The 57,647-nt window shown below is 28.8% G+C and overlaps 2 protein-coding genes across 2 annotated transcripts; one reads left to right on the top strand and one right to left on the bottom strand.

Moving 5' to 3' along the window:
* Positions 1–27,424: 27,424 nt before the first annotated feature.
* RpS6 (ribosomal protein S6) lies at positions 27,425–38,342 on the top strand. Its single transcript, XM_043054380.3, has 5 exons — positions 27,425–27,781; positions 28,224–28,355; positions 31,654–31,864; positions 31,957–32,106; positions 38,042–38,342. Exons 1-5 carry the CDS (start codon positions 27,776–27,778, stop codon positions 38,299–38,301), a joined length of 759 nt encoding a protein of 252 aa, XP_042910314.1. The 5' UTR covers positions 27,425–27,775; the 3' UTR covers positions 38,302–38,342.
* A 5,474-nt stretch (positions 38,343–43,816) lies between these two features.
* Positions 43,817–56,810, bottom strand: RpL24-like (ribosomal protein L24-like). Its single transcript, XM_087165826.1, has 5 exons — positions 56,601–56,810; positions 51,906–52,092; positions 50,543–50,606; positions 47,458–47,540; positions 43,817–43,999 (listed from the first exon to the last, which is right to left on the bottom strand). Exons 1-5 carry the CDS (start codon positions 56,679–56,681, stop codon positions 43,911–43,913), a joined length of 504 nt encoding a protein of 167 aa, XP_087021952.1. The 5' UTR covers positions 56,682–56,810; the 3' UTR covers positions 43,817–43,910.
* Positions 56,811–57,647: the final 837 nt, after the last annotated feature.

Here is a 57,647-nt window from a genome sequence, read left to right as displayed (position 1 = left end):
GTTTTGGATGTTCCTTCCCTAAAAAAAAAAAAAAAAAAAAAAAAAAAAAAAGAGAGATACCATTTTGTTTTCGGTTGCATAAGAAAGAATATCAAACATTTTTCTTTTTTAAATTTAATCAGCCACACTAAAGAAGGAACGTTACAATGCTACACGCTACATTAAGGAGGTCTCAAGAGTAACTGAATGACTGTTCATATAGAAATCGCAGGTATTCGTCTCATACAACAACGCACCCTATAGTTCCTTGCAATCGCGAATTAAAAAGAAATTTATCTGCTTGAAAATATCGCACCTCAGAATAAGATGTAGTAAGCAGCTGCATACTTTATAACAATGCGTACCAACTGGCGGCCAGCGAGCCACATCCGGCAAGCGAAGCCTTTTTTCGTGGCCCGCAAACTAAAATATATTAGTTGTCATTTTTTTGTGGACAATTTTCGTAAAAAATGCTATATGGGCTAAAAATAGTTTTCTATCGTTAAAAAAACCTAATTTCTTCGTTTCTGGGAAATTTAACATACCAACGGTGCAAAAAAAAAAAAAAACATTTTTTAGGTAAAAATCTATTTCTTATTTTAATTTGTAATTCAAAACTTTTGTGTTGTACAACTTGATAAAAGTCGTACAGTAATATTTAATGTTCCTTCAAACATAAAAAAGTTCTATATAAAATTTTAATACAGTTCGGTCCAGCATTTGACTGAAAGACAGTTCAAGAGCTTGAGATTGTGTTTGCATTATATTGAAACCACCATCCATGGTAAAATAAATTCTTTATGATTGAAGAGAAACTTTCGTTTGTTAAATCAAACCAAAAAATTCAACTACTTGAAAGCTTTGTTTTAACATTTGAAACTATAGTTTCTATTTATTACGTTAATAATTATAATAAATAAATACTTTTTACCAAGATACTGTAGTTTTTTGATCATCTCTTTTTTATCAAAAAATTTAAAGCTTCAATAAAAAATCATTATTTCTAAACTAAAAAGCATAAAATAAAGAAAGCCTACGATAAAAAAAATTAATTAATTAAAAATTAAAAAGAACGATTTAAAAAATTTTCGGATTGAAATAAAAAATTTTAATGTCGATTTTTTTTTAGTCTGAAGTCTTAAAGTTCTTAATCAGATATAAAAAACCATTATTCAAACAACCATAATCATATTAGGAAAAAAAATGCTACTTCGAGTAAATTTTTTATTATTAAAATCATAACACTTACCTGCTTCATAAATCCGGAGAATTCGAAAGTGAAATGTTCTTCGCTTAAAAAATTTTATTTCAAATGATATATACATACATAGATTATCCCTTCTATAATTTAAGGTGACATACCACTTTAAAAAAAAAATTATAATAGTTAGAGCTCAATATGAATTTTAATATGTATTTTAATATGTAATTTAAAAACAGAATAGCTGAATTCTAATTGAAATTGATCATTCAAAATTTAAAAAAATACTTACCTAGAAAACGATAAAAATTTATTAGATACACCACAAATGATTATACAGATACAGAAATATATATTACTAGGAGGCTTCGCCCCCTGATCGCTGGCGCTCACCAACCCCCGGAACTGCTTTCACAGTTCATTTCGGATTGCTTCGTAATCCAATGCTCGCTTTGCTCGCTCAATGGATACGTTCTTAACGTCTAGTTTTTGTATACTTTTTTGAATACTGAAGTTCCGAAAACTTTTCACTGTAGAAAATTCTAAACCTGTACATTTCAATATTAATTTGAAATTGCAAACAGTTCACATATTTTTCTTAATCGCACTATTCTAAATTTCAGTTGTTGAGAAAAGTAACTGTTGTAAGTTTTGTTTTAAAGCCTTTCCCACCAGAGGGCTAATAACTTTAACTTAAAGGGCTTTAACTTTTTCTTTGAGTATAGTCATAGAAAAAGTTAAAGCCATGTGTTGTAAAACAATATGAAATAGTAGTCTGTCACTGAACGCCGGATGTAAAGCATCGGCTTTGATGAAGATAATTAGATAATTTTGTATTTTTAATTCTCTGAAGGGCGCCACCTTAATAATATGGAATTTGTAAAATAAATGTATATATTTTTGATTGTTGATGAAGCCCATCATTTTGTGTTTTCATCAGTGCTCAGAAGCAGAACAACTATAAGATTTTTATTTTATCACAAAAAAATAAAATGTATAAAAAACAAAGAAAAGAGTAAGAAAATGAGTATAGTCATAGAAAAAGTTAAAATTATAATATAGTATTTGTCAGTTAAAATAAAACTTTTTGTTTAAGTCATTGCTAACAATTCAAATTTCTCCGAGGCAATTCTAAAGTATAAATTAAGGTAGTATTGTTAAGTTGAAACACAATATTTTTAGTCTTGATGTCAACAATACAATTCAATTTTTCACAAAAACGATTGTTTCCATTGTTAAGTTGAATGTCAACAATTCAAATTTTTCTGATGCAACTCTTAACCTCTAAATATTATTTTTTTTATGTACACATTTCTAAATGTCAGTATTCAACCACAAAACAACTGAAAGTCCTCAAATTTAGCACGAAGTTGTAAAATGTAATGAAAGAGGATCATAGCAATAATGAAAATAGAAGTAAAGTTAGTACTGTAAAATTTAAACAATATTTTTAATCAATGAGTCAAGTTCTTCAAGAAGCAGTTGTAGAAGTAGGTTGTTTATTTAAAACTTTTTATAGAATTTCTTTAAGAACACAATTGTTAATTTGGGCATTTGGCGATACAACACTTTTAGAATTGAAGGATTTGTTACGTCAAGCACTCAGGTATCATAATTTTGATCTAGTTGCGCTTCTATGTCATTTTGATTTATGTTGTTAAGTTAATTTTCAAAAAATTCTATGGCTGGCAACAGCATTTTTATTTTTAAAGCTGTTTATTTTTATTTATTTTAGAATTCGTTATTTTTTTAGCGAAATTTTTTTTAACCTAACAGAATTCTTTGCCGACTGTTTTCTCTATGAATGAAGAAAATAAAGTTGTGAAAAGAATCTTATTTAGTTGTACAAAGTACTTCAGCCAAAATTTGGGAGCCACGTAAGAGAATTATATATATTAGATCAGAAACACATCATTAAAAGGCAGAATGCTTTGGTGTTTTCAAAACAAAGCAAACAATGCCACCGGCGGAAAAGAAATACAGCCAAAATTTGGGAGCTACGTAAGAGAATTATATATAATAGATTAAATAAGTAATCCCAAAAAATTGAAGTGGTAAGATGTTACCTAATTGGAAACTTCATTCGTTTTAAAAATAAACAAATATTGAATAACAGTCGACATGTTTCAAGCTCTTCAAAAACAGGCGCCCATTTTCTAGACTTGACAGACAAGAAAAGAAAACAAAAATAATATTTCTCACTTATTTTGACTTAAATTATCTCAAAATAATGAAGAAGAAAAAAGTATCACAAATAAGCTAAATAAAAATTCTGCTACGAATTATTAAATGAGTCGATGGTACAGTGGTCAATCTCCTCCGTGTTAAGCAGAATACATTTCTCCTCAGCAGAATACGTTTCGCAAAAAAAAATTCTTTTATAACTTTTGGGAGAAGTTCATCTCAAACCGCAGCCTTTCCATTTAAAAGGAATTGTGTGAGCTTGTAGAGTTTCTATGAAACACTTTAAAGAGGGCTCTTCAGTGTCGTGTAACCAGGCCACACAGAGCGATTTTAAATTTCTAAAATATATTTTTTATGAAAAAAAAACTGTATAATAATCAGCTCATTGTTATAAATTGCTTGGAGTATCTTTGATTGAATTGGGTTATTTACTTTCACAGAAATAATTAACAGTTACTCAGAATTCTCAGAAATAAAAATTTCTCCGATACTGCCAATTTTTGTCTGTAATATTAACTAATAAAATTAACAGAAATATGCAATCAGGGTTTTTTTTGGCATCAGCTACTTATGACCCACAAGTTCTTTTAATGTCAAGAAAACATTTTTGAAATTAGCGCTTGAATTTATTTCATTAATTTTTATAACTTTATCATATTCGGGGAAAAAAAAAATAAATAATAAAGCAAAAATGGCATTGTTTTCAATATCATATTGAAAGATGGAATAATGTATGACATTTATTATAATTTTAATTACGTTATTTCAATAGTTTTATTATTTTAAAGTTTATTTTAATAATTTTCCACTTGTTTTAAAAAATGGCCACTGTTAAAAATGTTACAACTAGCCATTAGCTATTATCAAAATTTCCTAGTTTTGTCAATTAACTTAATAAGAATCAATCCTTAGTGATAAAAAATTTGTTTTGCCAGCTCGTCAGTTATTAACAATATTGATTTATGGAAAAATGTTGGCAAAGAAAGTCATTTTAAAATAACATAATTAAGATTTTTTTTTACATTGTAGTGTAAAGCTGTTTAAACTTGTAGCGTTAAACTGCAACTTTTTCCCAATACGTTGCATTTTGTATAATTAAATTTTACATTAATCCTATACTACGGCTACCAATCAGGTTACATTTTTATTTTTATACTGTGAAGAGATATATATTTTATTCGATGTTCGAAACGTTGAAAATGTATGAAAACAAAACTATGTTTCAGTTTCTCTGTAGGTATTAATTTTTTTAAAAGTAGTTATTTTTTATTTAGGCGTTATATTTTATCCCATGATCATTTTATTATATTTTATCTTCATGCCAATAGTACAGTGGCTTACAAAAATTAAAAATATATTAAAAGATATTATGGTTTAATTTTTTGATGAAACTAATATAATACAAATTAGCATTCAACATAATAGTAAAGAATATAATAGTTATTACAAGGAGGCTTCGCCCCCTGCTCGCTGGCGCTCACCAACCCCCGGAACTGCTTTCACAGTTCATTTCGGATTGCTTCGCAATCCAATGCTCGCTCATTGGATACGTTCTTAACGTCTAGTTTTTGTACACTTTTCTGAATACTGAAGTTCCGAAAACTTTTCACTGTAGAAAATTCTAAACCTGTACATTTCAATAATCATTTGAAATTGCAAACAGTTCAGATATTTTTCTTAATCACACTATTCTAAATTTCAGTTGTTGAGAAAAGTAACTGTTGTAAGTTTTGTTTTAAAGTCTTTCCCACCAGAGGGCTAAAGCCATGTGTTGTAAAACAATATGAAATAGTAGTCTGCCACTGAACGCCGGATGTAAAGCATCGGCTTTGATGAAGATAATTTTGTATTTTTAATTCTCTGAAGGGCGCCACCTTAATAATATGGAATTTGTAAAATAAATGTATATATTTTTGATTGTTGATGAAGCCCATCATTTTGTGTTTTCATCAGTGTTCAGAAGCAGAACAACTATAAGTTTTTTATTTTATCACAAAAAAATAAAATGTATGAAAAACAAAGAAAAGAGCAAGAAAATGAGTATAGTCATAGAAAAAGTTAAAATTATAATATAGTATTTGTCAGTTAAAATAAAACTTTTTGTTTAAGTCATTGCTAACAATTCAAATTTCTCCGTGGCAATTCTAAAGTATAAATTAAGGTTGTATTGTTAAGTTGAAACACAATATTTTTAGTTTTGATGTCAACAATACAAATCAATTTTTCACAAAAACGATTGTTTCCATTGTTAAGTTCAATGTCAACAGTTCAAATTTTTCTGAGGCAACTCTTAACCTCTAAATATTATTTTTTTTATGTACACATTTCTAAATGTCAGTATTCAACCACAAAACAACTTAAAGTCCTCAAATTTAGCATAAAGTTGTAAAATGTAATGAAAGAGGGCCATAGCAATAATGAAAGTAGAAGTAAAGTTAGTACAGTAAAATTTAAACAATATTTTTAATGAATGAGCCAAGTTCTTCAAGATGCAGTTGTAGAAGTAGGTTGTTTATTTAAAACTTTTTATAGAATTTCTTTAAGAACACAAGTGTTAATTTGGGCATATGCTCAGCGCTCAGCGTCAAGCGCTCAGGTATCATAATTTTGATCTAGTTGCGCTTCTATGCCATTTTGATTTATGTTGCTAAGTTAACTTTCAAAAAATTTTATGGCTGGCAACAGCATTTTTATTTTTAAGTTGTTTATTTTTATTTCTTTTAGAATTCGTTATTTTTTGGTAGTGTATAGCGTGAGGATGCCTGTGAATCCTCAGGAAACAGGATGATCCCTCAAGGCATGTTTTCAAGCATGCGCAGTATACTAATCATAATGAGTAACGCCTCCTCCCTGTCCTTCCTAGTCAGATGACTATGCGATAGAAAATGGCGAGAAATAGCATTTCAAAAATGTGACTACTTCAAATTTATCCAAAACTAATCAAGGATTACATAAAGGGTATGTGACTATACTTTATTCAAAATATTTATTATCTGCCTTTTCACTAGAAATTTATACCTGATCTTACCTTATAAATGATCATTTCTTTAAAATATTTGACTTACGAAAATCTTTATTTGATGTCAAAATGTGCAATGACTGGTGGATTACCAGAGGAAACCCGAATAGAGAATGATTTTTAATTTTAAATATGTTTATGCAATCCTTTGTAATAGTATTTAACGAGCATTTAATAATATATAGAGAAAAGGCAGCAATAAATATATGGAATAAAATATATTTACTACTCATAATACTGTGTTCCCTTTTGTTCACTCATTGACTCAATAGAATATTCATAAGATTGCCATAAATGACATAAGAAAAATAAATAAAAAAACATTTCATCAAAGCAATATATTATTTAAGCAATAATGAACTTCTACTCACTGTTATAAGAAAATACTTTATTTTCTTATAAAAAACATTAAATTTTCAGAGTTTATTTCTTATTCCCAAAAATTCGTTTGAAATTAAATATTTATATATAAAAATATAGGGGTTTTTTTTCATTAATTTTACTTCATAAAACTTTAAAATATGCAAATTGATGTCTTTAAAATTTTTACTTTAAACTTCAATTTTTTTTATTGCTATTACAATTAAGGTGACGTTCCCATTCTTTATTACTAAATGCATTCCGAAAACAAAAAATCCAAATAAATATTGAAAAAAAATACCTTTTAATTTTACCTTAATCTAAAAATATAACTTCTTAAGAGACATTTGAAATTTTAATTCAAGTACTTAAAAATGTTTCAATCTTCATAATGCATTTGTTTTTTACTCAAATTTATCAATTTCATTTCATACTTTGTTTTTATACTCTTTCATTCAGTTGATAACAAAATATGTTACAATATAAAGATTTAGTTGAATTAAATCATAAAACAGAGTCTTTGCTAGTGTGGATTATATATTTTTTATTCTGTTAATAGATGGCTGCACCAGTTATTTAAAATAAATAATAATAGTTTCTTTTTAGTTAGTGGAGACGTATATCGCCAAAAGATGGCACTGAGATTCATTGGAATTTTACTTTTTGTCTGGACTGTCAAATCTAGTGGGAGGGGAGGGGATGTTTGACGGATGCTCCTAAATTAGTGGGAATAGTTTTTTCTTCTTTTTTTTTCTCTCCGTTTTTCCCACTTACTCCTTTCGGAACACTTAGCAAGGATATAAGAATGATTTCTCGTACTTTTTGTATCTAAATTTTTAAGATGTCTCATTTCACATGTTTCTGTCCTTAGATTTTTGCTATGATTTTTCATTAATAAAAGCACTAGCGTATTATCTTTTGGTTATAAAATTAATAGATAATGATGTAAAGGATCATTAACTGGAAAATGAACCTTTTATTAATAAAATTATTCTTTATGTTTGTTATACTTTTTTAATTAACATGCATGAGAATTAGTCCACCCACAGCAAATGTTTGTTTCACATCAGTGTATCATAAATATTCATCGTAGAGTTAAAACCTTTGTTTATTTTATTTAAGAAAATATTTCACAATTTTCTCCAATTGAAAACATTTGATGTTGCACGTAGTACTTTCATTTATTATTTATTCATTATTATTTTTTCGTTTTTTTTTTTTTTTTTGCATTCTTTCTTCTACTGAAATTCGATGAGTCACGAAAAAAATTTCTTAAAATAGTCTATAGTGATTTTATTTCCATAATTTTACTTTTTACTATTATAATAATGCAAACTGAGAAAAAAATCTGATTTAGAAACTTTGGATAAATGTTTTGCTTACTCTTTTCATTATCTATAGTACTCATTGTAACTTTAACAGTAAAACGTATTTCGAACTGTTAAAAAAAAATTATAACGTTTTATTTATTTATTATTTTTTTATATATATAAAAATCAACTGCACATATAATATTGAAACTTGAAATATGGTTCTTGCTTGAAATATGGATAATTCAGAGATGCTCTCTGTTTCCCTAATTCCCCATCAAGAGAGAAATCATTAACCCTCTGGCGCTGGCGAAGCTGTAGTGATGCCAGCCGACGCCACTTTCCGTCATTATTAACAAATCCAGAGCCGTTTTTAAGGATGGGCCTGGCCCAAGGCATGTGGCAAATGATTGAAACGATGACATTGTTTGCTTAGAAAATATATTATTATTATTGTTAAATGAAATTCTCCCTAGTGTAAATTCAAAGAATAATAATGAAGGAATTATGAGACTGAAACACTAAAAAAACATTTAAAACAAATACTTCCATGTAAATAGATGGTATAACAGGTGAATGAAAAACTAGTTTTTGTAAGAAAATTATGAAGTAATTTTGTATTGTAAACAACAAAAATTCTATCCCAACCTATCCTTTATAAAAAATTAAAGCTTCAATCTTGATTCAAATTCTTCATTTTTTTTTTAATTTTCCCACGAAAAATCATCTAGCTTCTCTTTCTCACTCTCTCTACTTTTAACTGAAAAAGATAATTTGGAGTTCAGCAGTACAATTAGTTTTTAAATTTTCATTTTCAATGTGAAAAAAGTGCTTGAACGAAATACTTGAGTAGTGCTTCGAAAACAAAAGGTTTCAGGGCATTGAGCTATTATCCCTTTATATTTTCTTCTTCATACACTTCTTTTTTTTTTTTTTTTTTGATTTAAAAAAGATTTAATTATTTGTCAATCATGAGCATTGAATATGATGTCTGGCAAGAAATAAATTTTAATGATGTGACAGAAGACTCTCAAAAACCATGAAAAGTACTGTTACCTTAAACTTTCAATACTAATTATGTATTAACGCTTTTATAATAATGTATTTGTTTTTCAACCTTAAAGTAAAATAATTTTTTAAAAATGATTTAAGCTAAAAAATTTTTATACTAAAATTAATCATAAAGGACTCCCAAATAACGACAGGCCCAGGGCCCCGAAAAACATAAAAACGGCTCTGAACAAATCAATGACGACAGTCGAACAGCGGCGCTGCCTCACCGATCCAGACTTTACTTATGTTCCCTTATAAAGACTTTACTAATAGATGTTTACAGCTAATCTTTTGTTACTTAATTGCTAGCATGTTATCTTGTTATAAATATGTTTTTTGTTGGTTTTTAAATACACTTTTTAAGTTATGATTCTTCATTAGTCGTCAAAGATGCACACAGTTTAAAAGAAAGAGCGACGTCCCTTTTATATATTTTTTCAGACAGTTTAATTACTAATAGAAACATGGTTTTTTTATTTTTTAAATACATAAGAAACCGTCTAATAGTTACTAAAAAAATCTGTTAGATTATCGGAATTATATTTCTATTAAAATCCAAAAAAAAGTAGTTTGAAAAAATGTTTTTTTATTTACATTCAAAAATTTATCAATAATTAATTTTGAAAATTAAAGAAATTTACATGTTGAATTACTTATGTTCCCTTATGTTTAAATGATTACAAATAAGTGCAAATTTGGAAAGGCATTGTTTGGAAGTGCGCCGTCAGTCCATGCTTCGCAATGGACACTTGTATCCTTATCTACATTTAGTTTTCTCTATTTCATAACCATAAATTATTATAATTCAAAATATTAAGTTTTTTACTTATTTTGACTTTAATTATTACGAAATAATAAAAAATATTTTGCATGAAAATTCTGCGTCAAAGGGTTTAACCTTCTACTCTTCACCTAACTGTTATCTGCCGTGGAATATTATCTCTTTTGCATTTCTGTGTTTCTTTTGTTATCTATTTTGTATTGCTTACAAAATTAACTGATATCTTTGGAAAGTTCCAGCAAAATATTTTTTTTCAATTTCATTATTATTCTTTAATAACTGGTTTGTTCAAATGTAATTTAAAATTCCTATTGTAAATGAAATCTGCAAATTTAAATATAGAACAGCAATGTTTATATAACGAAAAAACGTTTATTGAAACTGTATTAAAAAGTTATTTTATTTAGCTCTTTTAAAGTATGTGAATAAGCACAATAAATTAGTCAGCTAAAATGCTTGTTAATTATGGTGTAAGCAAAATATTGATTGCACAGCAAAGATATTGCTTGTATTCAGTATTGTCACCTGGAAGAGTCATTCCACATTATTTTCAGTTAGGGGTTGAATAAATTCAAATTAATGCAGCGAAAAAGCGAGAAAATTATTACTCTCATGATCATTATCTCCACTATTTTCATTTTATGATCAATAAAAAGCAAGGTCACAGAAAGGGATGTTTTATAATGTATTACATTGTCCTTTTTTCCTGACAACCTTAAATATTTCTATAAAAATTTTAAATAACTACTAACTATTGCTTTTTAATTAAATTGTGATTAACTATTACTCTATTATTTTTCAATAATTACATTTACTTAAAAAATTGCATATAATTTTACTTATTAACTGCTTTTTTAAATAACTATTACTCCACTTAGGCTCCATCATTAAATTCATGCTTGTTTTGTAGAAGGGAAATATGAAGACTGAGTCGCAACGAACATTATGGATCTATATCCATGACCATAATGTCCTCGCAATTAGGCCGTTATCTGGTAAAAGATAATATTGCTCTCGGTTTTTTTTCTTTTTCTTGTTTACATGATATGTTACACGATGTACTAAAAACTGAACTCAGTGGCGCGACAGCCCATAGAGGAATATCTAACTCTTCTTCATGTCAAAAGCAATAAACTATGGTATAGTACATAGGTTCTCAACCTTTTTAACGCTGCCGCCCCCATAAGGAGCAAAAAAAAAAAAAGTTTAAACGCCCCTTTTGTGAAAATTCAGTTATTTGGAGCATAGGGTGAGCTGAATTATAAGAGGTAACATTTTTAAGCAATATTCTTACGCGTTAACATTGTTTGGTTTTTTAAAAAAAAATAGTGTGAACGTTAACTCGATACTTTTCTCCCGACAGGTGATCTATTTATTATAATCAAAATAAATACGGTAATGAGAAAACAAACAAAGAAATCTATGCTAAAAAGAGTTATTTAAACTTAATTAGATAATTAAAAAAACATCAAAAATAATTTTTTACACTGAAACGTGGTATCAACCAAGCAATCAAGTAACTATGTCAGTGGGATGATTTTGCTTGATGGTTCAGAGCTAGTTTCTTAACATTCGGTTCAATATTTTCAGTGAGGTGAAGACGCAAGTCCCCTCGTTGCACGATTTCGAGTCGATTTCTCTTTTTTGTGACTAGATCCGTCACAGCACAGTCCAGGGTAGAGACGACTTATGTTATCTTGAAGCCAAAATTCTGTGAGACGATCACCATTCTGGAAGCTATTTTTAATGTCATTTAATATATTAGAACATAACTAAAACGATAAATTAAAATGTCCAAACTAAAATAAGTAATTATTATATTGTAAAATTTATCGTTAAAATGATTTACGTTGCAAGAAATGTTAAGGAAAATATTTCATAAAAATACATAAAATAACACTGCGAAAGAATTAAATATCTCATTAAAGTCCCCATTTTTTATAATAATCAGCGAATCTGAGTTATAACTGTTATAACTAGAACTTAATATAGCTAGACTATAATAAGTTCTAGCTAGAAATTTCTATATAGTATGGCTAAAGAATTGATTTCAGATTTTTTTTATTCCCCTTCTAAAAATGTTTTTCACAAATAATTTCTATCAGAAATCTCTAGGGATGTTTTTAAAATTTTTGTCTATATTTGATATCAAAAAAATTTGCTATGCTCTAGAATTGAATGTATTTTAGTTGATTTTAAAACTATAAATTAGATATCCCAAAGTTACTTCACCCAAGGCACCCTAAGTGCTCATGTGGTAATTTTCAGTCACAGAAGTTTTTTTTTTTTTCTTATTGTAGGCAACAGAAATCAATTATGTATTTATGTTTTTTTGTGTTATGTTTTTTTTTTTCAAGTTCATGAATAGCTAAAAAAATAACTTCATAAACACATCATGGATATTGCTCTAAAAATTTATAATAACAATTTAAAATAATTTGAAACATTAGGTGATTAAGTTTTAATGAGATCTTTTAATATGATACGTATATTAAGATGTCAGACGGTAATAAGTTTTTGAGAAAAAGTGAAAATTACTTCTCCCTTAAACTAACATGGATGTAGATTATAGCTAAAAACTATGCCAACAGTCTTAAATCAACTAACAGAAACCAATCGAATAAAACTCTTTTAATTAGACACGCTTTTCTATAAATAGCCTTTTAGACTAGTAAAATTTATGGTCCGTGTTCCTTTTACTTGCCCAACGGCGCCCCTGGGACTTCATGATGTTTTTAGAAGTGCGAACAATCAAAGGAAAAGAGGGGAGCAAATTGAAAAGGAAATGAAAGTTGAGTGCCTAAACACCTCATTGAAATGTAGAGAATTTGGTTTCCGGTCACTTTTTGAGTATCACAATTTGAAAAAAGAAAAAAATATATACTATTTATTCAGTATAATATATTTATTTTAAAAGATTTACAAGGCAATGTGTTTCTTCGTAGATTTTTGTTTTAATACAATTAATTGGAACTCAAATTTTCAAGAGCTAATCCCCCCCCCCCCTGATTGCCTGGGACCCCAGGCGCCAAAGAGAATTTAAAAAAGAAGAAGAAATAAAAGTACATGAAATGCTCTTATATGTTCTAAAGCATTCTAAATGGCATTTTCTTTGCAGCTGTCAAATCTTTAAAAAAATAAACCACCGTTTTTGTTTTACGCAAATACGAACTTCAGTAAATGAAATAAAATAACAAATGTTCTTAAATAGTAATTATTTTAACTAATAACACCTCATCTACCACCGCGGTGCGGGGGGGGGGTGAGAATACACGAGGTTTAAAGGACGCACGATTCCAGAATTAATAAATTTCATCTATATTGATGAGCCTTCTACGGCCTGCGGTCTTTCTTAAACATATAAATAAAATAAAAACATGAATAAAATAAAAACTATACATTTTTTCCACAAAAAAAGGAAGAAAAAAATAAGGAAGAAAAAAAGATTAGGAATTTTAAATTGCAAATGAGTCTTTGAACGCGCCAAATCTAAATCATTGTAGTTTTTTTATAGCTCTTTTCGTTGTTTTTTACTACAAATTTTCATAGTTTTTAAAATCCCGACAATTTTACCTCGGCAGAATTAATGCGTGAATTTCGAATTTTAGTAATGCTTTTAAAGCTCTTTATTTCAGTCCATTTCAAAGTTAATTCAAGTTATTTTCGATCGCGTTTTATCGGAAGTAAAATTTTCAAGAGCTACCCCACCCCCCTGAGTCGGATTTCCAAATGTTTCTTGTCCGATCTCTTAAATGCAATATTATAACGGCTCGAGACTTTCAAATCGGGCAAGTAATAATTTCTTTTGAAGTACGTTATTTATGTCAGTCTTATCGTAAAAACAGGCTATTTTTCCATTGCTTGTTTTCGGCAATACGCATTTTCTCATGGTTTTGAAAATACCATACTTTTAATATATATTAACACGACACTAAATCGCGAATATGCACTTGATTTGTGCCAAATTCATCAAAAATCTAAGAGATTTTTCATTGTTCTTTCAACTGTTATTGCTAGGCTTCTCCACAGGGTTTCAAAAATCCTGTTATTTTTAATCCGGCAATAAAACGACTTGCAACTTTCGAGGCATTTTAATCATTAATTTTGATGTGTTTTACTACTGCCGATTTCATCGTCCATCCAGCATGTTATTTTACAATCTTTTTTTTTCTTTTGAAATAGCCATTATTTCCCTTTTTTGATTTTTTCAATACAATAACATTATTACAAAACGCAAAATTCGACTGTAGGATTTAATGCGTTTTTAATTTTTTGAGCTTAATTTCTAATTTTTGGTAGTTTAAAAAAATAAGAAGAAAAAACTTTTATGATTTAATATTCATGAAATCTCTTATAATTCACTAATTAGCAATGTCCTAAGGTTAAGAATATATAGAACTTAATCCTAAATTAATATTAAATCTTATTTTGAGCAATTATGCGTGTTTTTTTTTTTTTAAATTTTATTTTAAAATTTAAATTACCCCATACGATTTCTTTACTTAAAATATTTACTTTGCAGTTATGTTCTCAAAAAATATTTATCTCTTTATTTTTTACTTTCATTCAAGAACATTACAGTTAATTGATTTTAAATTATACTTTTATGTTACTTGATGTGATATAAAACCGTCACTTTTTCCCCATCTTTATATTTTTCGATAAATCTATCTATTTATTCATTTATTTTTGATAAAAAGGAAATATTTTTATTTATGAAAGTATTATTTTGGTTTTCTTCAGTTGTTAATGCTTAAGAGAATTTAATTTTATGCAAATATATTACAAAGCTAACTGATAAAAAAGAAAGAATTAGTTGAATGAATTAAGATAATAAAAAAGAATTATAATTATTTAAAAGAATTTAATTTAATAGAAATTTATCACTTAGTGACTGATGAAAAGAGCTGTGTGTAAAACACTTATGTTTACATTAAAATTATATCTAATCTATTCAAATACTTGGAACGTAGCCCTTCATTCAGAATGGTAGTGCACTCTACTATAGATGAATTCAATGTTGTTACTCAGTAACAATGTACTTTTCTAAATTTCGCCTTTTCATCGCGATTATTAATTCTTTGCTAATTCATATAAAAATAATTTAAATTAAAATCTATAAATTTTTATAAATTAGAATAAAATGAATGATTATAAATTAAAAAAATCCCAGAGGATTGGAAAATTAGTTTGACTTGTGTAATTCATAAAAAGGGAGATGTTCTTGAATGCTCAAACTATCGAGGAATTAACTTACTTTGCACGAGCTATAAGGTATTCTCAAATATTTTATTCAATAGACTTACTATGTTTTCAGAGGGAATAATAGGAGAGTATCAAAGTGGTTTTAGAAGGGGAAGATCAACTACTGAGCAAATTTTTACCATTCGGCAGATATTGGAGAAAACGAGAGAATTTGGAATTGATTTGCACAACCTGTTCATTGACTTTAAAACCGCCTATGATAGTATTAACAGAAAAGCTCTGATCATGGCAATGAGAGAATTTAAAATACCAGAAAAATTGGTGAGATTGATTAACCTAACACTAAGTGAAACTAAAATCATGGTAAAAATACAGAATTGTTTATCAGAGCCATTAGAAATAAAAAATGGTGTGCGACAGGGAGATTCTTTAGCCTGTCTCCTCTTTAATCTAGCATTAGAAAAGGTAATAAGAGATTCAAAAATCAACAACAGAGGAACTATATTTAATAAGTCAATACAATTGTTGGCTTTTGCTGACGATATAGGAATTATTGCTCGAACACCAAGAGCACTTGAAGAGGCCTTTATTTCTTTAGAGAAAGAGGCCCTGAAGATGGGTCTAAAAATAAATGAAAATAAAACTAAATATATGCCTTGTACCAAAACAGCCCACAGGAGTACCCATCTAAAAATTGGGGGACATTCATTCGAGGTAGTGGACAGCTTCACGTATTTAGGCTCTGAAATAAATAACAGGAACGATGTAACTGCAGAAATACGAAAGAGAATCACAGCAGCAAATAGGTGCCTTTATGGATTAAGAAAGTTTCTAAGATCAAATGTAATCAAGAGAAAAACAAAGCTGTTATTATTTAAAGGCCTCATTAGGTCAGTTTTAACATATGCTTGTGAAACATGGACATTGACTCGTGCAGATGAAGAAATGCTGAGCATATTTGAGAGAAAGATATTACGGTGCATTTTTGGAGGAATTAATAAAAACGGTCAGTGGTTAAGAAGATCAAATTTAGAACTCTATCGATCATATAATGAACCAGACATCATAAGATTCATTAAGGTCCAAAAGATAAAATGGGCAGGCCACTTAGTAAGAATGGAAGAAGACCGTATTGTGAAAAAGATTTTTGATGCCCGGCCGACAGGAACACGTAGAAGGGGCAGGCCAAATCTCAGATGGCTAGATACCCTGGAGAAAGATTTATCTATATTAAAAATAAAGAATTGGAAGTCCATTGCCAAAAGAAGGACAGCTTGGAAAAAACTACTGGAGAAGGCCAAGGCCCATCCTGGGCTGTCGAGCCAGTGAGGAAGGATAAATTAAAAATAAAATGAATGACTATAAATTCCCGATTATCTCTTCACAGTGTTCTTGTCTCATATAATATATTTTTCAAAAAATTGTGTTTAGTCTAAGATTGAGTGCATTTATAATTTTTGCTGTGGGGGGGGGCGCACCTAAGTCTAAAACATAATCAAATAATATTAATTCTCAGTCTTTAAGCCAGGATGTCAACATTTCCATTACAAAAATACCTGTTAGAAAAGTATATCAATTTTGAATTTTTTCACATCAAAACTTTAAAATAATGAATGTAATTGAGAAGCAAGAAAATATGGACAATAGAAATTTTTTTTGATCAGTAAAACAAAACTTAATGGAAAAATTATTTTTGATATAAATGTGGCATGTGTACAGATGGATGGAAATGGAATTTCTGAAATTGAAAACAAATTGTAAAATTTGTATTGGAATTTTTTTTTTTTAAAGATTACGTTACATTTGAATTTTCAACTGTGTAAGAATTAATCACTTTTAATGAATAAAACGTGGAAAAAAATGCAAATAATTATTAAATACAATCTAGTTTAAAGAATAAATGTGTTAGTCGAACAACATTATTATCACAATAAAACTTAATATTTATATTTCAACTGTAACTGTTGTACCTATTTTCGAACTTATTAATTATTCTTACTGTTCATGTATTTCATTTCAATTTTCAAACTCAGCTGTTTACTTGAACAATAGGGCAAAAATCTTAAACAATTTTTATCACAAAACATATTTATAATGAAACTACATAAATTATTTATGCTACGTCCTGTGATTGCTTTTTTTAGGTGCACCTAAATACTTTTCGTTTTTGAATGCTTATAAGTTTAATTTTTTTAACTCTAATCTGAAATATTTAGGATCCTCTCAATCATCTTATCTTTCATAAGTTATTGCTACCAGCTGTCGAGTAAACAGCCTATTTTGTAAGTTTTTCGCTCATGCGTATCCTTTCTCAAAAGGTTGGTGAAGGGAAGGGAAGCATCAGTTAAAAAAAAGTTTAGATAGAAAGGTAGTGGTGGTGCCATCTACAGAGGCGTTATTGAAATATAAGAAATTTTTAAAATGATTTGTGTAAATTTGTAATTAAATACATTGAGTTTGGGAAAAGAATACAAAAATTATGTGCTAATTAATTCGAATTATGTTAGTTAATTTAATGCAAAAATTTCCTTATTTTGTCGATGATTTTTATCAAGTCTATTCTATTTCGCATTGAAGTTAAAAATATTGGCCCTAACTTTTTAAATTCATTACTTTGTCATGAACTCATACTCCCCTCAAATATGACGGAAAATTTACCTACACTCAATAAATAAGTGCCTCAAATTTTACATTATTGCTTGGTCTAATTAAGGAAACATGCTTTATATTAGTCACACCAATTGTATCACGAGTATGCTTGGGTCACATTTTGTTATGATTATGAAATATTTCTTTTGTATTTTTTATTAAATAATCATGTGAAGATTCTTGAGTCAATGAAAAACGAGTGAACAAAAGAGATCTTATTATGAGCAGTAAATATATTTTATTCAATACATGAAATGCTGCCTTTTCTTTACATTGAATGATCGTTAAATACTAAGGATTGTATAAATATATTTGCACTTACAAACTATAAATAATTTATTCGGATTTCTGTTCGCAATTTTTGCATTTTAACGTCTTAATCACCAGTCATTACATTGTACATTTAACATCAAATAAAGAAAATAGGAAAGAAACTGAACATAGATTCTTGCAAAGCTTTTTATTTATTCAACGTTCATTAATTAATTAAAAAAGATGATCATTCAACAATTAAGGAAATACATATTTCTAATGAAAAGGCAGAAAATCAATACTTCGAATAAAATATAATTACATACCCTTTTAATAATCTTTTATTATTTCTTGATAAGCTTTGATTCTGGAAATGAGCGCGCCATTTTCTGTTCTGTAGACGTCTGTAAGAAGGACAGGGAGGAGGCGTTACTCATTATGATTAGTATACTGCGCATGCTTGAAAACATGCCTGGAAGGGTCATCCTGTTTCCTGAGGATTCACAGGCATCCTCACGCTATACACTACCTTATTTTTTTAGCGAAATGTTTTTTAACCTAACAGAATTCTTTGCCGACTGTTTTCTCTATGAATGAAGAAAATAAAGTAAATATTTAACTGTTGTGAAAAGAATCTTATTTAGTTGTACAAAGTACTTCAGTCAAAATTTGGGAGCCACGTAAGAGAATTATATAGATTAGATCAGAAACACATCATTAAAAGGCAGAATGCTTTGGTGTTTTCAAAACAAAGCAAACGTTGCCACCGGCGGAAAAGAAATACAGTCAAAATTTGGGAGCCACGTAAGAGAATTATATATAATAGATTCTATAAAAAAGAAGAATATTCTATAACTCTAACAGTTCTGCACGTTCTGAAATCACATATATTCATTGGAATGAAGTAAGCAATGTGAACTTCACTTAATTTATAATGAATCAAAGACAAAAAAAAATTTTTTTAACGTAATACACACACCTGTAACACTATGTAAATGGGAAGTTATTGATTATTCTAAAAGAAACTATCGAAGAAATTTTAAAAAAATATTAATAACAATTAAATACGAATAATATTCGCAGAATAAATATCGCAACGAACTAAAGGGGATGTTGTCGTATGAGACGAATACCTGCGATTTCTATATAAACAGTCATTCAGTTACTCTGGAGACGTCTTTAATGTAGCGTGTAGCATTGTAACGTTCCTTCTTTATTGTGACTTATTAAATTTAAAAAAGAAAAAGGTTTGAAATTCTTTCTTATGCAAACGAAAACAAAATTCGCGATCGCAACGCTCGAGTACGTCCTCTAACGGGAGACTGAAAATATCGGACATTAGTTCCCACAAAACCATTGGCAATGACGGACGCCATTTTATTAGCAGCAAATAAGGAGCAAAATTTCCCTAAGGTAAAGGTAGAACTGTTCAGTGCCGTAACTTCCCTCCTCGGGGCCCTGGGGCAAACATTTTTGGCGGGGGCCCTTTCAAAAACTTTCAGTACTCCATCTCTAACTGTCATTTTAGCTATTTATGTATTGTGTTAGTGAATATATTTATGAAAACAAGTTATGTGTTCGCATATAAATTGGATTACAAAACATTGTAAGTTTTAAACATGACAAAATGTAAAATTTCAGCGAAATCGATTAATCCTGAGAAATTAAATTTTAAAAAAGTCGTACTTATAAAACTCGATTTCTCAGGAACTAATGCACTATTCAACCAATTTCGCTCAAATTTGTATTTTCCATATGGAATTAGATACTTTAAAATAATACAACAAAAAAAATATATGCCTTACAATTAAAAAGTTTTCAGAATATTATTGTCCCAAAGGGGACTGGTCGTTAAGACACGGTTCCTAGCAGATCACCGAAGTCAAGCATCACTGGCTGCGGTCAGTGTGCGGATGGGTGACCACTTGGGTCAGTCTGTGTAGGGACCGAGGGTGTGCGGTATTGGTCTTCGTTAAACTGTTCTGCGATAAAGTGCTCGACTTCGGGTGCAGGTAACCGGGCTACCGAAGCGGGGGGGGGCATCTCCTCTACAAAGGATCAAACCTCAAGGGATGTTTCCCAGACCGTTATTGTCGCAAGACTATGTTATTGTAAAAGACTATGTCGCAAATAGTCTTTTGTGCAGCACTAGTGCGACGTAAATGATCAACATTATTAAACTATTATTAAATAAAAAATAATAAATATTTACTAAAAGTTATTTCTTGCGTGGAATTATCTTTACATAACAGAATTTTATAATCGTGTGCAAAATTTTTCCAATTCCCTTAAAAAGCTCTCGATCTGTAGTGAAATACAAAAAAATAAAATTAACATTTGGGGGTCCAAACTTTGGATAGCTCACCCGACCCAACTATTGGGACCATATTCCCCAGATTACAGCTACCTCCTATATTACGGGGGTTAGAAAATCGAATCTGTTGAACAAAAGTTATGTTTATTCAGAGAAAGTATGTTTTTGCGTCTGATTGTGTAACTTAAAATAAAATATCGTGCACTAATTAATTTGCATATTTGATGTCACACCCTCGAATTATTAAGATGGAGTCCTAGAACGTGAAGATCCGATCATTAAATCAAAAGTTATTCAGGGTGGTACTTTTTTGGTTCCCTGTACGTAAATGTTACCAATTTACGACATCTTACTGAGGAAATATGACTAGGGGGAAAATATTCATTCTGTCTACTCCTGTCCCCCATGTCCACAGTAACCTCCTTTTCCTCTAAATATAATGCTAATCATAAAATACCAATTTTATAAACCTCTTTAATCCGGTTATTATATCGTTAGGAAAGTCTTTTCAAGACAAAACCATTATAAAAATGAAAATTATTTTTTAGTTTCTAATCTAAAAGTTTTTGATCGCGTTATGAAAAGTGAAGGAAATTATAGACTTTTTTTTTCTTTCGCACACGTACCCACATTTTAAAAAGTCCTAATTGAAGAAATATTCAGAAATTTTTTCTCTTTATACATCGATTAACAAAAACAAAGTTGCCTTACTCCAATATGGACAGGTTCATAGAAAATCGTTCTTGAATATTTGGCCTATGTATTCATGAGACCATGTAATCATATGTGACAAAATTATGACAAAGAGTAATAGTTTTTTTTATGAAAGAAAATGAGAAAAGCATATTTGTTAATTAAAAATAAATTCTTTTTAATGGTTTGTCATGGAAATGAATTTTAATTGCTACGGATTTCTAAGCTGATGTTCATAGCTTTTTTATAAAATTAAATGCGTTCTTTTATTAAATTAAATATGATTTTTTTTATATATAAAATGAAGATTGCATTTCACTTTTTAATGAAAACAAAGTTGTTAAAAACCCTAAAAATTCGAAGTTCCAATTTAAAAAATTTAAAGGTCTTAATAATTTGAAAAATATTAAATAAGAACAAAATCCATGCACACAATAAACAGTAAAATTATCAATTAAAATATTTACTATACAAATTAAATTTTATGTACGAACATAAAAAAAAGCAATTTTTATGTTACCATTCTTATAAAAGAATTCGAACAGTATATAAATATAAAATTTAAATGTATTAAATGAGTTAAGGCAAACATTTACTTACCTCCTTATAAATAAATTAACATTTGGTTTTCTTATTTTCCAACGAAAATTTTTATTAAGAATGGGAATTATTGATATCACGATTTATGTTTGAAAAAAAGGAAGTTGCAAGCAATTTCAATAACTCTTAATTAAAGTTAAATTTTAATTTCAAAAATTGAATAAAATGAAAGCTAACAGAAAATTTATATCTGAATTAAAAATGATTAATTTAAATGACGCAATTAAATGAGCTAAAAACTGGAATTTAACTGGAACGTTTTACGTTTGTCTCAGAAAAAATCTCTTGACAAAATGACCTAAGTAAATGTGAACAAGAGTCATCCCCTTGAATACCTTAAAAGCTTACATCTGTTTTCTTAGAACATCTAGATAATTGCTAGTTTAAGACAACTTAAGGGACATATAGATGGTACTGTAAATATATGACATTTTATAAAAGCACAAAAGAACCCAGGGTCATAAAAATGATTAAGGCAATTTAAAGAAGCAAAAGGTCATTTTTCCATGGTGTAAAAGGACATGGCTATTTTTTGAGGAGTCAGATAACTGTGGGTCAACTCTGTGGGTGGTATGAAGGTTTTAACACCTTCATACCACCCACAGTCAAAAGATGCTTTAAAATATATCTTTTAGTCTCAGTGTATGATGCATTTTTCAGGATGCAGAACAGTGGTACTTATTTTAGTTTTCTAAACACTTGTTATGTTTTTTTATGATGTGCTCCTCTTCTCTTTTCATGTTTTAGTTTTAAATTTTTTTAATAAATTAAAAGTTGTAATATGTGAAAAAAATTGAAACAAAACCGAAGTATTTTTCCTGTGGGGGGGGGGGGTTTCTACTTCAATTTGGAAAATAGCTAGTAAATTGGAAAAAAAGTAGTTTCTTTTTCTAAAATTCTCAATTCTACTTTACTTTATTGTAGCGAATATCAAATTTTCAGATGGGGTGGCGCACCTTATCTTCCATCTCAATTAAATTTCAGAGGAAAATAAAGTTTTCGATTTGGAAAAAAATCTTTAAAGTCGAAAATAAGCGTTAAATATAAATTTTACTTGACTTTATTCCTGCGAATGTCTGAATTTCAGAAGGGACGAAGTATATTCTTCGCCCCCTCACTTTAATTTAAGAGGAAAATAAAATTTTCTTTTTGGAAAATAGATTCAAAGTTTTTTTTTAAAAAAAAAAAAAAAAAAAAAAAAAAAACATATTACTAGACTTTATTTTTTCAAATGTCTAAATTTCAAAAGATACAAAACACATTTTAGCCCCCCTTACTTTATCTCAGAAGAAAATAAAGTTTCCTATCCCCTTACTATAATTTAAGAGGAAAATTAAGTTTCCTATTTGGAAAATATAGTCGAAGTTATGAAACAAAACAATTTTCTTCTTCTAAAATTTCCTACTTTACTTGATTTTATTCTATTAATGTTAATGTCTAAATTTCCGAAGATGAGAAGCAAATTCCCCACCTCCCTCACTTTTATTTCAGAAGAAAATAAAGTTTTCTATTTGGAAAATAGATTCTAAGATGAAATTCTTTTTTAGTTACCTATTTCTATTATTTTTTAGCACTTTGAAATTTCAAAAGGGGCGAAACACTATGTTCGCCCCCTTATTACTATTTCGGAAGAAAATAGAGTGAAAATTGGAATTAAAATATTTTTTCCACTTTCACTTTACCTTTCCAAAAGTCAAAAAACACATTAATCGCCCATAACAAAATAAAGTTTCCTACTTAATGTATAACTTCAAAGCTGAGAAAGATTAGCTTTTTTTTCTTCTTCTCTAAAATTACCTATTTTAATGGACTTCGTCTTGGCGAATAACTAAATATCAGAAGAGGCAAAGCACATAAATGTTAGTGGAATATAAAGTTTTCTTATTTCAAAAATAGCTTCAAAATTGAATTTTTTTTTTTAAATTACCGATTTTACTTTATTTTTGTGAGTGTCTAAATTTCAGGAGGGGCGAAACGCATCGCACGCCACTGGGCCTGACGCTAGATAGTAGAGGAAACAATGTAAACCAGAAGTGCAATGTACAGAAAGTGTTAACAATCAACTACATGCTAGCTGTGGCCTTTCTCCTTCTCTGCAAAGCGTGTTTGTTCTTATAAAAAAGGGAAATAATTCGCGAAAAGCTGTTATACCGTTTTTTACCCTTTCCTTTATGTTATAGTAGGTACGTAATTACAAAAAAGAAAATTTTCAGCAACTCTATCTTAACAAAATTTCTTTCCTACATATATATAATTAGAGTACTGTATTTTGAAAAAACATGATGTGGTCTCTTCATATGTGGCCCCCTTGACTGTCGGGGCCCCGGGGTGGTGCCCCGGCTGCCCCGGCGTAGTTACGGCCCTGGAACTGTTTGAAAAAACTGGCCAGAAGATAACAAACATTGAAGCAGAACACGTCAAGCATTTGAAGAACAATTTCTCAATAATTTTTACCTTTCTATTAGCAACAACATAACTTCCAATTTCATGATCACTTGCTGTTACAGATGTGCATATTACGGTAAAATAATTTTTTCTGTCTTCAATTCATTACAAATTAAAATGAAGTCAGCATTGCTTTCGTCATTCCAATGAATAAATAAGAATTAAGAATATGCACAGAACCGTATAATAGTTATAGAATATTGTTCTTCTTTAGAGAATAGTATGTATTTCTGTATCTATATTATTCATAAAACAACAATAAAGAATCATCCGAACTACTTGAAATAGATTCATTTGTGCTGATTATTAATAAATTTGTATCGTTTTCTTGGTAAGTATTTTTTAGTTTTGAAAGAATAATTTTAACTAGAATTCAGCTATTCTGTTTTTAAGCTACATATTCAAATTCATATCGAGATCTTACATTTATAAAATTTTGATGTGTGGTGTGTTATCTAAAAGTAATGAAGCGATAATCTATGCATATATTATTTGAAAATAAAATTTTCGAACGAAGAACATTTCATTTAGAATTCTGCGAATTTTTAAAACAGGTGAGTGTTATGATTTTTATAATAAAAAATTTGCTTGAAAATATTTTTTTTTCTTATTAGATGATAGTTCTCTACAGAATGGTTTTTTACGTCTGATTAAGAACTATAAAAATAAAAAAAAAAGAAACAATATGAAAATTCTTATTTCAATGTAAAGAATTCTTAAAATCGTTTTTTTTTTCCTAAGAATTCCTTATTTTCCGTTTTCTAGTTTATAATTTTTTGATAAAAATTGTTGTCAAAATACTTTTTGTGAAAAATTAAATGGTATAACATTATGTGTTTATGTACACTCTTGTATATTCTAATGTTTGAAGTAATATGGTTCAGAAAAGGATGGAATAAAAATTCGGTACTTACGTATTAACGCCACCGCCGCTTCCGATTTGGCGGTTTTTAAGTGCCGCCAATCTACACTTAAAATTTTTGCGGCAAATCATAAAATAAAACACTTTATTTAAAATCAAAGTAGTCAATCGGATTTCGGTGGAAAATGAGCCGATATAGAGTTTAGCATAGATTCAAAACAATCATATCACCATATGAACTCTGATAAATAAGATTCCAATTGAAATAACATTTCCAAAACGTACGTTTACCAAGATAAATTTTCATGTTGTGGGAATTGGTACATTTTCGTTTTTTCGGTAAAACATTTCTCTCCTGAAAAAAAATAAAATTGCATCTTGTTTTGATTTTGACAAATCCCAAAGATGAAATTTCGTAGCACTAAAAATGGCGACAAAAAAGAATTGTTTTTTTGTTTTTGTTTCGTCAGCATTCTTTATTTTACGTTTCTTAGTTTCTAAATAATGATTTTTATTGAAACTTGAAATTTTTTGATAAAAATTGTTGTCAATAAACGTGTTTTGGATATTCCTTCTCTAATAAAAGGGATACCATTTTGTTTTCGTTTGCATAAGAAAGAATATCAGACATAGTTTTTAAAAAATTTAATTAGCCAATAAAGAAGGAACGTTGCAATGCTACGTGCTACATTAAAGACTTCTCTAGAGTAACTGAATCACTGCTCATATGGAAATCGCAGATATCCGTCTCATACAACAACGCCCCCTATAGCTCGTTGCGATCGCGAATAGTATTTCCTCTTTTTTAAAAAGGAACATCCAAAACACATCAGAAAAATATTTGTACATAAACAGAAAAAAATATGTATATTCTTATAAGAGTTAAAACCTTATGCACGTGAAATAGTTTTACTGAATTTAATGATATAACATGAAAGGCCTATTTAAACTTTACATTCCATAGTTTTAAGAATCATATTACTTTAAAAATTAAAATGAACAAAAAATATACATATAATTTAATGCAATTTAATTTTGTAAAAAGAAATTTTTGACAACAATTTTTATCAATAAAGAATGCTTACAAAAGAAAAGAAAAAATTCTTTTTTGCCGTCATTTTTTAGTGCTACAAAAATTCGTCTTTGAGATTTGCCAAAAACAAAACAAGATGGAATTTTATTTTTTCAGGAGTGAAGCATTTTACCAAAAAAACGAAAATGTACCAATTCCCATGACATGAAACTTTATCTTGGTAGACGTACGTTTTGGAAATGTTATCTCATTTGGAATCCTATTTATTAGAGTTAATATGGCGACATCATCTGGTGAACGGAAATAGAGAAAATTTGGAAAACATCATAGTACATTCCTATACAACTGAAAACAGGATTGTTGTTGTTAATTTACGTCGCACTAGAGCTGCACAATGGGCTATTGGCGACGGTCTAGGAAACATCCCGGAGGATGATCCGAAGACATGCCATCACAATTTTGATCCTCTGCGGAGGGGATGGCACCCCCGCTTCGGTAGCCCGTGAAGTCGAGCACTTTACGGTAGCACAGTCTAATGAGGACCAATACCGCACACCCTCGGTCCCTACGCAGACTGATCCAAGTGGTCACCCACCCGCACACTGACCGTAGCCAGTGATGCTTGACTTCGGTGATCTGCTGGGAACCGTGTCTTAATCAGTCCACTGCGGGACCTAAAAACAGGAACAAAGGAGAAGGGTGAGGGTCAAGACATGGAACAGATGACATATTAAAGCGTAGCGATCACGATCTTGCTGCAATAATAATAATAAAAAACTTGTGCAGGATTTTGGGAATGTGAGGGAGAACTCGTTTCGAGTTTTTGCCGGAAAATATTTTGTATCAATCTGTTTCGTATGGATGGGTAGTCTAATGTAAACAATAACAAGCGTCCTTAAATCGGAAGAAATTTAGAAAATTTCCGGTGTATCCCTCCACTTATGTTATGACTACGAGGAGATGTGTGAACAAGCCTAATATTCTATGCAATTTTGTTATTGTAATTCGGGTTCAAATCTAAACATAATTGTACCATTCATAAGAGCTTTCAGAATGTATTGATTCTCAGAGGTCGTAAGGTCAAAAAAAAAATTTGGAAAGTTAATATCTCATTGTGAATAATTCTTAAGGTTTGCCATGTTTTGTATTTTATCCTTTACTTGGCTACATTTGAATAAAATGTTGCCAAAAATATCTTTTTAAGTTTGCCTAATTAGAAAATATTCTAATGATTATAATATTAATATGATAATGCTGAAGTTTAAAGGCTGAAAGAAAGAACTCGGTACATGTGAAATACTGCAAAAGATATAATGCAATAATATGATGGCGCGTTTTTTCAATCTGCGGCGTAAAAATATATCGGAAGCAGTAACCCGGAAGTCTTGAAAGAGCAATTTTACCACTAGCGCCACCACCCTTAGTTTTATTTAGATCACCCATCCATTTGGTAAGTTCGTACAACAACAGCATGCGATTTCGACAAAAAAATAGAGGCAGTGAGAATTGTCCCTTAGAAAAGACAGTGCTGATAACCTTGAAAAGATTATTAAATATAGCTAATATGTAAAATTTTAATAATCGCATGAAATTTTTATAATTTTATTTCCTATAATTGCTTTAATATTGCTTTTCATTTATCTTCTCTTTTTCCACCCATTTCTCCGAAAAAAATTTTTTTTTAAATTTTGAAGGCCTAATTTTTTTTTTGATGCCCTATGACTATTATTACTTTTATGCATGTGGCATCACGAAATCTGTACACCGACAAGAAGTGTGTTAGCACTAAATTCTAAATGTCTTTCTAGTGTGTGTGAATGTCTTAATTTTAAATCATGAAAGTAAGTTAAAATGCTTATTTGCACCTACAATATTATGCAAAATTGATTTTTTGATCATATCTAAATATTTTGACCATGATATGTGGCCATATATAATTCTTGTTTTGCTGATGTTTACAGATTTCCGTTACTTTATCGTTTCTTTACGATTAGTGTTAAGCTGCTCCTATCTTGAGTTTCATAATTATTTTTAAGATTTGAAAAATCGAAAATACCTGATCTTTTTTATGCATTATTTCTCGTTTGTTGTACACGGAAATTGCGTGTTTGTTTATATAGCACTTTGACGACAATATAAAATTTCGCTGTATCTTATTCGTTTTAAAGGCTTCAATTTTAAGTTTTAATTAATTCTCTCCATTTTGTTATCTTCCATTTAGTCTACTAACTTTTGTTTCGTAAGCATGCTAGTTAAATTATAATGTCCGTTTTCCATTTCTAGCTAAATATATCCTATCCTGCTACTGGGTGCCAGAAACTCATCGAAATTGATGATGAGAAGAAACTTCGTATGTTTTATGAAAAGCGTATGGGACATGAAGTTGAAGCTGATGGACTTGGAGATGAATGGAAGGTAATTTCCTTTTTATTTTCCTCTTTTCAATATTTTCAAAGAGGAATTGGTGTTTCCTGTTCATATTTATTTTATTATGCATCTTATATCCTTTTATTTATTTTTCTGATCTTATGTTCTATGTCAATTTAAACCATTATTTTCAAAGTTCAATTTAATTTGTATGATTACTATGAGATTTTTTTCCTTCATCTTGAAAAGACACATGGAGGTTATTTTGAGATTTAGGCATCTATAAATTTTGATTCTTAAAAAGCTAGTCACCTTTTCGTTCTTTTATCTGTATCATTTTTTACATCCTTATTTATTTGACTGTATTGAATAAATCAAAGAGATAGGCAGCATTTTTTTCTACCTCAGTAGTGTATCTGCCAAGTCACCTTTTTTTTAATGAAGACTTGTATTTCAATACTACCTCCTGTTTACTTGTGTATTCTCAAATTTCACCGTATTTGTTGAAGAAATTAAAAAAAAAAGTTATCGCTTTAAAAAATATCCGCTAATGGCGAAAATATCTCTTATTCCCCAACAGACGGTGCAGTATGTTGAGTGTTTGTAGTTGTCTTAGTATAAAATAATTATAAATAATAGTTGATTACAATTTATATACATTTTTTTTTACTTTGGTAAATCTCTGTATTTCCAATTTTGAATTTTTCTTTTTAACTTACATGATTATGCCCGATGTATCAAAACTTTACTCATGGTCTATAAAAAGTCGCTTCTAAAATCTCTGTTACTTTATTTCTCCAATGTTAACAGGTATGCTATAGAGACACTTTATCAGTTACTGGTGTTATAGAGTAACTGCATGCCTGCAATTTGACAAATCATTTTGTTTTTACATGTAGCTGCCATTTTTAGTTTTCTCTTTATTTTTTGCTCTGTATTTAATTGATTACTACTTATTTACATTGTTTATGAACTGCATTGTTATCTAACATAAATCTTCTAACTATATTAAAACTGACTGTGTTACTTAACTGTACCTATAAAGAATTTGATATGTCAACTAATAACTGATTTTGGCAATATTTTGATAAGCTGTTTTATTTAGTTTAAACCATGCTTTTAACTATCATTTTAATAACCAATTTTTGATATCTCATGATATTTGTCAAAACCCTTACATTTTGGTGTAAGTACCATTATAAGCTATTTGTATAAATCATTCTATTTGTTAAAATTAAATATATATATAATTATTAATGCATAGCTGTCAACTCTACTAGGTTTTGCTAGTTTTTATTGGTTTAATAAATATAAATAGTTAATTATTAAATTATAAATGAAAATGTACAGCTATAATTCATCTATTATACGTCTGATTTGTTATTTAGCTTAACTTTAGAAAATTATAATATAAAGAACATATTACATATTATAAATAAATATACTTATCAATCATGAGTAAAATCAAATTTTATTTATTTCCACTTTGACTACCTCTTCCTTTCTACTTTGACATGTGATTACAAAACAATTGTTTAAAAGCTAAATTGTTAATTATATTTCAGCTATATATGAATAAAGCCAAAATTCAAAATTTTTCTTTCAATTGAGATGACTGCATAGATTAAAATGCATGTAATAAAACTTATAAAATAAAACATTGAAATAATATGCAATTCGGAAATTTATTCTAATAATTGTGCTAATTGCTCATAGTAATTGTGTTCTTTTTTTAGAAGTAGAGTAACTTTTCTAAAGTATTTTTTTACAATAAACTATATAATCTCAACATTTTTGATAAAGGAAACTAAGAAAATTAATTTGATTTTACACAATTCTAAAACGAATGAGCATGTGTGTTAATATAAAAAATCAAAATATATTGTAACAGTAAATTAATTTTCAATTTTTCAACCAATTATCTCCTGTGAATATTTAACAACAGTTGCAGGGCCACCATTGGCAAGTAAGATGCAATTATTTGGTATTAAAATCTATTTGGTATTAAATTTTGTGGCTGTAGCTTGATATTTTAAAAAGCTGGCTGCTCATTTTATAAGAAGTTAATTGTTTTAAATATAATTTATTGCCAAACTAGGAAATCTGCCAAGTATAGTTATTGACAGATTGATTTAAGTGATTACTTAAAAAAGTCTTAAATTAATATGCAATTATGGTTAATCATATTTATGAATGCTAATTGCAGTAGATGCCTTGAAATTGCAATTCCAGCATTCATTTTATGAATAGGTTGCCTTTCAAATTATTATTTAATAAAACCAAGCCTGAGCTACAGATAAGAGGCTATATGTTTTTTCACGCCATACATTTTACTATCTTTCCTCTTCCCAAATTAAATGAAATATAATAAAAATTTTGTTAAATTTCTCCTATTCTAAATTTTTCTCAGCATTTGTTGTATTTATCAGACCTAATACATCAGGCATGGGCAAACTTTCTTGGTCGAGGGCAAAATATTGAGGAAAATAAAGTTTGGTGGGTCGAGTAGATACTTCTAAAAATTAAAAAAAGACATAAATTTTAATTTAAATATTTAATGAAATTGCGATTTCATTTTTAAAAGTTCCTTATATTGAGGTTCGAAGTGAGATGTGCTTATTTTAAGAAACGAGGTTAAATGCTTGTCTGTTAGTCTATTTCTGAAAGGATTTTTTATAAGGTTTATAGTTAAACACTTGTTCACATAAATAAGATGAAGCAAACATGGCCCTAATTTTCTGGGTTTTACAATGACATTATATGTGTGCAATCTTTCCATACTCAATAAATAATGTAACAACTCGCGCCGGTAGAAAAAACCGCTCCTTCGAGCTTAAAATTTCGCGGTCTACCACATGTGATGTACAATTCACCTATATTAGTTTCCATATGTATGCTCCTCGAGGAAGACAAAAGCTCGTTGGGGCCAATCTACGGCTATTCTATAAAGAACTTCTGCTTTCAGCATTTTATATTGAAGCTGTCTGTATTCCATGTTGTACTATTTCCATCAATTTATGTTTTGTAGAACAAAAATAGGAAAAGTAAAAAGGTCATCAGTAGCTTTAAACATAGTAGACGAGAAAATGGATGTATAATGTATCTTGTTTATGTTCACCACGGATAGGCGAGTTAAAATTCTATCCGGAGGCCGGATAAAACCTTCCGGCGGGCCGTAGTGTGCCCATCCCTGTAATACAGCATAACTCATTGCATTTTTTCGCATACGTGTGTTAACCTTTGTCTTGAGAGTTATTTATGAGATGCTGGGATATATTTCTTTTTATAGAACAAGCTGAAAATTTTTTAAAACTGCTAATTTGATATTTAATTTTATGTTTTTCAGAATTACGTAGTTCGCATTAGTGGTGGTAATGATAAGCAGGGATTTCCCATGAAGCAGGGTGTTTTGACATCTGGTAGAGTTAGACTTCTTCTTTCTAAAGGACATTCTTGCTACAGACCAAGACGAACTGGTGAGAGGAAGCGCAAATCTGTTAGAGGCTGCATTGTTGATAGCAATTTAAGTGTTCTTTGCCTAGTTATTGTTAAAAAAGGTATGAATTATAAGCTATGATAACTATTTTGTTTAAATTATTCATTTATTTTATGATAATTATGGTTATAATAATTTTTTCATGTAAATTAGGTGATCAAGATATTCCTGGTTTAACCGATACAACTATCCCTCGTCGCCTTGGACCAAAACGTGCTAGTAAAATCAGAAAATTATTTAATTTGGAGAAGGATGATGATGTTAGACAGTTCGTAGTAAAGAGGCCTTTACCTCAGAAAGAAGGTAATTATTTCATTAAATTTAATTAGTTCAGTATTGTGTTTGATTTGTAGTTTATAGGTTTTCAAGTATTTTTTATTCAATAAATGTTCGTATACAAAACATTTTTGGATTTATATTTTTAACTTTTTTGTTTGTTTACCAAACTCATCCCAATGGTATGAATTAATATAGAGCTCTATAAAACTTAACGTTTTCTATGAAATGTGTGATTTTTGAACAATTGTGCCAAAATGAGATGGCGATGAAAGGATTAAAGATGGTTATGCATGTAAATCAATGTTTTTATTTTTTCTGTGTCTGGGAATATTTAAAAATGTTGGTCTGAGTGACTTCTTACTTTCTGTACTATGTTTTATGTAATGAATGATATGATTAGTTTAAATTTAAACTAATTATAATAATGATTGCTAAAAAATTTCATTGTTTATTTTTTGTTCTTTCCATTTTGTCGAGTTTCTTTGAGATAAAATTAAAATGCTAACCCTGTCTTTAATTTATTATTAAATTGATTATTCTATGGGAACTGTAGTTCAGTTTTGTTTATAAACTTCATCTTAATGTTACTGTTATTCTCCAGCCAAACTTATTTTATCCAATATTTGATTTTCTGATAATAAATTCTATCTTAAATAGTGCTATGAGTAGTTCCTTTATAATGTGTACAATAATGTAGTTTATTTGAATGAATGGTTAAAGATAAGAATGATGACATGATGACGAGCCTGAAGAGTTTTTTCTCTTCAATACTATGTAGGAGGGAATGAGTTCTTCATTTTCATTTACAGATGTGTTGCTGAGAGATTCTATTTTTGATGTATATTGAGGCACTTGTCTGATTTTTTGGTTAAATTTAACTGTTTGCACTGTAATCATGATTATGATGAATCGCTATAATATCAGACTAGAGTCTTTGATTTGATAATGAAACTATAAAGCAATTCTGATGTCTCATTTTAAATTTGTTATAGTTTATGTACTGTCCCTGCATTTATTCACCCACTGATTAAGCCGGCTATTCTAGTTATCTACTTTCATGGTGTGCAAGATGTGGGCAAATTAAAATATTTTGGAAGGCATATCTTTTTTCTTTTATTCTTCTTAAATTGACAAAACGTAGATGTTTCTTCCATTTTGTCCAATTTCTACCAGACAAAATTAAAATTTTAACCCTGTAATCATTACTTCTAAATTGATTATTCTATGGATACTGTAGTTTTAATGTTTCACTGTAGTTCAGTTATGTAGTTGGCTTAAATGGATGGTTAAAGTTAAGAATGATGACACGATGACGAGCCTGAATAGTTTTTTTCTTGTCAATACTATGTAGGAGGGAATGAGTTCTTCATTTTCATTTACAGATGTGTTACTGAGAGATTCTATTTTTGATGTATATTGAGGCATTTGTCTGATTTTTAAGTTAAACTTTACTGTTTGCACTGTGATCGTGATTAGGATGAATCGCTATAATATCAGACTAGAGTCTTTGATTTGATAATGAAACTATAAAGCAATTCTGATGTCTCATTTCAAATTTGTTGTAGTTTATGTACTGTCCCTCCATTTATTCACCCACTGATTAAGCCGGCTATTCTAGTTATCTACTTTCATAGTGGGCAAATTAAAATATTTTAGAAGGCGTGTCTTTTTTCTATTATCCTTCTAAATTGATTATTCTGTGGGTACTGTAGTTTTAATGTTTCACTAGTTCAGTTATGTACTTTACTTAAATGAATGGTTAAAGTTAAGAATGATGACACGATGACGAGCCTGAATAGTTTTTTCTTGTCAATACTATGTAGGAGGGAATGAGTTCTTCATTTTCATTTACGGATGTATTGCTAAGATATTCTATTTTTGATGTATATTGAGGCATTTGTCTGATTTTTAGATTAAACTTTACTGTTTGCATTGTGGTCGTGATTAGGATGAATCGTTACAATATCAGACTAGAGTCTTTGATTTGATAATGAAACTTTAGAGCAATTCTGATGTCTCATTTTAAATTGGCAATTTTTGTTATAGTTTATGTACTATCCCTGCATTTATTCACCCACTGATTAAGCCGGCTATTTTGGTTATTTACTTTCATAGTGTGCAAGATGTGGGCAAATTAAAATATTTGGGAAGGCTTCTCTTTTTTTCTATTATCCTTCTTAAATAGACAAAATATTAGATGCTTGTATCAATTCAATACAATAAATTGTAATTTTTTTTTCTTCTGTAAATTTAAATAAACTTTTTAATTTTGGTTGTTTGTCATTTAGCACGTGAAATTTTTTATTTTTTTTAAGTTTGCCAAAGTTTAAAGTAGATTGAATTTCTCAATGTTGAGTAATAGTGACAATGATGAATTGCTCTAATCAGACTAGAGTCTTTGATTGAATAATGAAACTGTGAAGCAGTCCTGATGTTACATTACAAATATGAGTTATCTAATTTTAGCAATTATATCAGCTATCTCTTGTGTAAATTATATCCATTGATTAAGCGGGCTATTCTAGTTTCATAGTGTGGGCAAACTAAATTATTTAGTATTATATACTGTTTCTGCATATATTCAATCACCCACTGATTAAGCCGGCTATTCTAGTTATCTACTTTCATAGTGTGCAAGATGTGGGCAAATTAAAATATTTGGGAAGGAATATCTTTTTTTTCTATTATCCTTCTTAAATTGACAAAACATGATATGCTTGTTTTCATTGCAATACAATAAATTTTAATTGATTTTTTTTTTCTTCTATAAATTTTTTAAATAGGCTTTTTATTTAGTTTTGGTACTTTGTTAATCCTTTCTGCCATTAACAGGGCTGATTGTGCTCTAGAAGAAATCCGGATTTCTGGATTTTTCGCTAACAGTGATCCGGAAGTTTCCGGAGATCAAAGGTCCAGGCGTTTCAAAAAATCATTGATCACATAAGTTTACGGAAATCAAATTTTCAAAGGTGGAACTTAGAAACACAGATTATTTTGTTTGTAAGGGAGAGCCTTTCAACTCAGGAAATTTTCCGGAATTTTGACTTGGACTCACAATCACCTCTGCATTAGCACTTTATTTTTTTTAATTTGACAAAGTTTAAAGTAGGTTGTATTTCTCAGTGTTGAATAATAGTGGTAATGAATTGCTCTAATCAGGAGTCTTTGATTGAAGAATGAAACTGTGAAACCGTCGTGATGGCACATTGCAGATATGAGTTAGCTGATATAATAGCTAAAATTAGATATCTCTTGTGTAAATTGTACCCATTGATTAAGCCGGCTATTCAAGTTATCTGCTTGCATAGTGTGCAAGATGTGGGTAAATTAAAGTATTTCAGGAGGCTCTTAAAAATGTGTTTTGCATAATTATTTACTTCTGAAATTGACAAAATATTAATATGGCTCTGTTAAGTTATTCTTTTTCTTTGAAAGTAACTATACTATATTGTTGATACTTTAAATGGGCTATTTTTTATTGTGTATACATTAAGATCATGATGATTTGCTAGAATCAGACTAGAGTCTTTGATTTAATAATGAAACTATAAAGCATTAATCTGATGTCAAGATTTATATTGAATTTCTTATTTTAAACTGCTGTACAATTATTTTCAACCATTGATTAGTTTCACTATGTAGTGTGCATGACATGAGTAAGGAAGTTTGTTAAAGAAAAAAAGAGGTTTTGGGGGTTTTGCTGAAAAGTTATTTTTTAAGTCTTTATTTGCAGGATCGTTGTGTTTTTAGAAAAGTGGTTAAATGTGCTAAAACAGGGTTACCACTCCACAGGAAAAACCTGGAAAATACACGGAATTTAAAAATCACCCTAAAGTAACAGGAAAAATACCAGGAATTTTGTTTCTTATTTTTGTCTTTTAAAAAATGGTGACCTCTCAAAGCGTAATCTATGGGATATTTACCCATATTTCAGCTATACTGAACTATTTAATTTACTATAACATTATTTAAGTATGTTCAGCAGTTTTTTCCAGCAATTAAAACTAATAAATATAATTAGTCTAATATTATATAGCTCACACCAGAGCTCAGAAGTTCTTCCATTGCTTTTTCTCTAGTGTTTTTAGTATTAGTTATTGCTCTCAAAATTTTCAGTGCTCTTAATTTATTTAATGATATTATTTGTTTTAATTCATCTCTTAATGATTTGATTAAAAATTTTAGATTTGTTAAATAATAAGAGTGTAGGGACTGCAAAATTAACTTTTGACAAAAATGTTAAGCTTCAATGTTCATTTTGTTGAAGAAATGATGAACAGTACAGTGTAATAAATTAAAATAAAAATTTATTAAGGACCATGCTCAGATACTGCATTAAAATAATAGATTTCTAATTGTGGTTCCAAGTAGTTTTGAATTATAGTTCTTAGTGCTAGTTAGTAAAAATTAACTGATGCTTCAAACAATTTTGAAAGTGCTAGATTGATGCTCTAAATTGTTCTTAACATGCAATTGCATCAGTGTAATGCTTAAATTTTAGCAATTGAGTACCTCATATTATTACTCTCTCATGAGTATTAGCTCTAAAAAAAGAGCTAACTTTTTGTTGTCTGGTTCTCTGTCAGCTCTAGTTTCTTTGTAATCTGTATACTATTATTTGGTCTTGTGTTACGTCATCCAAATCTAAAATTTTTTTTTTATTTAAAAAATATATTGTGTCTTGCTAGGGATATGCCTTATTATTTTCCTACTTAAAAGGATTTTTTTTTTCTGATCATATGTAATTCTTGTTATATTAAATACTGCAAAAAAGTTGAATTGTCTTAGGAAGTAAGGAGTTCAAAATATCTTTTTTGTGATGACACGATGACGAGTCTGAATGGATTTCTCGAGTCAGTACTATGCTAGATAGAATGAGTTCTTCATTTCTTCTTGCAGATGTATGCGATTAGAGTTTCCAATTCTGATGTCTTAAGAGGCATTTGTCTGATTTTTTCCCCCTCTTTTTCTAAGTGGAGTCATATCTATTGACAGATGGTTGCGTGATTGTTAGACTGTGTGAATTGTAGTGTTCGGTCATTGCCAACTGTGCATAATTTTGCTGTTTTAAGTACTTTGCATAATTTTGCTGTTTAAGTACTTTAATAAATCAAACTTTATTTGGTTTAATTTATTTGTCATTATTTTATTTTGTAGCAGATTATTTGATTGATCTACGTTAAAATGTGCAGATTTTTCATATGCAGAATTCTCTGGTACGGCTTGCCTAAAACTTTTAGATGCTGTATTGCATTCTCTTACTAAACGAGCCTGTGATGATGTTATACAGATCATATTTCAAATGATGAAAAACTTGTCTGAGACTAAGTTTTTTATAAAATTAATGAAAGAATTATGCTTATAATACACGAATTTAGCATGTGATTTTTTGTACATTCATTTTTTTTATAATTTATCTCCAAAATAAAAAAAAAGATATAATTAGTCGTTTTTTTTTTTAATATTTTTAATTGTAAGAAAACTGAGAAAATGATGCCTGATGATACAGATCCAATGCTGAGTTTGAATGAAATTTATTTCAGATATTGTCTTTAATTTTGGCATTTAACCTTTCCTTATTTTTGCTTTTTTAAACATGTATGTCTGTGATGAAATAGATCCAACGCTGAGTTGTTTGATGAGAATTTATTTCTGATTGTGTTTTTTAATTTTATTTTGACATTTATTTGCTGCTCTAGATAGTATGATGAAACAGATCCAACGCTGATTTTTCTGATTGAGTAATAAGTCTGATCTTGTAGTTGCAGCCTTTCTTTTATGTTTACGTGTCTTATGTTTGGAAATCCAGTAATATTACCTACATAAAAATTTATGTTCTTAGTTTGAAATGTTGATATTGTTTGAGTTAATTTCAATTTTTGAATTAAGCTTGGCTGTGACTAGTAGTGTTTTAGGTATAGTAAAGATGTGACTTTAAATACATACTTTCTCCCTGCAGGTAAGAGACCTCAGACAAAAGCTCCTAAAATTCAAAGACTTGTTACACCCGTGATGTTGCAGCGTAAGCGTCATCGTATTGCCTTGAAACGCAAGCGTGCTCAAAAGCGAAAGGATGAGGCCGCTGACTATGCAAGATTGTTGGCACAGAGGGCCAAGGAGGCTAAGGAGAAGAGAGCTGAAGAAGTACGCAGAAGGAGGTCTGCTTCTCAGCGAGAATCTGTGTCATCTAGTGGTCATAAAATGAGTACTAGTAAATAAATGTTCTATTGAATGAAAAAAAAATAAAAGAAATATTGCAATTTGGTTTCTATTTATTAGTTTCGTAAATTAATTTTTTTTTAAATGTGAACTGTTATTTTCTGCATAATCAATAAAAAAACTATATATCGGATTGTTTTTAAGGAAAAGCAATATTATAGAAATAGGACGAAATTTGATGATGAAGCGAAAAATAACGATGGGTGTAGTAAAGTAATAAAGTTAATGATATAATATACAGATCATTCTCTTGTAAAGAACGCTGTGAATTTTGGAAAAACTCTGCTACAAAACGCTAGATCGCATTAATTGGTCAAAAAATACAATAAGTTCAGTCTTGAAATATTTTTAGAGTGGCACTCATGAATATCTGTGTGCGTGAAGTTCCTTTTTCGGTGTGGGTTAGAAATCCTGAATATCTTGATAGTATTTTATCCATTCTGTTTCAAATATCGATGGAACCTTTAAAAAAAGCTGTTTTAATTTTATGTATTTCGTGATTTAGAAATTTTATCAATTTAAATGTTACTAAAAAAAAATTTTTTTGTTTTTGTTTTTTTTTTTGAGGCCTTATCCCTAATAGCATTGATTTGTATCAGTCTGATGTTGATTTGTTATTTCGCTATCAACCAACTGCAGCCCAATAACGTAAGTTCCTCATTTTTATTTTGTTGCATATATGTCAGACATAGCTGTCTTAAGTTCTGATTAAATCGTATTTGTTCCGACTTATTAACTTTGTTCCGAAAATACGATTTTAGGTCAAAATGTTCTGAATTTATTTTTTGCACATTTTCACTCTTGATGTCAGTTTTCTTTAGAGGTCTAGGAACAGGGCATGTGATTTTTTCGAGAATATCGCAGAATTCCGCGTATCTCACGACTATTGGTTTTCGGAATTAATAATCTAAAATTTAATTCGACAGAATTTACGCGAAATCTCTAGCAGGGATGTAATTTTCCCCCCGTTTATTTCCGCCGAAATTTTTTTTTAACAAGTATAAATATTTTATAATTTTCCGCGGTGCGAAAGTATTGAAGTCATCATCAAAAATCATTTCCTTGTGATAAAACTGACTGACCTTGATACAGGGATGTGATTTTTTTCGCTTTTGCCTCTCGAATTTCAGCCTTTTTATCAAGAACGTTTTTTTTTTTTCAATAAATATCCCGTTTTTGTTTTTTGAAAATTCAGTCGTTGAATTAAAATAATTATATTTATTTACGATTTTCAAAGATGAACAGAAAATTCGAACTACGTCCTAGCTCCTAACCCTTCCCTTACTTTTAATTATTTTAACTTTTCTCTTAAACGCACAGAAAATAAGATTTTCCGTTATTTTATTCGACAGCCGAATAGCTCGATATTCTCGCAACTCAGACGTCGTGACCTTGTTTTCTGGCATGAAAGCTAACGAAAAAATAAAGGTGGATTTGCGGAGAAAATATTTACAGGGTATCCGCGCACCTGGAAAGTCATGAATTTCGGTATTGAACAAAATTTGTCATGATTTTAACTATTTTTGTTAGAAAATCATGGATTTAGGTCGCTGAAAAATCTAAGTTTTAAAATGGAATTTAAAAATACCCCCCCCCCTCATTTCATGGTGTTCCGAATATCTGAATTTGTAATAAAATCCTCAGTAACAGTCATATTTTATTAAAATATAAATTGTTTTTATCCTGTCCTTTAAAAGTTATGGTTTTCTTTCAAAAAATGAAACAAACATTTCTAGAGCGAATTTTTTAAACTTCTGTGATTTCAGATTTTTTTTTTTTATCAATTTAAAATTCTAGCCGAAGCAAGCCAATCATTGGCGAATTTTTTTTATTCCAAAATGAGAAAAGAAAAATCATGAGTATTTCTTTCCTTTCAGAGGAACAAGAAAAGTATCTTTAGAATGTAATTCTGCAGAAAAAAATTATTTGCTTTTGTATTTTTTTCAGCTATTTTATGGCTTCAACTCTTTTCTTTAATCTGTTTTTTCAGAGTATAACAGTTTTGGCTATACCTATCATTTCAATTTATGTTATAATGCTTTTTTCAATTTCTTGTGTTTTTGTCGGAGAAAATAGTAACTTTGTTAAGTCATGAAAAATTCTAGGAATTAGTCATGAATTTGAAAATCTAAAATGTAGCAGATACCCTGTATTTATTTGCTCATTCAATTAATCTTGTAAATTTTTATTTATTATGTCTAAACAAAACAAACAAGCCTTTTAGAAATCGTAAGTCCAGACTCTGCAAATATCTCGATTCTTATTCACGCGATTTTAATACCAATCGTCGATTTTCGTTTTTACACGATTTAAAAGTTGCACATTGCGATTCTTATTTACTCTATTTAAACATCGTACATTATGATTCTTATTTACGAGATTTAAAAATCCAATATCGCGATTTTGTATTTACGCGCTTTCAAAACCCTATATAGCAATTTATATTCACGCGAGCTTAAAATCCAATGTGATTCGTTTTTGCGGTTGTAATATCAGACATCGATTTTCGTATTTATACGTGCTTTAAAAATTAGACATTGTGGTCTGTATTCGCGCGATTTGAAAATTATGCATCGTGATTCGTATTTTTTAAAATTCGATATAGAGTTTCATATTCACGTGATTTGGATTCATATTCTCTCAATTTAATATCATGCATGTGATTCATATTCATACAATTTTAAAATTATCGGGATTTATAATCGTATGGATTACAAGTTTAAAAATCGAACTTTTTTTGTCAAATTTTTGTGCTTTTTTTTTAAATCCCTGAACTAGGCATTTACATATATGTAATTCTCATTCCAATTTGATTTCTTTGGATTGGCTAACTTGGATTTTTAAGTTCAAGAACTGCTCCAGAATCTGGTTATATCGCGATTCTTATTCCGGCAATTTTAATATCGGTCGTAGATTTTCATATTAAAATAACCTAGTTAATACCTAATAACGGCTATCTGATTTATAAGTAACGTGCTGCAATTGGTTTTCGCGAGATTTAAAAATCGTTCATCGCTATTGCTATTCAATGTAATTTAAAAATCCAGTATTGCAATTCGTATTCATGCGATTAAAAAATTAGGTATCGTGATTCTTATAAACGCGATTTAAAAATTCAATCTCGTAATTTGTATTAGCGTGTTTTTAAAATCCAATATCGCGATTCATATTCATGCGATTTTGAATTTCAATATCCCTATTGAGAGCAATAAGATTTCTTGAATCAGTTATAAAGATTTGATATTATTAGTAAGCAATTTAACTAAATCTGTTAGCTTAAAAAATTATGTTAAAGTTAGTTACATGAGTATCGTTTATGGATATTTTGTTTTTCACTTAGTATCATATTTTCCCCATATTGGCTTAACACGCTTTGTGTTCCTATTTTTGTTTTTAACACGTTGGCAGCTATGCTATCAGAAATTGTCAGTATCCGGTCAATAAACAGCTTATGAAAAACAGTATGACTTGATCAACAATAAAATTTTCTGCGGCAAGTCTAATTGTCGAAGGCAAGAACATGATTCCTACTCATGACGGCTGCCCCATTTGGTCTGAGTGCTATTAAAACTATATTTTTGGCGATACGGATTTTTAATATGCTCAATTACCTCCTGAAATAGTGACATACACTGGTTGTATTATTAGTGGCTTAAATTTTTGGCCGCTTTTTAATTTAATTTTTGCAGCAAGCTCTTGCTTTTAAGGGTAATTAAGTTGAAAACAATATACATGTTTTGTCTTACCTGAAGACTTTTGATCTAATGATCGGATTTACGTGTTCTAGAACTCAATCTTAATGGATCGGGAGATGATCTCATTGCAACAAGTACGAATCTTTTAAGTAATAAAATCGGGGATGACGGATTCAGATTTCTGACACTCAAGGTATGGGCCCAATCGTTAGATCCCTTAATGTTAATTTTCGCGTATTTCACCAAATTTTGAGAATTTTATAAGCGAATTGAAGAAATTTTGATCACTTATAAAATTTATTCCATGCAGAATATAGCTTACAGTAAATATTTTATTTAATAATAGTCTAAAAACGTATGAATTATAAGGAATACTTTTTATTTACATTTTGAATACCAAAATACAAATTTAGAGAGAATCCCAACAGGAACTAAGACCAATTTCGTTGAAATTCTGTACTTTGCCATGAAAAATTATTCCTTAAAATGATGTAAAAAATTTATATCTTTAATTCAAAATTTTCACTAGAAGTTATTTTGCATGGAATTTATTACCTTTAGATATTTCATAATTGTGTATGAAAATTTTTCTATTCGTTTAAAATATTCTCGAGGTATGGAGAAATGCGCAAAAATTGTAACATTAAGAGGTTCAAATTTCGGACCACTCTCCTGACCTAACTATTGGGTCAAAAATTCAGATTGCAGCTACCCTCATAATTCTGGCGTCAAAAAATTTGTCTGATTTCGTAACTTTATTGTCTGCACTATTTTAGATCACCCTTTTGAGATGGAGACAAAAAAATGTGAAGATCACTTCATTATATCAAAAGTTATTCTGGGTGGTCTTTTTTATTTTGTACTCTGTACTTCAAATGTTTGTTTTTTCGTATGAGATTGCATAAAAGATAGAGCATTTGAATTATAGCTGAAGCTCTTTTGGCATGCTGCATTAGCCATCAATATTTTTATAAGCTTCTACTGCAATAATTTTTTCTTTTAGCTGGAAGATTAGGATGTAGAAAATTAATTTACAGGTCAAAATCTTCATATTGGTTCAGAATGCTCAGTAATAAAGTTTTAGATTAAAACACCATAAAAAAATGAAATAATTTAATACATACTTAACTGTCAACACTACTGGATTTTGCCAGTTTCTCCTGGTTTAATGGTTTGAAAAAAATTCTGGTTTTTGTAAATTTTTGAAAATTCCCTAAATTTGAGTTCTTACTTATGTGCAAAATATTTAGTACACTTTGTAACAATCATCGTGAAATTTATATTATTGCGTAAAATCTGGATTTTTTCCTACGCGTGTTGTCAACTGTCTTTTACAATTAAAACAGTCATGTTAATTGCGTAATAAAAGAGAAATATTTAAAATTAGTTTAACATTACGGATAGCACTAATGAGGTTTTAGTATTTTTTGGTGAATCATAACTAATATAGAACAAAGCAATAATTCTACTAGAAATGGTTATGAAATAAATATTTAACTTCATTGAGGCTATTAAGAGAGCACAGCCTGGCATTACACATTTGCTACGCATGAACCCATGCTGTTAAAATTTTCTGTTCTAAAACAAAGTGATTCTGAAATTCAAAATAGTGCATTTTATTATTTTTTTCAATAAAATTTACTTTTATTATGCTTCTTTGTTTGGTTTGCTGTTCACAAATAATAATTATTTACAATTAGCCTGATACATGCAAACTGCTCAGAAAAAAGTTCCAATTGTTCTTTTAGAAAAATGTTATTCTGATTTTTTCTTCGACCCCATTACACAGTTTAAAAACAAAATATATTTTAAAAGAGCAATTTCGCTTTATACAATTTTTTTTTATTTTATTATTATTTTTTTTTTACAGAAATCAATGAATGCATGAACAAATAACAATGAAACAAATAATGATTAATTCATTTCCATCATTTTTTCTTCTTGCTTTTCTTCTAATGTGTCCACATTCATTTCTTCTTCTTTTATTTTCATTTTGTCTGTGGCTAAGAAAAGAAATGTATTCAAATCAAAATTCATAGATAATAAAATAATAACCACCCAAAACACAATTTATACAATGCATAGTTTCATATTCATTGTCCTAATGTGCTTGAAAAAAGGGCCTGTCTCAAATTGCACATAAAAAATGGTTTACAATTTTGAAAATTCCAAGTAGAAAGAGATAAATTGAAAAATATGAAAATCGGCTGAATAGCAATTTTATTTTTAGAAAAATAATCATAGCTCTGCAGCAAAATTGATATGGGTAAAAGGGAAAATACTTTAATTGAAATGTTTAAGATGATTAGATATTAAGATAATTAGAAATATTTAATATAAAACAGACTAACAGCAATTGAAAGCAAAAGCGTAAAGTCGAAAAAAATATCCTCTTTATTCTTGCAGAGCTATCATGAACGCCCATAAAAAACAAAGATTATATACAAAAGCAATACAGAAAAAATAAAAATCGATCTTAATTTTTTAAAACTAAACATTTCAGTTTGCCAATTACCCTATTTTCAAGAAAAAAATAAAGATAAATTCTAATAGAAACTCTCTTAATTGCCTTGGTCATAATTAAAACATATATAAAAACAATATTACTAGATATGTTTGCAATTACAATATGTTCTTAGAGCTAGATAGAAACCGAAACAAAAATCGCTTTTAGTTTTTAAACGAAAGATTTAACACTAAAAATCTTAATTTAACTTTTTCACACTGCCGTAGAAAAAAGTGACCATAAAAGACCTGGTACTAGTTGTGCATCTTACCTAACAAGAAGAAAGTGACAATAAAAGAATAAAGTCAATTTGACATGCTTTGCTTTAGTTAAAAAAGAAAAAAGCAAAAATTAAAAAAAAAGTTCTAGATTTTTAAAATATTGAGAGTTGAAAAAATGATGAACTTAACTTGCCTGAATATAATTAAAAAAAGAAAAAAATCAGCATAACAAAACTTATGATTCAGTATAAAGTAATTTAGTTTCATTTCTGAAAATTTTGCTTTTCTAGTTATGTGTCAGCCAACAGGTTTTGAAACTTAAGTTAACAAGAGAAGACAAGTTAACAAGTTTTAGAACTTAATAAATCTGTGAAAAAACGATTTTTAATAATGTATAGCAAAAAATACGATTTAAGACATAAATTTAAATCTTTTAAAGTTTTTACCAAAAAAAAAAGAAATGAAAAAAAAGAAAAAACTTAGTTGGAAAATAATTACTCAAATAATATCAAGCCAAATATTTGTTACATATTTACTTCAGAGCGTTAGATCTTCTAAACGTACAAATAATTTTATACATAAATATACTTGTAGAATATGTTCCATAAACTCAAGTAAAACGATATTAAATTGTTAATAATAGTTGACTAAGGTCGACACCCAGTTAAATAAAGGCTAGTAGTAGAAAATCTGTTGGATAAACAGGAATATTGAAAATGTTGCTAGAGTAGCTTTTGCCAAAGTTATGAAACTTAATAAATTTTTCATTAAATATTGAAACAATATAGTGTGGTCAGAGCCTGATTATATCTTTCGTAGGCCCTAGGCACAGCCGTTTTAGGGACCCTCCCCTCCTTCCCTCTTTTCAAAATATATGCTAAAAGTTTCTTGCATATTTTTTTTTTACATTTTCATTAATATAGATTTTAATTTACAAATTTGTTTATCAAACTTTAAGATAAATTTAATTTCGATAGTTATTAAAGATAAACAAGTTTATCTTTAATGACTATCGAAATTAAAAATAAACTTGTGAATACTTTTCCTAACGTTCACATTGCATTAAGAATATATTTGTCGATTCTTGGATCAAATGCAGAAGGAGAAAGATCTTTCTCCAGATTAAAATCGGTAAAAAATTATTTGCGTTCAACAATGAATCAAGATCGTTTTGCATCGCTTGCACTTATGTCTATTGAATACGACATTTTGCGTAGTTTGGAATTCGATAGCATAATACAAGATTTCTTTGAATCCAAAAATCGCAAAAAAGTAATATATTAGATCATAAGATTCTGCAAAATAATTTATTACCGAAAAATATTATATTTTTAATTGTATCTTCATAATTTTGTGCAAAATACACTTGTTGTTTTTAAAGCTAAATTATTTTTGTCAACAAATTTTTTTCTCCCAAGTTTTACGTAGGCCCTAGGCACGTGCCTAGTGTGCCTATAGGTTAATCTGGCCCTGAGTGTGGTCAATTAAGTTGAGCCCTGTTATAATAAACCTGGGTTTAAGCGAACACCCCGTATCATTTAAGTAACAGTCTTTTATAGTGTACTTAATGTTCGTTTTCCTTTCATTTCTCCAACTTTAATTAGCAAGAGTTGCGATTAAAAATGATGGTACTTCTTCACATTTCGTCAAATATTTCTTTTGCATGCTCTTCCCTTTTAAACTAAGGCGAACAATTGCCTAGTGGCATATATGACTTTTCTCAAGAACAAAAAATTCCGGCAACTTTTAAGTCAGAAGTGAAACCAGCCTTAAAGGTTCTGATTCTTGTAGAAAATACTGGATTCTTTACTAATTGTTGATATCAAAATTGTTGCTTTACTTAAAAACTGAAGTGAAATCCATCGAAAAGGGATAATTTCTTCCATCAAATACAAAAATAATAATAATAGAGCGTAAATTATGTATTTAATTAGTTAATAATTCATAAACAATTTAAATACCCCCTATTGTAACCACTATTTCCAATAATACTATTGTCATAAGCTAAAAAATAATCTATCAACTTACAAAACTGAAATCACTCCTTAAGAGCTAATCTGAAAGCTTAATATTCTATTTCACATTGTAATTTGCTAAGATTTTTTAAAATTCCAAACGCAACTAAATGTATTAGAAAAAAATTAATTTGTGAACAATCCTACAATTTAACATATTTGCAGATATTGATTTGTTAATTGGATTGAAATCATTTTAAATAAACAGTAAAAAGATATAAATTGAAATTTTTGGGACAACTAATCTTTTATCATATAAGATTTGATCTTCTAAAAATAGTCAATAAGCATTTAAAAAAAAAAAAAAAAAAAAAGACCAAAAGACACTTCATTTCAAAAACAGATGTTGGAGGTGAGAAAAGGACCATCTGGGAGCCCAATATAAATACTCAAGACCATTACAGGCAAGTTGCAATTTTACTTTTCTTTTTAAAATAAATATTATTATCAATCTCAACACATCATACATTATTAAAGCTTCTATTAAAAGAGATTCATATTTTTGACAATAATTAGTACTTTTTATGGTTAAATACTCATTCCTTGTTTTATGACTTGATAGGAAGAGAATGTCGGACTTGAAGCAAGAAATAACACACAGAGAGTCGAACTGAATTTTATAATCACCAACATACTCTAGTTTATAAACTTTTTTTTTTTTACCTAACATTATCAGATTAAAATATTTTTTTAAAAAAAGTAATTGAAGTGAAACATACCAGCAACAGATCTGATTAGAGACATATCTCTTTGTACTTCTTTCAAATCCAGTTCTTTTGCAAGAACCTTGCCCTTTTTTAATCTACGTAGAAAAAAATTTGACATTAATTAAAACAGTTTTTAAATACTACATTGTAAGTGTTTTATTATAATACTTTAATATACACTTTAGTTGTACAATTTTTTTTCCCCAAGTGTTCACATACTATTTTTTTTTCCTTTTCTTTTTTGAACCAACAATTCAATCAGCCATGTAGGATGGTGGATAATAATTTTTTAAAAACTTGTAGATTGTTTTGTGATAAGAATTTCAATTTCCTCATGAAAAATGTAGTTATTAAAATGGTTAAATGGTGTAAAAAGTGCCATATCATTAGTTGGATATATTTTTTATGATTACACTAATATAATTAAAAGGATAGACACGAGGAGGCAAAACAGAAGAAAAAGAGGATACATCTGTGAAAAAAAAAAGTTAAAAGAATTTTAAAAACAATTAAGACTTTCGTGCATAGCAAATTTATTAACTACAGGGTATCAACAAGATCCCATGAAAAATAATCATAACAAATTTTTATGATCTAATTTTAAAGTCATTTTACTTAAATTATTCAATTTATTTAAATATTCTTGAATGTATTTTACATTCACATGATTAGTGGAATATAATGATAATAATTTAAAAAAAAAAAAAAAAAAAAAAAACAGCAGAAATTTTTTGCTATAGTATTACAGGGTGAAATTTCGACGACATGCTTCTCTGAAGCATTATACATTATTCGAATAGACACATGCAGCATTATTTTTAATTTTTCTATGCAATTTGACAATTTGCACGGGGCAATTTGTCAGTAAATATTCAGTTAAGTCTAAAAATAGATTTAGAATATTATCTAACAGTTAAAAATTATCTCTTCTTCAGCCCTTCTAACAATAAAAATTAGACACGAGAAGACAAAGAAATGTTAGCTCAGAATAATCTCCCCTAAAAAGGAAGAAAAAAATCTATACATTTTAATGTGGGGCTGAAAAAAAATAAATTTCAAATTTTCGAAATGTTTCTCAGCCACCGTTTTATCATTTGTGAGCAAACTAAGTTAGACAACAGTAAAGAGCACAAAAATATTATTAAAAGCAGACAGCTGTTTTGGATGCTCAAAGGGCAACCTTCATCAGTGCATCAGAAAGAAATGAGAGAAAAAAAGGGTAAATATATAGAGAAAGGTGACGTCACAAGGGGATTAGAGCAACGGCCAATAGGAGGGAAGGGTGAAAGGATGAGGACGAATGGGAAGCAAGGAACAAAAAGGTGGGGGGGGGGGGTTCAGTTAGGTTTAATCATAGATTTCCAAACAGGAGAAAGATAAGGAATGCTGGATAGGTCATTGACCAACAGTTTGGAATTTTTGAAAATATTATAGGACTCATAAAAATCTAAATCAAAAATTGAAGAACAATTTTGAATAACTTTAGAAGAAGAAAAATCAAAATTATGATTAGATTCCCAACAATGTTGGGCAATAGATGAGCGCTTAAATTCTTGTTTTTTGACATAGGCTTCATGTTCCTTGACACGGCACTTTAAGGCAATTAATTTGGTATATACCCCAGCTACTTTGACTGTCAATGGGCTGCTTGAGATTAGAAAATTTTATCTTATTAATGGGACTGAAAATAATATTAAAATTAATAATAATAATAATTAAAAAAAAACAACAGCTTGCAGCAATTTTCTGGCAACTATTTTTAATGTTAGTTTAGAAAAGAAACACAATTCTAATGAAACAAATTTTCGCTGATCTGTCAATGCATGCAATGAAAATGATCATGTGGCGGCAGCTGATTATTAACAGAAATTACATATTCAAAATTACATATAACTAATATTTAAAGTAGCCATTAAAAAAAAAAAAATAGATAGTTAATCACTCTGGTCACACTTCCACATGCAAATGTACACTAGTGAAACATTGATGTTATTTCAAAGGAAGAGAATGTATTTCTGACGTATCTTTTTTAGAAGGAAATAAAAGAGTATTAAACAATTAAAAAATTACAAGTATTTGATAATTTCCCATTTCTTAAATTAAACATTCACAGTTGAAAAACGCATAAAAAGTTGAAAGTTATATGAACAAAATAAAAAATATTTTGGAATAACAAACTGGCTCATGTAAACAAAAATAAATATTTCTTAATTATTCACTTATATTTAATGTAAGCCAATCTCTTATTCAAAATCATTTTGAGCATCGGAGTAAATTAAGCTCTCCAATAAAGTTCACCTCCTTAAAGTAGTGAAGTAGTTGCTACAATTCCAAAGTAGTTAGTAACCACTAGGACTGGGTTATAAACGGATGTGTCGCGAAATACCGATTCAAAGCATATACCGGCAGGCCAATATAATGACTTTCCTTTAGGCGATGCATCAGAAATCTGATTTAAGCTGCCGAGAGTGACTCTCGCTTTAGGCGATGCATCAGAAATCTAATTTGGCCATTATGTTAGACAACACCTGAGGATCAACGATATAATATGTGAGAATTCTTGCCTAAGCTGACGCTGTCACCGCGGTGACGAAGACGTTTTTGATTTTGTCTAACCACGGAGCTGTTGATAGCGTCTAGCTACGAAGACGGGTCTCTCTAGGTTTTTCTGAAAGGTACCTATTTTGTGAAAATTTAGACATAAATTGTGAAGATTAAAATTATATTAAAAAATCAACACAAAAATATGGATTTATCCGCAAGTTGAAGTTCCGCTACATGATAGTAAATTTGGCCTAGATAGACTCCTGTCAAATTAACAATAATTGCATGACTTTTTTTGTTTTTGTTTTGTTGAAATTCTGAAATAGTCTTAACATCTAAATTCCCTAGTCTTAACATCTTTTGAAAAAAAAAAAAAAAAACTGAGCAAGTTAATACTACATAAAAGATTTTCTTGCTTTTTTTCCTTCTTTCTAACAGGACAGTTTTAAAACTGCCTTTCTCTCCATTAATTAATCATTCTAATTCACATTACAGTCACATATAAAATGAAAAATATAAAAACCACTCCATATAATTAATTTGTAATATTTACCTTTGACCTATAAAACAAGCTTCTCTTCTTGTTTTTATCTCAGATACTTTTTTCATTGCTTTAACTGTAAAGTAAGAAAAAAGTTAATTTAAACATCCAGCATTTTTATCAGATTTAGTTTACCAACGGCTAATAAATTGTACACTGAAAACTTAGAAAAATTATATGAATGATAATGAGAAAACTAATAATTCAAAAAGCACTTTCAATCAACTACCACACAACCTAATCAGGTTCTATATAAATAAACTAACTTAACCATCTAGCTGCAACTTGAACTTAAAATAATATCGATAAAACGAAAAAAATAATAACATAAATAATAATAATAATAAAAACAAACGATTTTAAAAGCAGTGGCCCTCTTTTCATTTTTGTCACATAACCCGAACTGAAAGCTTTATATAAATAAGCTGGCTTCAATATCCAGATAGAACGTGAATTTATTGTTGAAATAAAAAATAATAACGTGGGCAATAAAATAAAAACTAAAGATTTTAAAAATAACATTCTTCAAGCTTTTTATAGCTACTTAATCAAAGAGATTAAATTTTAATAAACTCACTTCACGTTGTAGCCAGAGCTTTAACTCAATAAAGAGATGGGGTTGATTACTGGATCAGTAATTTCGTTACCAGCGATTTTAGTCACTGATCCACGTTAAAAAATTTAAACAATCACAATGATCATGAAGCACTGGCACTATTGACTTAAACAACAAGCTAGAAATTTATTTCAAAACATCATAATGATAAAAATATGCATCATTACGTTTTTTTTTTCTTTCTAAATACATATTGAGACTATATAAATAAGCCACTACAGCTTGAGGAAAATATTTTTCTTAACACAGTTAAAATTAAGATCATCATCACAATTGTACTAATTTAATACAATTGAGAAAAATTTTCAGCAAAAAAAAAAAAAAAAAAAAAAAAAGAAAACATATAGATATTCCATTAGACATATAGATTTTTTTGCTTTCTGCTAAGTATTTTCAATTTCTATCTAAATAAATAAAAATGAAGGCTAACACTACAACTAAAAAATCTAATAAATTTAATTTGATTAATAAAAATTTAAATTTGATAATAAAATTTTCTAAACCTTTTTCTAGTTTCCTATAAAGCATTAAACATTGTAAGAGGATAAAACAGATTAGGAAACTTACAAATGCATAAGATTTAATTGTAGAGGACGAAATAATAGAATTTATTGCACTTGATTTACCTCAAAACTTATGTCAAAATATATGCTTTAATAAAGTTAAATTTTTTTTACAATACAGAAATCAATAGCAACAAAATGTATGAAGTAACTTAAGAAATTTTAAAAATCTATGATTTTAAAACAAATTATATACTTGTTTCTCGCCACAACTCTCTATTGTATTGAACAGGGACATTGCGTCGTTTTTCGAATTCAAATGCAGGATCTACAGTAAGTTCTTTGCCAGCAGCTTTTCTAAAGGCCTTTGTCCACTTCAGCTTTCTCGGATTCTTCTTTCTATTAAACATTTTTCGACATTTGGATCTACAGAATCTGAATATCTGAAAAATTTTATTTTATTTTAGCATTGAATAAAATGTGTAGCATCAGTGAAATTAGTATCAAACTTAAAAATGTGTTATATCACAAAAAAAAAAAAAAAAAAAAAAACCCAGAAGAATACAAATTGACATTAACTTTAAGATTAATAAAAAAAAATTTGCTTGATAACTATACATAAAAAGACCTTGACTGTATGAAAACTTTTACATTTTCTTGGACATCAACAAAACTATGATGGTATTAATTTAAAAAAAAAAAATGGATATTGTTATTTTTTTTTACAAAAAATTTAGGGCAATACACTTAGCTGCTATATACTTTTAATTCCTGGAGCCCTATTTAATTACATAAAAGAAATATTAAAATAATTTTAATTAATTTGTGATGTAGGATGTAGTTATTTTCAGGGTCCACAAAAATACAAAATTTCTACAAGAAAAGATAAACTTTTAGAAACCAGCATAATATGGAAAAGGAGTTAGACTTAACAAATTTAACAGAAATATGAATGGCAGCCATGATTTTTCAGGCGACATGGCTGCCCAAACGGTTTGTAGAGTCTGGCTATTTTTCTAGTAATATACATAGTTAATGCTTAGTAATTTTTTCTTCCTTTAAAAACACACTTTTGATTTTAATTCTAGTCACTTCAAATGATCTAAATTTGCCGTAATTTTGTACTTTTATGAAGATTGAAGAACAGATCATTGCAGTCAAGTAATTGATATTGAGAAATCAGGAGTTAGATTTTAGCCTACGTAAAATGATGAAAAAGAGCTATAAAATCAATAAATCAGTCTTAAAATTGTAGATAACTTTCAAAAAGAAGAAAAGACTTCATTTTACCTATAATATTTTAGAGACAAAAATGCAGTACAATAACATACACTGACAAAAACACTGCATTAATAAAATTTAGACATGCCCATTAATAATCAAGAAAGTGGATTAGAATATTTCTAGTGGATTAAATATACTTCTATTAGAACTGGTAAAAATTAAAAATAGTCTACTCTATAATAAGGTAAAATTATGGGTAGATATAAACACAATATATATAATCAAGGTGGCCACTTAAAACAGATTTCAAATTTCCCTGATTTTTCCAGGTAAAAATCTTAAAATTTCCAGGTTTGCATTTTTTCCCCCTTTTTTCTTATAAAGTGTAGGATGTGTACAAGAAAAGTGTCTGTATTATAAAATATCTTATTCAAAATGTCATTTTTTTAAACATATCTTGAAAAAAAAATTTATTTCCTTACAAGATAATTTTTCATTATTTTTTAATGTTCTGGCACAACATTAATTTTTAAAAAATTAAGACATGGAGAAAATAATATGTTTAGCTTGTAGAATATGTTGTTTTTATTGAATAATTTTAATTGCTTTTATTGAATTTAATGTGTTACTTTAAGTAGTATTTGCTCAAAGTGTACCTACAAAATGACAAAATCAGAACAACCAATAAAACCTTGGATAAGTATTGTTTAATATATTTTCATTAAGGAAAAGAAAACCGTTTCAGGTGATTATATATCAATAATTTTTAATAATTACAGTGGCTCCCAAAAGTGCTCACTTAATTATAACTTATATTGAAATAGGTAATAAAAATTCAATAATTAAAATGAATATTTCACAATGGGTATTTTATAATAAGATGTATAATCTATTTTTGGCAAAACTGCACGGAATATTTTAAAAACAAAGCAAAAGTTAATTTTTTAATCAAACAGTAACAAAAATGTTACCCCACGAAAGTCATCGTACATTTAAATGTTTTGGATCTCAGAATTAAAATTATCGCCAATTGCTTTTTTTATTTAATTATTTTTCATTTCTTTATTAGCAATTTAGTATCAAACCTATAATAGCAAAATTATATTTTAATTTTTGCTTGTCAACTCCGTAATATTTTATTTTATCATTTAAAAATGACTTGTAGTCGTAATAAAATAGACCAAATTTGATTATTTGTCTTCATAAGAGGTAAATCAGTAATGAATATGTTAAATTAGCTTACTGTATTCAATTGAACTGTGCAATATGTGATAAAATGCTTAAAAGAAGGACTTCAAATCAGTGATTAAAATTATAAATTTTGTGGAAAAATTCATAAATTTGCAATCGAGTGTTGTAAAAGTTTCTGTAAAAATTTTAAAAAAATATTCTGCACGAATTTCACCTGACAAAAAAAAAAAAAAACTAGTTACACGTATTTTCAACCTTTAAAAGCTATTGTAGATGCTAAAGGAAACTCCACTAATTGCTAATTTAACGAAAAATTAGATTACTAATAGACTGAATTTTTTTTAAAAAAGTGTATGATGACTTTTGTGGGATAAAGTTTTCGTCACTTTTTGATGATTGATTCCTTAAAAATAAACTTTTCCTTTGTTTTTAAAATATTTCATATTGTCATTTAAAATATTTCAGTTTTGTGAAGATTCGAACACATTTTTTTATCATTAAATATACATTCGGAAACATTCATTTTAATTAATGGATAGTCTTATTTCATTGAAAGTCATAAGTGTATCAACACTTTTGTGAATCACTGTAATTACAATTCAATATAAAGCTGTACTGTATACTGCATTATACTGTATTTCATCTTACCAGTGCTTTTTATAAAATTCACTGATCATATTTTCCTTAAACCAATATCTCAAGTCAAATTTTTAAATAATGGCATTTTGAAATAGCATTTTTATTTTAAGAGATTCAGTATAAGAAAATAAATGTCAGAAATGTAAAATTGTCTCATTTTTAGTTCTATGCTCTATAGAAGAAAAAAAATAGATAAAATTCCTTAAAATTTATACTTTTTTGATTTTTTTTCTTATTTGAAATTAAAACATTTAAAGAATTCCAATCTAAACACACAGTTTGTTAGTTTAGCATAGTTAATTGTTTTTGTTTGAACAACTGGAATCTTGTACAGTGCAGAACTAAAACACTAAGTTTCGTTTTCCTTCTCCTGACTAAACACATATGAATAAAAAAATATATATTTTATGTTTATATATCATTTAATATGTTTCCTATATATTCCTTAGTCATTGTCAGCTTTTTTAGGTAAAAAGAGGAATAGTTTTGAAATATCATCTCTGGAATGCAAGCAACATTTACGAACTTTCGATATTGTGATAACTATACAATTCAAATTTTGAATCAAAAAACTAATATTTACCAACAAAACCGTAAAATTTGATATCAATATATAGTTAGTTCTAAAAAAAACTTTTTTCAAAATAAGAATATACTATAAAAGGTTAAAATGAAATAGAAAAAATTAATTGTTACAATTCTTGCATTAGCAAGAATTGTACAATTTGTCGACAAACATTGCTGTTAGTGATGGGGGAAAATGCGTGATTGGTTGGTTTGCTGAGAAAAAATAATTTACAGATTTCTTTGAATGGGAGTTGAAAAGCTTTCAGAAAAAGAGGGCACTATAAAATCTATTATTATTAAATTATAACCAACTAATTTTTAGAGAATTTAATAAAGTTAAAAATACAAAAACATTTTGTCAAAATAGAAAAAAATTACCACTCTCAATTGCGAACAAACTTGAATCATTGTGTGAACACGGACAGACTTTAAAAACCGAATCCTAACCCCGTCTTCCATATCCACCATAATCTTTGCCTTTCCTAAATTGCACAGTTTGCATAGAGATCAAAGGTTTCTACATTTGCATGGGAGAATTTTATGTTGTATTCTAGTTTAACAGGGTTATAACGGAGCAAATTTTGACGAAAGCAAAGTAAGTTGATGACATTTTAACTGTTTGGAGATACATTTCCGTCTAAAAAATGTGGGTACAATGGATGAAACAATTTAAATTAAGAAAATTATTAGCAAATAATTTAAATTAGTGAATAAAAAAAAATATATAAGAAAAAATTTCCAGCTTTTCTTTAAAATTTCCAGGTTTTTATCCATATTTCCCTGATTTTTTCCAGTATAAAAAAAATTCCCTGATAATTCCAGGTGGGTGACCACCCTGATAATAGATTCCTGCCCAGTATTATGGATTTTAGTCACTCTATTTGAGGTTCACAAATGATGCTCATAAAGTTACTTTGGAAATTATATGAGTTCTAAGAGATACATAATAAGTTTCCCTTTTAATATTAGAAGAATAACGGCAAGAATAATACTTTACAACTATAAAAAATGATGGTTCTTATTATAATGATTTAACAGCAGCAAAAACTTTTTAAGTAGCACCTCGGTAAAATAGAATCATTAATCAAAACATAGAATTTTTTTTACCACAACGTAAGTAATCAATCGTATAATTAAAAATTCATTAATTCTTAACAAAGAGATTTCATCATGTAATATTTAGTATTGAAATAAATGCAACCTATTAAATAAGCAAGATTGACTAATACATTTTGAAAATGTAATAAATTGGTAATGAAAATACTGACATTTATCTTTTTTAATATATATTGATAAATTAATTATTTACAGAAGGAACAGAAAAAATTACTTTGCAGTCATTTCGAATAAACTGAATGCCGTGGCCTGGATAAACAGGTGAAGAACAAAAATAACAGTGTTCAACTCTCATATTTAAAAAAAATTAAACTGTAATTAAAGTCAAACTTTAAAAGTTATTAGAAATTTATTTATTTTACGCATGCATCAACACACGATCGAAAACCAAAACACGTCAAAGTAGAAGTTGAAGTTATTTTATTTTGGCCAAGGAACAGCTTCACACATGTGGCCAGTCTCAGAATTTATTTTCATTGCATTATAGAAAAATGAAGGGGCCATTTTCACTGCTTGTAATATTTCAAGCGTTATTAAGAACCTGATTAGCGAGTTTTTTTTACAGGAAAAATATTTCACTAATCAGGCTCGCATTCGCATGAGATCGCATGTGCAACTTGCATACAGTGAGAACAGTTCTATAATTTCTAAGGATTGCACGTACTTGAAAAGGATGGTGTTTTCGACTCTAGTAGGACGTGCTGCAGCGCCATCTGTTGAGAGACCGGTTTCATGCCTTTAGCCCTTCTCCCTTCCCTCTCTTCCGATATTTTCCCCTTTCTTAACAATTTTCCTTTTCATTTAGCAAAAATATTTTTTAAAAGGAAAATTCTTAATAATTTTCCTTTTAAATAGCAAATATTTCGGTGATACTTTTCCTTAGAACTATGTAGTTTTCAGTTCCGTATAGTTTTCCAACTTAGAAGACTTTAATCTATATGAAAATCAAGAGAGTAACTAACGTTCTTCCTTCCTCTATGACTTTCCACACGCTAATGGTGAAAGCATGTGAAGTGTTGCCATAGGTAGAGAGTTCTGCTCCACGCCACCTGCAGCCCATTTCGATCGCCAATGGAAAGTTGATTGAATGTATATAATAACAAACTTTTTAAAACCAGAAAAAAATTTATAAAATTTTCGGTGAATCCCTCCCCTTATGTTATGGCGACGCGTGAACAGGCTTCATATGGATGATGTTTTCAATATAAATGTAAACAATAACAATCTTGAGCTCCATACATACTTTAGTTCCGGTTAGAAA

The sequence above is a fragment of the Parasteatoda tepidariorum genome, chromosome 6 (genome assembly GCF_982258835.1).
Source record: "Parasteatoda tepidariorum strain Cologne lab strain chromosome 6, Ptep-v5.0, whole genome shotgun sequence".
NCBI lineage: Eukaryota > Metazoa > Arthropoda > Arachnida > Araneae > Theridiidae > Parasteatoda > Parasteatoda tepidariorum.
Note: the sequence above shows the minus strand (reverse complement) of the source record. Positions and strands in the feature narration are given on the sequence as shown.

Bases quoted from the DNA above. Each gene is read 5' to 3' on its own strand.
- RpL24-like (XM_087165826.1), bottom strand. From the start codon at position 56,681: ATGAGAGTTGAACACTGTTATTTTTGTTCTTCACCTGTTTATCCAGGC. The intron at 52,093-56,600 runs GTAATTTTTTCT...AAAATTTTTCAG, and splicing joins TTATTCGAAATGACTGCAAA to ATATTCAGATTCTGTAGATC. The intron at 47,541-50,542 runs GTAAATATTACA...TTTTCTACGTAG, and splicing joins GCTTGTTTTATAGGTCAAAG to ATTAAAAAAGGGCAAGGTTC.
- RpS6 (XM_043054380.3), top strand. The intron at 31,865-31,956 runs GTATGAATTATA...CATGTAAATTAG, and splicing joins CCTAGTTATTGTTAAAAAAG to GTGATCAAGATATTCCTGGT. The intron at 32,107-38,041 runs GTAATTATTTCA...TTCTCCCTGCAG, and splicing joins GCCTTTACCTCAGAAAGAAG to GTAAGAGACCTCAGACAAAA.